The sequence below is a fragment of the Thermobia domestica genome, chromosome 7 (genome assembly GCF_964235325.1).
Source record: "Thermobia domestica chromosome 7, izTheDome1.hap1.1, whole genome shotgun sequence".
Lineage (NCBI taxonomy): Eukaryota > Metazoa > Arthropoda > Insecta > Zygentoma > Lepismatidae > Thermobia > Thermobia domestica.
Window position 1 is genome coordinate 76934531 of NC_137460.1, and position 72089 is coordinate 77006619.

Consider the following 72089-nt stretch of genomic DNA (forward strand, 5'->3'; position numbering starts at 1 on the left):
AGATTTGCTTATTTTTATGGTTATAAGTTCAATATTAATAAATGTATTTTTCACCTTAAAATAAACATTTTTAAATAAAAGTGATCCGATTTCTCCCTATCTACTCGATTTAATTAAGCCAGCTCTAGTCCTCCCTTCTTTTGCAATGAATTGAGGATGCAAAAATATCCCTATGTTTTCTTCAACAGTTAGATTTATTGTTTTTTTTTTTTAATTTAGTCATTGTTACTTTTTCTTACAAAATTTTACAACGTTCATTGCTAACAGATGTATTTTAAACTATCGCATATGCATATTCTACTAGAGAAAATAACATTAATATCCTGTTATAATACAAAAACATTTCACTCTGTGAGTAATGCTAATATGCAAAATTCAAATATTTAAGAGTTTCGGAGTGCATAAAAATGTAGGCAAAACATTTATGCGATTTAGATATGCTTAACCCTTATTATAAACGGAAGACGCGTTATTGTGTCAGTGACGCTAATTCATAATAGTTCATAGTCAGGTTAATAGTTGTCGCTAGCTGAGTTGCCTTCTACCTGACACCAAGAGATGTTGCTAGCCTGTAAGTCAATTAGTACACCAGTTGAAGGCTTAAAGGGAACAAGTAGTTTTTTTTTTTTTTAAATAGAAATGTGATAACTGCTCTGTGAAGGTGGTAAAGAAACTCAAAGAAAGCTGGAAAGCATTGTTTCTTTTCTTTATATACGGCATAACAATACTTCTGAAAGTTGAATAAAAACTGTATAAGGTAGAAAGCGCGGTCATGAGCTAGCATGAGATCTGCATTGCAGAAAGGAAAGCGTTAGTGAATTGTTGCAGTTGGACAGTGGCGTAGGGAAGGGGGGGCAGAGGGGCCGCCCCCCCAAAGAGGTTCGACAATGTACTTTGGTACTTTGATGTTTGTAATTTTTTATATATTTTTATGTTTATATACTTTTTTGTTTGTAATTTTTCTATACAGGATGTACCTATAACAGCACTTGCCCCCCCCCAAACATACATTCTGACTACGCTACTGCAGTTGGAGATAGGACAAAACTGAACATTAGGACATGGCAGCAACCATTTCAAATTCCAACAGTCTGAAAACCCATTCCTTCTTGTACAGAGCTTAAAGTGATTTCAGAAAATATCTGTAACGCTTACACTAACTTGCCAGAACGCAGTCAATGATAAGAGTCAATAAAGAGTAGAAATTCCAGATTTGTTTTATTATCGCAAATTAAATTGGTTTAATAAATAAACAGGAAATATATTACTGCTGGGCTACAACTACTAATAATACTAACAGTAAAAATAATAAATTAAAATAATTGTCTAAATGTTGTTTTCGAGACAAATGTCGCACAGATATTGAGATAGGACACTGATTTGCCGAAACGAATGTTCACTTAAAGTCCTCCTCTTGTAGCACAAGTTTCACTCTAAATTATCAGAAATTGGCCATATATTCTTCACCGGCATCAATTACCCGCTTCGCTATGTTAAATTAAGAAAAAAATAGTAATACATTCCGTTAGTCAGTCATTTTTTTTATTATTATTAAAGCGCTCTCTGATATCGGTCATTTTCGATGATTTTTATATTTCTCTCCCCACCTTTCCCCCATGTGGCGTGGCTGAATTCAGATTTAAACGGTCCTCGAAAATGTCACTGTTCTTGACAGTGACCCCGAAAAACTATGGATTTGACACTGATATTTGTAATTTCGATCATTTTTATCTATCTCTCCTCCTCCCCCTAGTTGCAGGTCAGCGAGGTGTTCTAAAAATGGCGCCCATGGCCAACAGGTCATTATTGTACAAGTCAAAATAATGCAAAGGATATATATATATATATATATATATATATATATATATATATATATATATATATATATATATGTGTGTGTGTGTGTGTGTGTGTACCTTTTGAGTCCTCGTCTGGAGACGCGATTTGCACTATGTGGCAACGTCGCAAATAAAGAACCAAAATTAGATCTACCAATCCATCAAATATGGTTCTTGTACCGATTATGGCCCGTGTCCCTAATATGGCCCACCCACCATATCTCTGCAGATTTACGTTTGGGCTACTAAATGACAATATAAACTATGTCCTCTGTGTCGCGCAAATATGTTTACGCTTGTCATGAGGACATAGTTTATATTGTTATCTAGTAGCACCAACGTAAATCTGCAGAGATATTGTCTATGGGCCATATTAGGCACCCAGACCATAATCGGTACAAGTACCATAATTACGTCGATTCTTGTCAGATGACAGTTTAAGTCAATAGATGTGGAGACTAGCGCCACTTATTAGCGCAAGAATTTATGTAAATGCTTGATGGATTCGTATAGTAATGATAATGGTTCCAAATTAATCTGCAACGTTGCCACATAGTGAAATTTTGATTCCCCATAGCGGCTGAAAGAGGCCCTGGAGGTTATTTCATCATATAACATTTTCCCTTTATTTTCACCTGTAGAATAGTGCTCTGTGGTTCGTGGGCGCCATTTCTAGAACACGCGATATACAGGGTGTTCATGAACTATACCGACAAACTGTAAGACGTGATTCCTCACATCAAAATAAGAGAAAAAGTTCATATAGACTTATGGAGAAAAGTGCATATTTTCAAAGCTAGGGCTGTCCAAAATCGCGAAAAAGCTAAAATTTCAACATGCCCTACTTCGAATTTCAAAAACAGTGGATGGTTTTTACCGATAGTTCTCACCGGGAATCGAACGTGGAATCACTTGCAAGGAGCGTTAGCTACTACGCTATGCTGGACCACAACATTAAAGCTGAATTTCTAACACGAGATTGGCGAGATTTTAGGATAGTAGTTTACGTTTTGGTGGAAGAAAGTTGTAAAATTTAATAAGCATACTGCGTACTTATTATTCCAACAGGACATGATTTCTTAAATATATTTGGTAGGCAAAAATTACAATAAAAAAAAAGTTTTGTAACAACTTGGAAATAAAACAGGGAGCATAGTATGGGGACAGTAGCCGATTAGTTATGGACATTCAGTTTCGGTTTACAAGGCGCAATTCACAGAGGACTTATGTCCCTCTGAAGAGCATGAGAGTTTTAGACTATCCTAGATATTTTTATGTTCGTGGCCCGTCCGGAAAAAAAAATGAAATGAAATCCTTCAGTTTAACGTCCAGCGGTTATGTCCTTTAAGCTAAAGGTGACGATGATTAAGGTAATGAATGATGATGGATGAATTAGTGGAATGTGAATGCGGTTGAAAACGTCAATACCCCGAGAAAATCTACAGAGACAGTGTTGTCCACCACAAAATTATTGGTCGGAGATCGAACTAGGATCCCACACATAAGAGGTAAGCGCTGAATTACTGAGCCACCGCGTTCCCCCGGTGTCTCGGTCGAATCTGACAATCGTAAAAGTGCAGGACAGTGAATTTTTTTTCTTTTTTAAAAGAAAAATGTTGTAAATGGTTTATATTTGGTGTGTGGGCTCAGGCCGAATGACTTTGTGGACGGCAACATGGTGTCCGTAGATTTTCTCGGGATTCCCCTGTTTACTCCCAGATTCTCATTTCACCAATTATTCCGTAAGCATAGCTTAAGAAGTATAATCGTGGGACGTAAAACTAGAACTTATTTATTTTTTTTATTTTTCGAAATAAATTATAAAGGAATACAGGAACAAAAAACAGTCGTTGTATATTTCAACATGTATTTTATTCACTACATTATCTGGTTTTGGGATATGGCCAGATTTATGTACAGTTTTTTTCTTTTTTTAATATTGAACGCAATAGAACATCTCTTAAACCTTGTAGTGATGTTTAATTTTGTACGTTTTTATTTGATTTAGAGCTCTTTTGTCTTTTATACGCTTTTTGTTCACCTTTCATCATATGTGTTGCGGTTCTTTTGTTCATATATTTATTTCCTTTAGAGGCCTTCCGCTCATCCTTCTGATCTTATATATATATAAGAGTGAACAGTCTTTCAATTTCTTCAGAAATAAGCTCTTTATATTTCTCCATAGTCTTTCCTTTTATTTAGTTTTTCTTTTACGCCTTTCAGCATTTGCGTTTTGTCGGACAGCAATTTTCGTAGTGTGGAATTCCCTTTGCTTGCAGTATTTCATCTCTTTCCTGTCTTTAGGCTCTTTTTCACATTCTTTTTTTATTATCATTTTTTTCTTTTGCTTTCTGCTGAATTTTCATCCCTGTCTACTCATAGATAACCCAAAGGTTCCACACCAATTCGATCTTACTACCACCATCAGCCTCCCCCCCCCCCCAGAGAACACATTAATCACACCTGAATTCTTTCTTTCTCTTCTTTTATTCTTCGATATTTTCCACGAACAATTCTTTATCTCTTTCTTGTCATTATGAATTTTTCCACACTGAATTATTCGCTATCCACGTTTCTTCGCAATTTATAACCAATTGAAGAGACTTTCTTCTTTTTTCTTTTCATTTTTTCCACCCTTGCTTCTCAATATTTTTTTTTTCGTATTTTTTGTTTGTTTCAAATTCACACCTAGTTGCTTTTCTTTCTTTTTCATCTTTTCTGCGAAATGCTTTCTTTACAAAACTTATTATTAAATATCGACTCTTCTCGTTTAAAACCAATATTTACCAAACGGGTGTAGACTAGTGATTATCGTTCTATCTTCGAAATCTAAGTGTCTAAGGTTCAAATCCCTCTTATCCTGACAAGTTTATCCAGAATTCCTTCTCAGTCTCACAAAGAAAGTTATAGTTTTAAAATATGGGCACCAAGGATTATTAGTTTATAACATCTATTTTACTCTAAGTTCGTTATTTCAGAATTTCTGCAACTAATTAAAACGTAGTTTACTCACTAAATGTTTCAATGATAACACACAAAATTATATATATAGTTAAGAGGCCTCATCCCGGCGAAATTAAAATACCGCTAATTTTACAGTAATTAAGTGATATCTCCCAATAGATAAAAGATAATTGAATTGTGAAACAAGAGCGCCCTAGACAATATTATTTTCCGTGACGTACCGTTATCACATGTCACCTAGTGGCTTCCTGTTTTCAGCCGCTTAGGAACGCGAAAATTAATGCCGATTTTCATAATGGCTCGAAATCGAAAGCAGATAAGCGAGTCGTGATAACAGTATCTCATGTAAAATAATATTGCCAAGGGCGCTCTTGTTCCACATTTCGATTATCTTTTATCTATTGGGAGATATCACTTAATTACTGTAAAATTAGCGGTATATTAATTTCGCCGGGATGAAGCCTCTTAAACTAATGTATTTTCAGTAGATTTTCTGCATTTACCTTTCTATTTTTTTTAAAAAATTCCTTCTTTATAATTGAGAATACATCCACTATTAATTGCTTTTTGCATGTTCAGATCTGGCCATATAAGAAAATGATATCATACGATACAGACTATTGTCCATATTAACCTATACATATTTATTAATGTTATCGTTATAAGTTGGACTTCAGAGTATATTTTCAGCACCGAAGCTATAATAGACGTGAACAATGTGAACCTCCAGTTTAAGATGAAATCCGAACCATCGGAATGCGTCCAAATTCAAGGTCCTTGCACCGAGAATCGAACCCAGGTACAACGTACACCAAAGAAACGTGCGCTAATCATTGTTACATCTAGTCTAGGGTAGTGATTCCTAACCTTTTTTTTTTTTTTTGCTGACAACTCACTTTAATGAACTTCCACTACATCGCGGCACACTTGTTTGATTTTTTATTGGTAATAATATAAATTGTAATAATGTAAGCCAATAAGCTTCCATAAAACAATAACTCAATGTAATACCAAATATTGTTGCTGCCGCAGGAGGTATTGACTGTTAGAGTCTATCTCAAAATCTATTTTATTCTATATATTAAAATGCTAGGTTTATATGTTTGTCTCCAAAGAAAAGTTTATATGTTTGTCTCCAACCTTTTCGACAATGAGATCTCGAAAACCACAAGTGCCGTTTTCGCTGGTCGATTCCAAATTTTGTGTAGCTTGTCCAGTTCTAACTGAACATTTAAAAAACATGGACGTTATTTCTTTACTACACTTTTTAGAAGTACATTGGAAGTGTTGAAATTTTATAAAAGTAAAGCATCATATCCTACGAGTTATATCTTCCAACACCATATAGTTGTACACAGGGGTTGTATATCTCTCAGGCGTTTGTTTGTCATAATGCCAAAATAATGGTGAAAAACGAAGGATAACCTTTCCTCTAGGCTAAGATAAATTTTATTGTTTGGAGTATTTTGCCCAATGAACACCATATATCACTGACAATATAATTAATTGTGTGTGTAATGTATTTGCTTATTATATACTGCATGTAAGAAGAAAGACTGATCATAAATGAATTAGAAACACCAACCGGAAGTAGGCTCAAATCTTGCAAAGGGTGCGAGATAATGAAAAAATAATGGACAAGTTCCCCCCTTTATGGTACCCTTTGCCGATTTTGTTTTATCAAGATGTCTTTTACTTGTGTCTGTAAAGGGACATGTACAGATGTGAGGAGTGACGATGAGATTCATGTTCATATGTGAATAATACGCTGTGTAAAGAGTGCAGATTCAGCTAGTTCTGTATCAAAATGCTAGGTATAAGGTATATGTTTGTGGTCGAAAAAAGTTTATATCTTTGTGGACGTTTATATGTTTGTGGCCCATTCTTTTGACAATGATTTTTCGGAAATCACAAGCTCTAGAAAGACGTCATTTTCACTCATCGATTGCAAATTTTGTGTAGATTGTTTAGTTCTAATTGAATATTTTTTTATAAAAAATGGCCGTTATTTATTTATTACATTTTTTGGAATATACTGGAAGTATTGAAATTTTGGAAATAAAAAGTATAATATCCTACGAGTTGTACATTCCAACACCACACATTTGTATATTGGGTTATATCTCTACGGCCTTTGTTTCAAGGCTAAATGTTAAGAAAAAGGAACGATAATCATTTCTCCAGTTTAAGATGAATGTTTATTGTTTGCCCAATGAACTGGCATTATAACTAATTATGTGTGTAACGTATTTGCTTATCACATACTGCATGCAAGAAGAAAGAGTCGAGTTGAGTTGAGTTTGAGTTTAACGTCCCTTTCAACAGCGAGACTATATGAAACGGGACCTACTGATTTACGTGGAATCTGAGCCACATGAGCTCCGGCCTGAAATCGAACCCGGGTCTCCCAGGCTAAAGGCGCGTACGCTAAGCGCTTAGCTACGAAGGAGCTCTGCGAGAAGAAAGAAAACACTGATCATATAACTAACTAACTCCGTGGCCTATGGAACCCGGAGGTTCAATGCCGCGTTCACAAAAGCTCTCCACTGACTTCTATCCTTAGGTAACTGCATCCAGTTTCTACTTTGTATTCCAATCTCTGCGAGATCCATCTTAATATTGTCCTCCCATCTGCTCCTAGGTCTTCCTAATGGTCGTTTTCCAATTAGTCTTCCAGTCAAGACTTTGAAAGCGTTTCTACTTTCTTCCATTCTAGCTACATGACCCGCCCACCTAAGCCTTCTAGACTTGACGACCCTAACAATGTTTGGTAAACCATATAAATTATGTAGTTCCTCGTTATGAAGTTTCCGCTATTCCCCATTCCCGTTCCTCTTGGGTCCGAATATTCGTCTCAGGATCCTGTTCTCAAATACTTTCAGTCTATGTTCTTCCCTCAGAGTAAGTGACCATGTTTCGCAGCCATACAGAACAACAGGCATGATTATCGTTGTGTATATTTTAAGATTCAAATTCCTCGACAGAGTTCTAACACGAATTCCCTGCTTTTAGTCGACATTTAATTTCTTCGTGAATATGATTTTCCTCTGTTAATATTGATCCTAGATAGTTGAAACTATCCACTTTATCAAAAGTATTATTTAATATTTTAAGGCATCCATAATTTGCTGTATTCCGGTCCCGACGCCCTTTCATGTATTTAGTTTTCTCTGCATTTACTTCTAAACCCATGTCCCTGCAAGCGTTTAATAAGATCTCTGCATTTCTTTCTATTGTTATCTTATCATCCCCTATTAAATTTACATCATCGTCATATGCCATAACCTGGTGAATACCGATTAACTCTAGGCCCTGGTTGTTATCTTTGATTTTCCTTGTAGCGTATTCCAGAACGAAGTTAAATAATAATGGCGACAACGCATCTCCTTGTTTCAGGCCATTTTCGACGTGAAAGCTCGTGGACAAAAATTTTCCTACCCGGACTTTACTTTGGGATTCATTTAAACATATCGTAATTAATCTAATTAGCTTTCTCGGTATTCCAAGTTCTGTAAGAACGCTGTATAATGTTTCTCTCCTAACCGAGTCGTACGCCTTTCTAAACTCACTAAATAGTTGATGTGCCGGGGTATAGTATTCCCACTTTTTTCGAGTATTTGGCGAATGGTAAATATTTGGTCGATAGTTGATCGATTTCGTCTAAATCCGCACTAATAATCTCCAATAATTTCATCTGCGTATGGGGTCAGTCTTGCTAATAGAATATTTGAAAGGATTTTATAGGTTGTTGACAGAAGAGAAATGCCTCGATAATTATTATAGTCAGTTTTGTCGCCTTTCTTGTGAATTGGAACAATGATTGATTCTTTCCACTCTTGTGGCAATTCTTCCTTGTTCATATATGAATTAGAAATTCGAATTCAGAAGTAGGCTCTAATCTTGCACACGATGCGATATATTGAGAAAATGATCGAAAAATTTCCCCTTTATGATACTCCTTGCCTTTTTTTTTTTTTATCATGACGTCTTTCACTTGTATCTGTAAAGGGACATATCATATATTGTGAGGAATGACAAGGAGATTCGTGTTCATATGTGAATGATGCGCTGTGTAGAGAGCTCAGGTTCAGCTAGTTTATTAATAAAATGCTCAAAATTTCTAAATTCTAAAATTAAGCGACATACCCCGTGGTACTGCACGTCACACCAGCTGACAATCGCTGGTCTAGGGGATGATGCTATGCGTTTGGAACTAAACTGGAAATAGGAAAAGAAAGAAAAAACAATAAATGGCAAACTATAAATCGAGTTTTAACTTAAATTTACTTCATTTCTTAATTTGTACCATATTACACCGTTGGACAATTTCACCACAATCATGCAGTACGATATGGAAATATTATTAAAGAGTCAGCAACATACACGAAAATCGATACTCACTCTGATCGATTTTAAACATGAAGTTATTTTTTAATTTATAACAATAGAGTAATGAATAATTTGTACAGAATTTACATTAGATACTATAAATACGTATATGTATATTGAACATATCTATCCAATACTTATACAATAGGCATACTGCTATTACATATGTGTATCTCTATTGAAGAATTAATAATTGATTCTCCAACGTTGATTCTCTATCAGTTAATGTTGTGTGTTACTGCATGCGATTAATACTATTTCAGCAGCATTTTATTTGTTTGGTGTATTCAGAAGTGGCCAATATATCACATGCAGGTATATATATTTTATGAAATGAAATGAAAAATTAAATGAAATCTTTGAGTTTTGCGTCCCACGGTTATGCCGGTTAGGCTAAAGGAGAAGGTGATGATGAGAAATGAATGAAATGGTGGAATGAAGAAAGTGGAAGGAAACGGGAGAACCCCGAGAAAATCCACGAGCACGGTGTTCGTGCACCACAAAGTCCACACGGCGAGAGCTGTGATCGAACCCCAAGAACCGGAGGTGAACGCTCTACCACTGAGCCACCGCGCCCCGTATGTATTTTATGAGTCTGTCTTGCGTAGGTTGCGGCTTTATTACTTCATGTTTTGCTGGTTCATTATGCAAGGGCGTATTTAAATGTTTCCAAAAAATACATACGTATCTTTGATTGAACAGCATCTCGTTCGACATAGTCACTTTTACACAGCACTAAACAGATTCCAGTATTCCTGTCGTTGATGAAATTCAGCCTGGAAGTCATTTAGCAGAAAGGAAATTCAAAATCTTCTCTGATTCGTGCTTAACTCAGTAAATCAGTATAGGTATGAAAACGGATTTATTTCAGCTACTTCTTCATCTTCGGGAAAAGGGGAAAGTCGGCAGGAGCTAAATCTGGCTAGTAGAGCGGGTGACAATGTGATAACGTTATGGTTGTGAGAAACTCATGAGTGAAACGTGCTCAATGAGAAGATACATTGTCGTCATGGGAAATCAAATTCTTCGAGGGCCGAAAATTCAGTAGCTTTCTTCGGATGTTCTCCTTCAAACCAAGGAAAATATCTCAGTTATATATAGAGATTGCCTGACACTGGAGGACGAACTCGAAAGGAACAATGCCATGTATGTCAAGAAACACAAGGACTGATCCTCGTTGAGTTACGGTTCATTGTCGCCTTTCTCGATTGTGCGGATGATGTGCTTTTTCATTACGGCAACTTCCGCTTTGTCTGAGGGTCGTACCCGAAGACCTAAGACTCGTCACCGGTAATTATGCATTTTAAAGCTGGATCATCCACTGCACGCTTACTGAGATCAAAGCATACTTCTATGCGATGCGTAAGAGAAACAAGTAGCTGTCGTCAGCGCCCCCTGTCGTTAACGTCAGGTCAATGGACGACTCAAAGTTAGCAAACCGAAGCGTTAACGCGGTCTACCGAAAATATTCCTGCGAGCTACTAGTGGCTCGCGATCGATGGTTTGGCGATCAATGGTCTAATATGTATTATAATAAGTGTAAAGAATCTGAATATACGACCATAAATAAAGATATACATTTTGATAATTTAATCAGTGTTCCAGTGACTCCATTAAAATAAATACAATTGTAAAGTGTATGTCCTGTTAAGTGCAGTGAAGAACTTGATTATGTTCAAGATATATATGAAGTTTATTTTTCCTTTTTTGTCTTTTGTTTTTAAAAGCTCTTTGTCCCACTCCCTGATGCATGGAGGATATGAACAGAAGAAAAAAACCAAAAACAAGAAACAACGAAAATAACGAAATATAACACAACAGAAGAAGACAAAAATAAAAGGTCAAAGAAACCGAACGGCAAGCAAAGAGGAATATAAGATGTGAAGGGGAAGGGAGGGAAAAGTAGGACAAAGACCACTTGAACGTAAATCTTTTACAATATATTTGCAGCCATATATTTGCCGATATTTAGAGCGTAAAAGAGATTAAGAAACACAAAATAGTAAAGAGGAAGAAGGGGGCGAACAACATTGGAGACAATTTTGAGGCCAATGCTCCCACAATGAATTTCATACTATAGCCTGGATCTCTTGATTTTTTTTTTTTTTTTGCCCTTTCTTTTGTTCTTAATAACGGAAAGGCCTTCCGCCTATTCCGGTTAGTTCTGTTAAAATATTAGGAAGCTCTTTATTATATCAGTTCATGCTCATTCCAATTCATGCTCTTTTTTACTTGTCAAAAAAATTACTACACTGGAAATTACTGAAATCTTAAGGGTCAGTTCTTGAATAGGAAGGAAGTATCAGTTTAAAATATGTATTTAGTTTAGTTCAGTTAAGTTACTAATATCTATAGCTTATTAAAATGCTAGAAAATGTTATATGTTTGTGGCCAATTATTTCGACAGTGAGTTCTCAGGAACCATAGGCTCTAGAAAAATGCCGTTTTCACTGATCGATTGTAAATTTTGTGTAGATTGTTCAATTATAATTGAATATTTAAAATATATGACCGTTATTTCTTTATTACATTTTCAGGGATAAACCGGAAATGTTGAAAGTTTAAAAAAGTAAAGCATCATATCCTACGAGTTCTACATTCCAACACCACATATTTGCATATAGGAGTTGTATATCTCCCAGGCGTTTGTTTCATGGCCAAATGATAATGAAAACGGAAGGATAACCATTTTTTTTATTGTTTGGAGTGTTTTGCCCAATGAACATCATATATCACTGATATTATAATTAATTGTGTGTGTAATATATTTGATTATTTCATGCTTCATGCAAGAAGAAAGAAAACACTGATCATACATGAATTAGAAAACTCTAACCGGAAGAAGGCTCAAATCTTGCAAACGGTGCGAGATATTGAAAAAAAACTCCCCTTTATGGTACCCTTGCCGATTTTTTAAAATACGTCTTTCACTTGTGCCTGTAGAGGGACATGTATAAATGTTGTGAGGAGTGACAAAAAGATTCATGTTCATATGTGAATGATACGCTGTATAGACAGCGCAGGTTCAGCTAGTAAGTATATAAGATTCGGTAACATCTGTCACTTTCTCATTTTGTATCACATCAAATTTTGACATCTGATCGTTGCATTTCGTACTCTTTTAACACTTTTTGTGGTGTCTTCTCGTATCATAAGTATGACTTCTTCAATTATTGATCATAGAATGGTTACTCTCCGTCATATCCTACTAAAAATAGACTGAATTTCACTTTCAAAAATATACTTCTCAGAAAACTTTTATTGTGATAAACACACAAGAAAACGGATGTCAGGGGCGTTAAAAACGCTGAGATATGTCTTTAATTAAGCTATTTTAAATTAAAAACTTCTGACCTTTAATTATTTCGACGTATGGCAATTTTATTGTAACAATTGCAACGTATATTTCTTCCCACCTTTTTTTTGTAAGAGAAATGTCTAGATACGCTGAAATACGTCCTTAATTATTTTAAAGCAAAAGTATAAATATCAAATTTCATGTCTCTAACATTAATGGATTTCGAGATCTGTCTATTATTAACATGTCTCTACTCTTTAGGTATTTCGAGATATAGCCATCTTTTTTTTTTTAATTGCAAATCCCACAAGTTTTTCTTCCCTTCTAGAGCAAATACTGTACATATAATTTTTTGTTCAATTTAACGTCCCAGGATTATGTCATTTAAGCGGCAAATATTTAAAAAGAAAACGGCGAAACACGTATTTAATTGCAAACATCAAAATTTCATGTCCCTAATCTTCAAATATTCCGAGATATGGACATTTTAAAATAATAGTTGCTACCGGTTTTTTCCCTACACCGTCGAATTTCCTCCAAAAATCCTTCCTTATTGGAAATTAACATCAATAATCCTATTCCCTTTACAATTTTTAAGTTTCCAGCTTTAGCGGTTTGGCCTGGACATTAATCGATTAGTCAGTCAGGACTTCTTTTATATATAAAATATGTAATTTTTTCCTTAACGTCGTGACTCTTTTTTTGAATCCTGATTCAGCTATACTATTTGAAGTATAGCATCATACGGAAAATTTCTGTGGTACCTCTCCCCTTCCTTTCCAGTGATGCCGTAAGTACGTTTATTTTGCTTAATGGTTCATCCAGTCTTGACTGTCATGATACACAATAAAAATATATGCAATTCAGCTTTACTATTAGGTAAAAGAGTCAAAGTGACTTACTTATCAATACTCAGACCATATTGTGGGCTAGTATTAATCGTAGTTAGAAAAGTGAAAGGACACCGTACAAAAAGCATTGCATATCCTCGTCTGTCTAATTTGGGTGATTTTCGGATATTTTGTAGCTGAGGCCCCCTGCTCAATTGTTTACATGAGGCCAACTTTCTATGACCAACCCTGTGACCTTCGAAGGTAACCAAATGTTACACCGTTACATGGACTATCTCCATTTGCCATAGCCCAGTATAACACAAAACTATTTTTTATATGCCAAGTTTGAACCAGTTCTTCCAACACCCGTTGTGTGACCTTTGGTGATCTCTGGAGGGCACAGGGTAGGTCATAGAGTGTTGACCCCATATACACAATTTCCCGGTAGGTCCTCAGCTACAACATACCTTACTAGTTGTTTCAAACGTAAGTTGTTTATTGTAAGTAATTTCAACAATTGCGTAAGTAATATGTTCTGTAAAAAATTACGTAAACTTGAGCTTGAACGTAAATCGAATTTCTAAATTGCTTTAGTGTAACTTTGCAAGAAACTGTTATATGGATTATTGTTACTCTTATGATCACTATACGTTCCCTATGTTACTGCCTGTTGCTAATCGCTAAATTTGCTGCGGATGCCAAATTAAATTAATATCAGTTGTTACATACTCCAGTGGATGTGTACATGTAAAAAAATGTTCATACGCAATAATTTCTAAATCTACTACGTAACTGCCAGTTGATGTTAAGTCGCGCATTACGTAAATGTAAGGATTAATATATCCTAGAAATAAAATGGTCACTTTCACACACATTCAAAATGGTGCCGCAAGGTTAACAGAAAGAAACAAGAAGAGCTTGTAACATTGTCGTAAATAGATTTTGTCAGGGGGAGCACTGTCTATTACTACTGAGAATTTAGTATACCTTTCAGTAGATCTTGTTATAAATAATACATGTTTTTTTTTACATTTGAAACTCTAGTTGTAAGGGAGGTTTCATAACCTTTCACCTTTTAACACAAAAAAACTGAAAAAGATGGCACAGAGAGTGAAATACGTCTGATGCAGAGAGTATAGCTGTGTGTTAGGCTTTTGTTTTCCTGCCAATGCCAATCTCTTCATAAGCTTCTATTGTTTCCCAAACAGCGTTCGTTGCTCCTCTCTTGACTCCATTAATTATTCATTTTCTCCAATCCTTTGCTTTCTTCCTTTCTCTCTCTCTCTCTCTTGAACGATTTTCCATTCTCTGAATCCACTTCTTGAGCTTGACTTCTGGCCTCCAAAGTCTTAGTATTTTTACCCTTCCCCTCTTCCTCTAATCCAGTTTAGTTCTCAGGCAATTTCAATACGCTTTTGCCCTACATAATTGCCACTTGAAACTTAGAAGATGGGAATTTTACTTTTATTTTTTTTTTAAATACCTATTTATGGCTCAAATTAATAGATAGAAGTCGTATTTAATCCTAGATTTTCTTCCTTTTTTTTTTTAAAAAAAATCTTCCCATTAACTACAACGAACGTAATGAAAATCTGATAATTATGTATTGAAGGAGTAACATGACCTTATATAATCCTAGTAAGAAACTCTTCAATCTGTGTTTCACACTAATCCTAATAATAAACAGTTTCGCTAATAGATGTCGCTGTCTGTATATCGAAGTCCTTGAATAATTGCATAAATATCCCATGGAGTTTGATTGGTGCTTGGTGGGCAAAATAAAAATGAAAGAGTTAAATGTATTCAATTATCCATAGTTTATATTAAGCCCGATGTTGACCTGCAGTGTACAATGGTGTACAATGAGCTGAAGGGTTGGACGGAACAACTAGCTGCAGTAAAACAAAATCTATATTACGAGGGAGATTCAGAAAGTAATGCCTCCAAGGTGAAACCTTTATTTGTGTTTGACAGATAGCACCGATACAAATATCAGTGGAAAGCTTAGAAATTCAATGACAGCTGGCTGTTTCAACCGGATGCCATGGATTGCCATGGATGCCACCACCATGTCACTACTGGATGCCATGGATGCCACCACCATGTCACTACTGGATGCCATGGATGCCACCACCATGTCACTACTGGATGCCATGGATTGCTCCATTATTATGGAACGAGAAAAGATAGGAAAGTGAAACAAATGATATTCTATAGCTTAAACATAACTATATTAATGATAGGCAGCTCAGAATGTTTGCACTACTATTGGCCAAGTAATGGGCTTGGAGACATTACTTTCTGAATCACCCTCGTAAAAGGATAAATGAAAGTGATATCGCACCACGGGAACACGGATGAACCATTTGAATGTATAATCAGTACTATCTCAAACTGGGATTTTTTTTTGTCATTTCACATTGATTAACATTCGTATCCTATGGGGGATTGGGTAGATCAAAATTCCGGTTCTTGGTGATTCAGTTTTCAGATCCGGTTTCGGAACCGGTTTCAGACATGAATCCGAAAAATCCGGTTTCAGAACCGGACCTTCGGAACCGGTTTTAGGTCTGGATCCGAAAATCCAGTTCCGGAATCGGATCTTTGGAACTGGTTCCAGACCTGGATCCGAAAACCCGGTTCCGAAACCGGATCTCAGGAATTGGTTTCAGACCTGGATCACAAAACCCGATTCCGGAATCGGATCTCAGGAACTGGTTCACTTTGATTAACATTCGTATCCTATGGGGGATTGGGTAGTTCGAAATTCATGCCATAAACAGAATACCTCAGGAGCCCGTCGAGTTAGAAAGATGAAAATAGGTTTGTGAATAAACTTTTCATTAAAAATAATTAGACACCAGTCCCCAGTCTTTTCGAAAATTCAATTTTTAAGGGGAAGGAGGAAATTATTATAGCATTCTTTTCCCATATTCACATTTAGAAATTTTTGTCTCATCATAACGGGAAATTTGCCGAACAGAAATTTTCAAACATAATTAGTAACTACATCGAACTAAGTTTTATCATATTACTTTCGTTAAAATACGTAATTTAAGGGGTGGAGAGGGTTGAAAACTAGAGCATCTTCCTAGCGTCTCATATTAGGGAGATAGAACTTGGTATATCAATTTATTATAATAAGTAGACACGTGCCCCAATCTTTTTATTAAATTTTGCTTCTAAGCGAAAGAAAGAGGTACTTTCTATAACATTATAACTTCTTATTTCTCCATTAAATAGCAAAAGTGAGGAATCGTTGAATATGAATTTTTGAACATAGCAGTTGCTTCGAGCTGTATGCGTATCTTAAGGTGGGAAGGGGGCTATATTCTAATTCGTAAAAGAATAACGGCTAAACCCCTTTAATTGAAGTTTTAACCATAATTAGTACTTCCATTAATCTGGGTTTTCATAAGTTCATTCCCATTCAAATATCCGTTGTAAGGAGGGAAGGACAGTGTTCATATATGCACTAACCTCATATATATTGAACTGAGTGTTTATACATATATTGAAATCCTCAGAAATCTATTTCTTTTTCTCGTGAGAAGAAATGTCTCAAGTATTTTGTGTAACTTGTAATTCAGATTGAACAGTTCAAGATTTTGTATAGTAAACCCACATGTCGAATCAATGTCATATATCTTTCCAAGAAATTACTGTTAAATTTCAATAAAGCAACAAGATCAAAATGAAAATGAAAATGAAATGAAATCTCTAAGTTTTACGTTCCACGGTTATGCCGGTTAGGCTAAAGGAGACGGCGATGATGAGTGATGAATGAAATGGTGGAATGAAGAAAGTGGGAGGAAACGGGAGAACCCCAAGAAAACCCACGCACACGGTGTTTGTCCACCACAAAGTTCACTTGGCGGAGGCTGGGATCGAACCCAAGATCTCTCGTAATATATTAAAGTAATAGTAATATTAATATTAAAGTAATAGTAATTGATAATAATAAACGAAATCACGATTAATCAGTGAATATTTCAATTTGAACGACACTTTCCATATTTACCCCTTCACAGCATAATCATGCACTTTTATGATATTTCTCAATCACTGAAATTCAAGAGGTAGATAATGAAATTTTGCCTAAAGGTGAATTGAGTCAGGAATCAAATCATTATTTGTACCGTTTAACAATTAGGGATGGCCGGAACCGGTTTTCGGTTCTGAAAGGATCCGGTTATGGAAGATCCGGTTTCGGAACCGGGTTTTCCGATCCACGTCTGGAACCAGTTCCTGTGATCCGATTCCGGAACCGGGTTTTCAGATCCAGGTCTGGAACTAGTTCCGAAGATCCGATTCTGGAACTGGATTTGCGGATCCAGACCTGGAACCGGTTCCGAAGATCCGGTTCCGGAACCGCCTTTTTCGGATTCATGTCTGGAACCGGTTCCGAAACCGGATATGAAAACGATCTCAAAGAACCGGTTCCGCCGGAACCGAAACTTCGTGGCCGTCCTTATTAAAAATATTTTGATCTTTAATTTGGAATTGATAAACATGTCTCCGATGAACAACGTCAATGTTATGAACAAAAGAAAAATTCTACAATATTGATAAGGTTGCGTTTATGGAAGAAACAAAATTCCCGAGGAGGAGACATATATCAATTGACATGTTTCATTAAACAGAACACAATGATGTAGGTGAGTGTAAATTCTCATACGTAGTTTTTGAGAAAATCGAGAATTACAATTTTTTGCGTGTGAAAACAAGTATTTCTATTGTACGGTAACCATGCCATCTATTAAGTTGAATCGAGTACACTAATGGAGTTTTCGATTATGACAATAGCAACAGAATATGGTTAATGGGATATAGCCCAAAATTATTACTTACTTTTAAACTTACATTTTTATTTCACTATAATATAGCCCGAAGTTAAGAGATATATCAATTAATAAATAACTTTGAGATGAATAAAAATTACATGCTTCAGCGTAAATCATCATGCGTAGTTTTCGAGATAAATGAGAAAAAAATTTGCGTTGCTAAAAAAAAAGCGTTCAGCAGGAATATATTATTTATCTATTTGTATGTCAACAACATACACTATTTAGTAACATATTATTATTATTATTATTATTATTATTATTATTATTATTATTATTATTATTATTATTATTATTATTATTTATTTATTTATTTATTGAACAATTTCCCAGATACAGCATAACTTTGCCATTTTACACAGGGACATGCTAACAAAAGAAAGGAAAAAAAAACAAGACAACAATAACAACAACATAGAAAAAAAAAGAGTGTAAAAGTAAAACTATTCCGTCAAAGCTCGTTTAATTGCTCTTTCAAACACTGGGTAGCTCGAAAAAATGTCCACATCAGTTGTTACTTGATTATAACTGTTTGGTATTCTATAAAAAAGAGACCTCTGTATAACAGCCAACCTAGAACGGGCAAGATGGAATAGGTGGGTATTCCGAGTGATGCGGGAAGGGACACGTAAGGATAGTTCCTGAAGTAATATTTCCGATCTTAAGGTTCCATTAACTATTTTATGTAGATATTTCAGGTCAGAGATATTTCTACGTACTTCAGGAGTCTGAATATTAAGATGTCGCAAGAGCTCCTTCTTAGATAATATTCGAAGTGCAGGAACACGAAATCGGACTATAGCAATGAAGAAATTGAGAACAGAATCAAGTCTGGAGAGATGTGTAGGTGCTGCCATAGCCCATATGGGAGAGCAGTATTCGATCTTGGGCGCTATTAAAGTCTTATAAAAAGTTGCTAATGAAGAAACAGTGCGTAGTTCGGTGAATCGATAAAGAAGTCCCAACATGCGCATTGAATTCTTTAGTATTGAGGAGATGTGGTCAGAGAAGGTGAGTTTTGAATCAAAGATGACACCAAGATCGTTATGACTAGCAGAATGTGTGATAGGGGAATCGTTGATATGGTATGTGGAGGGAACAGGAGACTTTTTCAAAGTAATAGTAATACTGTCACATTTCTTACTGTTGAGTTTCAAGTGCCACATTTCACACCAGCCTGTAAGGTAATTTATGTCTTCCTGTAGAGCAATTGTGTCATGGAGACACGATATTTCTCTGTATAACTTACAATCGTCAGCAAAAAGCAGAAGGCCACTAGGTTGAGCTGATAAGTGCGTGTAGAGATCATCCATATACAGGACAAACAGTAGAGGCCCAAGTACACTCCCCTGAGGCACCCCTGAGATCACGGGTTGGGGGTTAGAAGTCGCCCCTGAAAGAACAACTCTCTGTTTACGGTCCTTCAAGTAGCTTGTGATTAGAGAGAGAAATTTGCCATGTACATTAAATCTATTGGAGAGTTTATGAAGAAGATGAATGTGACTGACAGAATCAAAGGCCTTCGAGAGATCAAAGTAGATAACATCTAATTGAGTATTGTTATTCATACATTTGACTGCACAGGAAAGAAGAGTACTTAAGTTTGAGAGACTTGAGCTTTTCGGTAGAAAGCCGTGCTGAGAACTATGGATGTAAGGTGAGGTGAATTTAAGTAGCCTGTCTTTAATTATTTTTTCGCAGATAATTGATATTACAGAAAGAAGAGATATTGGCCTATAGGAGGATACATGATCTTTAAGTCCTGATTTATATATTGGGGTCACGTGAGCCAGTTTCCAACTGGTGGGATAATACCCTTCCTTGAAGCATCTATTGAATAAGATAGATAGAGGAACCGCAATAACTGAAGCAGTTTTGTTGAGAAAGAGAGGACTAATTTTATCAGGTCCAAGTGATCTATGTGGAGATAACGATAGCAAGAGAGCCAGAACTTCGCCCGGGGTGGTAGAGAGAATGGATAAGGTGTCCGAACAGATGGGGTGGAGAGGGGGGAGATGGGTTGTAGAGGAAAGGGAAGTAAATGTTTTGCAGAAGTAGTTATTATTATTATTATTATTATTATTATTATTATTATTATTATTATTATTATTATTATTATTATTATTATATTTCTTTTGAGAATGACACACGTAGTGTGCGCCATGTGCTTCTAACAGAACACATATTCCTAACCTTAACATATGAAATTTTAAGTGATTCTCATACGACTTGTAACAAATTAAATAAATTAGTGGACAAAGCCTCCCTTGATTATTGATTCAATCTGTGGAAAAACAATTCTATCTTTTGTCTTCTGAAATTCACTAGATTTGTGAATATTATCATTCTGGAATTGAAAAAAAAAAGGAAATAAGCTGATATCTAGACTAGTTAAAGTTCCAGTAATGCAAATCCTACTCACACCACTTTGCTGATAAACAAAACAGCTCTTTTATTTATCACTAGAACACACACTGCCATCCGTTGGCAGATTAATCAAGTTCTGGCTTGCTTCACGTTTCTTGTTAACAGATTGACTTATCTTGATATGATATGATATGATATATATATATATATATATATATATATATATATATATATATATATATATATATATATATATATATATATATATATATATATTAAAAAATGTAACCCGTTTGCTATTGACGGCTAGTGTCTCTTTATGCTTATCTGAAGTAGTGTAGCCACATAATACAATCTTTGAATAATATCAAATAACAACAAAACAAGAGTACTTTTTAAAGTTTGAACACAGTTTTAAGCAAGTTCCTCATGCACAGTAGGACTAATCTCTTTCCAGTCTTATATAAAAAAGTAGATGTAAACAAACCTACTTGACTACCTGTGGGTCGATGAACAGTGATTGGTTATTGGTTTCACTGCACTAGTATTCTACCGCAGAAATACTACTTATGTTTACTATTTGAATTTAAGAAATGCTACTTGCAATCCCATTTGGTGTTGGACTTCCTGAAATTGATTTGTTTTCTGCAAGAAACCTTATTACTCTTATTAGAAATTAAATACGATAGTTACGAGTATTGTTATTAGAAAAAGTCAGTAATCCTCTGAATTTTGAGAAATTTTCAGATAATAAAAACCAACCAATTACAATAAATTGTAATTTTAGTAGTTATATTTTTCATTAGTGCTGCCAATATACATTTTGATGTAAAGGCGACGGAAATACGTAAAGCCCATCGTTTCTAATCTAATCTTAAAATTAGGTATTCGATTTTTATTTTAATGCCACGTAGATGCAAAGTGAATACGAATAAGACGAAGATAGAATTATCCAGTGTAAGTCAAAATCATGAATAAACGAACTTTTGGACATATCTATAATATAACTTAAATTTAGGGAAAGAAAATAAAAAGAAAAAAAATGGAGGAAGAAGCTAAGAAAGGAATAAACTGTGATAGTTTTCGGTTGCTCTTCTTCGAAAAAAACGTGTCTAAGTTGCGAGAGAAAGACACGATTCATCACTTTTTGAAAACTTTTCGAAGGATCTCCAAAATAAGGAGGAGGAGGGAGGAGGAAGAAAAAGAACTACGCGATGGCGTTAATGAGAATGGAAAGAAGATTCACCAACTTTGGAAATGAAGGAAAAAAATTCAAGGAAAAGTTAATTGACGGAAGGAGAGGCAGTGTTGGTTCTTGACTTCTGAGTTAAAAAATATAGAAAGTTAAAAAAAAAGTTGTTCATGGTATCTGACAGAGAAGAACATAAGAATTACAAATAATTACTTTAAAAAAAACATAGTAGGAATTCGTCATATATATGTTTTGGAATCCTGTGAACTACGTTTTTCTTTTTTAAATAATCTTTGTATTTAGTTTGTAATAAACGAAATAATTTTAACATTCAGTTATTAAAATTAAATAATAGTCTTATTTAAAAATAGTTCACAAGATACCAAAACAACATGTTACATAATCAAATGCAGTTAATCTTGTTCCTCTAGTCTCTGCCTTAACTTAGATTTTGGGGGAAATGTTATTCTGGTACACTGTAATTTTTATGAGTGGCAACACTGAAAATTCTTCAAATCCATATTTTCTGTTGTAGAATAATATTATCTATGATTGTAGTAAGTTGCATTTCATTATCTCCTTTCACTTATCAAAAACAAGCAAAAGAAAAACAGTAAATGTTGTATTATTTTTTTATATGCTGGGCTCTTCAGAGATGAACAACTATCTTTCAAATATTTTGCATAACCCTTATTTTAGTCTTGCGAAGAATGAGCATTCAGCTAGTTTACGCTATTGCTTATCCAAATGCGTATATACTGTATACTTGAGATTTTCACTCCTTTTAATTATGTAATCCTCCTTGTATTTTAAAAAGAAAAATCGCCTTTTTAAAACCATTCAGAAGTAGATTGTGATGATGGATTGTTTCGAAGAAATGCCAAGGATATAATCTTACCTTAATATCTGCAGACACGTCTAGAAACAAGAAAAATAAGGACTTCATTTTCATTCAATAGAAACTTCTTTTAATCCATCCGGAAGTGAGATAAGTGTCCTTGTTTGAAAATAAAGATAACATTTTTCATCTGGGTTTATTGTTAATCGGCCACTACGAAAAAAAAAAAAGAAAAGAAAAAGAAATTACAATAAGGTATAAACAACATTTGTTCTTCATTCCAAGAAACATACACTACAAAATAAGCCGAACAGTTTTCAATTGAAAAAGAGAAAATATATGTATATCCTTTAGTGATAATTCCGATTTTTTTTAAAACAAATCCCCGATATTTGTTCTCGAGTGATAACTTCAATTGTTTTTTAAAATGATTTTATCTTTCCCGCCTTGCAAATAATATTAATTAGAAATTAATTGAATTTAAAATATTAATATCTATTTTACTGTTTTATTAGGTTGTTTGTCTGATTACGATTTAACTATAATTTTTTTTCAGCACAAAGACCATAACACGTGTCGCGTTCCCCCTCCCCTCCAGCAAAATCTAAAATGACGCTACTGCTTCAGAATATGAACGTAATGCCAAAAAAAGGACATAAAACAATGGGAAATTATTTATTTATTTATTTATTTATTTATTTACCTTCAACAGAGAAAAAATCTCCATTTACAGAAGGCTCTTACAATCTAGTACATACATTAAAGGAACAATTACTAGATTAGTAAGTGATAAAAATTAAAAAAGAAAAAAAGATAGCATTAAAAAGAAAAATGAAAATAAAAATACAAAAAAACACAAAAACACAAAAATGGCAAGAAACATTCTTCTCAGATACACAAAATTAGATAATAGATATCGCTATAAACAACAGTTATGGTTTATGCTTCTGAATATTTCCAGGTACACATATTGAAGTACATACCCTACAGGTATATAGGTTTTATATGAATACATACACATATAAGTACACGCACATATACTTGAAAGCAAGAAGACATCAATACATATATAAAGTACATAATTACACCTATATTATTTTATCCTGAACTATTATTCAGTAAAAATTTATTTTTGATTAATTTTATAAACACTTGCTGGTTAAGATTAAGGTCAAATTCTTCTACACTTTGTGCTATATTATTATACAGCTTACACATTCTGACCAATGGTGAATTTTTGTATGTATTTGTTTTGGATGTTTTATACCACAACAGATTTCTTGTTCTTAACGTTCTGTCACTGATATTAAATTTAATGTATTGTAAAAATTCACTATTATCAAATATGCCATTTACTATTTTGTGTAGACATATTTCTTGTGCAATGATACATCTAGCAGAAAGTTTAATATAATTAAATTCACTTAACAAATTAGAGTAAGATATTTTATTTACCAGAGCAGACTGTCCTGTTTTCTTATAATATAAGTACCTTAGGAATCTTTTTTGTATTGCTTCTATCTGATTTTCTTGAGTCTTACATTTAGCTGCCCAGATCACTGACGCATATTCCAATTTTGGCAGTACTAGAGTTTTAAAAAGAGTTCCAATGACATTTACGTTTGTAAACAGCTTAGTGCTTCTGATTACAAACCCCAATTGCTTGAAGGCATCTTGTGTGATCAATGAAATGTGTTTATTAAAAGACATTTCGCTGCTAAATGTAACTCCCAAGTCCCTATATGTAAATATACGCTCCAGATATTGATTTCCTATTGAATATGGCAGAATTTCAGTTACAGTTCTTTGTTTTGTAAATATCATAAACTTACATTTCTTAATGTTAAAATTTAATTTATTTTTTATACTCCATGTGTATATGTTATTTAAATCTTCTTGCAGTTTTAATATATCAGAATTCGTTTGTATTTCTTTATACAACTTAACATCATCTGCATACAATATGCATTTTGAGTTCTTAACATACCTTGGCAGATCATTTATAAAGAGTAGGAATAATAAGGGCCCCAAGTTTGAGCCTTGTGGTACCCCGGAATTCATATTATAGCAAAATGATTTTGATTGTTGAAAACTTACATATTGTTTTTTTTTTTTGACTCAAGTATGATATAAATAATTTGAGTAACTCTGATGAAAATCCTAAGATTGAAAGTTTTGTAAGAAGTATGTCATGGTTAATCATGTCAAAGGCCTTTGCAAAATCAATATATATTACATCTACACGATTACGATTATGAATAACCTCGTGAACAAATTGGGTAAAATTAAGTAAATTTGTTACTGTTGAGCGACCAGGATAGAATCCATGTTGATTTTCACAAATGTAACTTTTTATGTGATTGAAAATACGATCATATAATATTTGTTCAAGAAGTTTCACCGGTGCACAAACTATGGCTATTGGTCGATAATTTTCTACTTTGCTATTATCCCCACTTTTAAAAATTGGCGATACCCTAGTTGTTTTCCAAATATTGGGAAATGTTTGTGTTTTAAGCACTAAGTTAAATAATGTAATCAATGGCTCATGTAATATTTCTGAACATGCTTTTATCAGATATGGAGGAATTCCGTCCGGTCCACATGCTTTCTTGGGTTTTAATTTTTTAGTGACTCTTTTATATTCCTCATCCGAGATTTTATTCATTATCAAAGTATTACTTACTTCCATTTGCATTGGGTCAGAGCAGTTATATGATGCTACATTTTTATCATATACCGATCGGAAATAATTTGCGAATCCGTCAGCTACTTGCTTGTTTGTATCCAATACAGTACCATTCAACGTCATAACATTATTACTAGAATTACTGCTATTTCTTTTACCTTTTATAAAATACCAAAATGACCTTATATTTTCTTTAATTCCCTTCTCACTTTCTTTAACATAGTATTCATACGCTTTACGTATCATTTTCTTTGAATCCCTTCTCATTATTTTATACATATCACTATTATATGCAGAACCTTTCATATGTTTTCTATAATACTCCTTTAATTTTAACATACCGATTATCTCTTTAGTAAACCAACATGGATACTTTTTTACACTACATTCTCGTTTCTTAGGTACTGTATTAGTAATTATTTCACGCATTATCGTATAAAAAGTTTCTGTTGCATCTTCGATGTTGTCAAATTGTCTTAAGATAGTCCAATCTTTATCTCGAATTAATTGATACATTCTTAAAAAATCAGCTTTATGAAAATTGAAAATAAAGTTTACTTCATTTTTCAGCATACGGCCATGATCCCTGAATGGAATAATTATTTCTAGTGCAGGATGATGCAAATCTTCTTTCATAAGTGGTAATTCGCATCTTTGTACGAAAGCATCATTTCCAATATTACTAATGACTAAATCTAATGTTCTAGAATTACAGTTTTTTATATTATTTAAAGATAACATATTATGTAAACTTATAAAATTAGCAAAAGATCTACAGTACATATCCCCATTCAAAAGATCATAATCCGTACCACTAATTAATGGCTAATTAATGAATTAAAGTCACCAGCTACCAAGATATTATTTTCCGTTAAAGAACAATTTTCTTCAAATATTTTATAAAAATCTGAATAATGGCTTAAAAGTGAACCAGGCGTAATATATATAGTTACTATATAAAGAGTTTTGCCATATGCATTGACCTTAACACATAAGTTCTCAAGATCATTTTCTATTTTTATATTGGTTGTAACGAAATGATTTTTAACTGCTATAAGTACTCCACCACCTCTTTTGCCTACCCTATCTTTTCTAAATATTTTATAATTACTGTGAAATATTTCAGAATCAATAATGTCACTTTGAAGCCAAGTTTCTGTCATAATAATTACATCAAAGTCACACTCTATAGTACTTAAATATAAATCACAAGTTTTCGTTCTTAAACCCCTAATATTTTGATAATATATATTTAATTTATTTATCTTATCCGTATACATGACTTTAACATATGTTCAAAGATTTTCTCAGTTTCATGGCTTACGACAATGCTACAACATCTTCCATAGTTTTTAATTGAATTACAGGACCCCCTTGATTTTTTCTCAGAAGAATTCGCCCAATATTGTCAACCCATAAATAAGCATAATTCTTTTCCTGTTTCACTTTCCTAGCATGTCCAAGAATCTTTTTACGATAGGTAGTTAGACTTTGATTAATATAAACTATATCTTCGCTCATATAACCCAGTTGATTTATATTCAAGTTACGTTTTACTTTTCTCCTCGCAAGGAATTTATCTTTATCTTCCCTTCTTATAAACTTGACAATAATACCTCCAGCTGTTTGATGAGGGAGTTTTTTAAGCCTATGACATACATCAATTGATTCACGCTTATACTGGAAATCAAGAATTTTTTGTGTCATAGAGACAAAGACGTGACTAGGGTACATTGTTTGTGTGTGTAGTATCACTAGTCAATGACGACATTAGCGAGGGCACACGTCCCCCATCCTTGGGAACCATGTTGCTCTCTAGACATATTGTATATAATGAAGGTTAATATGAACATGTTATTTATTGAATACTATAGAGATATCTGTTTCTGCTCCCCCCCCCAAAAAAAAATCTCTAATCCTCCGCTTGGCCATCTGAAGAAATTAAAGCTAGCATCGTCACTAGTAGTAGCACACCTTTATCTCATTGAAAGCATGATAAACAATATCCATTACCTGTGAAAGTTTGAAGCATTGAATATAGACAAGAAATTTCATCAATAATTTTTAGCGACTTTTACTCCCGAAATTGGAGTCATTTCGTTCCTTAGTGAGCTATTTTTTATGTCAACGTTTTGACAATACTAAGAAGTGAGCTTGAGTGAGTCCGAATAAAACTCGACTGTAAAATTGTTATCTTCTATCCATACTGGCATTGTGGCAAATGCAGTGCTTGGGTTGTTGATTATACTGTCAACATGTAAAGTGTGTTGACTATTGTTAATATCTTTTAACAATCTGTGAAATATTATTTTTTTTTATTGTATTAAAATTAAAGTATCAAAAACTTTTGATTAAGCATGTACAAGAACTACACATATAGTTATTGTTGGAATATAGAGAAACTTTCAAATACAAAAACAACTTTAAAATAGTCTACAAGGATGTATGACGTCCTAGTTGTTTTTGTATTATAAGCCAGTGAAAGTACTTCACAATTCATATAAATACTTCCCAAAATTTTACTGTGAAGAAGAAAGAAGACGGGAAGGATTACTGGCTGACGTCTATATTAATCGAGATATGAGAATGTATTTCATACGAATACTTTCATGTAAGTTAACCTTTTTAATTTGTTGAATTTTGTCTTGCATTGAGAATGTATTTAAATTGTTCTCATGGAGGTCTCCTGCTAGGCCTATTAAATTACCAGATCCTTCAGATCTCGGTACCGTAAATCTTAACTTGTCTTGAAGATAGCAGACATTTTTTTTGTGCACTAAATTATCAATTATTAGAATTATTAACTTGGAACATGTCTGCAACATTTGTAAGATGTTTTGTTAATAATCTGATTTGTTATCTAATAAACTTACATCAAACTGAATTTTATTTCAAGACATTTGAAACCTTAATTAATAATCAAAGAAAGAAAACCACTATACTACCAATTAAGATCATAGCGATATAAGATACTATTAATTAAGTTGTTTATTTTCTATGCATCAATCTCAATAAATCATATCATTACTTATCTGTAAATCAATACTATGTATCAATAAATCGATACAAAAGAATACGGAAGGGTCAATAACAAAATATACATGAGAGAAATTACTAATTGTTTCAGATACCTATTTCTATCATGAATATAATTTACTTTTATTATGCTTTGTTTATGGTATCTGACTTTCAATTCGTTACTATCTTATCAGGGAATACACTTCTCTACACTTCTTGATGAGTATGTATTATAATAGTACCATAACATTATGTTTAAGGTTGCCTACAAGACAAGGAGTTGAGGTTGTCTCGTTTCCAAAAAATGTCGTGAAAGTGATGTAATGTCTACTTTCGAAAAGTACATTTGTCTAAATTGGAAAAGTTCTGTTATCTCGTGTCTTATTTTATGAGAATTGTCTCGTACCTGGTTCCCTGGTTCCAGGGGGTCCCTGGTTCGATCCCAGCTCGCGCCGTGTGGACTTTGTAGTAGACAAACACCATGCTCGTGGGTTTCCTCGGGGTTGCCCCGTTTCCTCCCACTTTCTTCATTCCACCATTTAATTCATTTCTCATAATCACCGTCTCCTTCAGCCTAACCGGCATAATCGTGGGACGTAAAACTCAAAGATTTCATTTCATTTTTCATATAAGCAACCCTCATTACGTTCAAATAAGGATAATTAAGAGAATGATCACTATCTAAATTATACACCAACTGGGGGAAGAAAGAAATGTAAACACAATTTATGTAATAGATGCTGTCTGCTATTTGTTTTAGAAGTGGAATTAATTTATCATTTCAATAAATAGTATGGTGTTTTTTCAACAGGTGACGCCACTCTCATAAGTAGCTATGACTGTAACATGTAACGTATGACTTACACAAAATGGTCGGTGTATGTGCAACATTTGAGGAACAAATATCCATTTTAAAGTGGTGTTTTACGTTGCAAAATGTCTCTGAAATTCTACATAAGTAGGGACGTGAGTTTAAAACTTTTGATGCGTGGGATCTGGTTCGAACCCAGCTCTTGCCAAATGGATTTTGTGGTGGACAAATACCATTCCTCAGGATTCACTCACTTCCTCCACTTTCTTTATTCCAACATTTCGTTCATTTTTATCATCAGCGTCTCGCTTAGCATCGGAACATAATTGTCAAACTTTAAGCTAAACCAAAATAATCCCACGAGAAAGTACATTAAGAATTCAAGGTGATAAAAACATAATATAATACGGAACAAACACAAGAGTTAAGACAACAGGTGAACGAAGTCCATCATTATAGTAGAAGTTGACCACTTTAGTCAAATAAACAGAGCATATGCTTTATGTGCGCGTGGTCCAACATTCGAGTCCCGATGAGTCTACTTGCCTCAGTTACAAATTCGGTAATAATTGTTCAGATTCTATTGTAGGCTACTTTAAACAATAGGTCTCGACACTTATGACCAGAGATGCAGTAGGTTGTGGGACAAATGGGTCAAGTGGGTCAAGATTTGTGAGTGGGTCAGTGGGCCGTGCGTCAACAGGAAGTGACCCACTGCGATCCAGCACCCACCGACACCCACTCAGACCAACCGACCCACGATTGCCAATTCTGACCCGTACGACCCACCGACCCACTCTGCTCAGTGCATTGTAGACAACATATTCTCCTGGTGAATTTGTCTACGCATTACATTCAAGGAGTCCATTTTCATTCCTTTCTCATTTGTTTCTATTTACTTATTTGAGATGAGTATATTTAAGTGAAAAAAGAAGGTGAGAAATTTAAATGAGTCTCACGCTAGATTAAACTGACTTCCTCGAGCTTGGGCTCGTTTCAATGAAACTCTAGTTAGCTCAATCATGTTCTCATTTACGTCATTCGACTAGTGCTCAAGAAGGGTTTGAGTTCGCTATTCTCAATGAGACTCGCTATCTTATTTACCTCATTAGGATAGTGCTTACAAAGGGATTTGAATTGCTATCTTCAATGAAACTCTTCTTAGCTCGACCTTGCACTTACTTACCTCATTGTGCTAGCGTTTACGAAGGACTTTGGTTCGCTATCCTCAATGGGACTCTCATAGCTCGACCTTGAGCTCATTTATCTCATTAGGCTAGCGCACACGAAGGGCTTCTATTCGCTTGCCTCATTAAGACTTTCGCTAACTCGATCTTGTATTCATTTACCTTACTGGATCAGCGCTTACAAAGGGCTTCGATTCCTATCTTCAACGAGTCTCGCAGTCGATTGTGCTTGCGCCCGTTTTGAATTGTTATAAAAAAAACTTTGAGGCCTCGTGCTCACACCGACTCGCAACCAGTTATTGAGCCAAGAGCTGAGCTCGCGAGTTTAGAGATTTTTGGCTTTAGATAAGCACTAATTAACGATTAAAGATTTTTCTTCTCTCTTTCTACAAAGAAAAAATAAAGTCTTTAAACGTGAAAATCTGTTTGTCACATTATTTATACAAATCTTTTCAATGCCAAGATACATTTTGCTGTTATCTTGACATATTGCCTTATCAATCATAATTTTTATATGTGACGTAAGCAAAGATATTGCAAGAAATGTCTTTATCTTGAAGTTTATGTACTTCATATTCTCATTCAGTTGACGGAAACGTCTTTGATCAGCAACAATGCTTCCTAAAGCAACGTGTCTATTATTATTTGTTATTACACTTCAGCAAGGCAACTGCAAGCTTGTACCTCAAGGTCATAAAATAACCAGGACTCAGACTATCGTTGAAGACGCAGGAGATCCTTTGTTCCTTACTCCTCTGATACAAGATGGTCGCCTGGACGAAGCTAAAGAATTAGCCGCTGTTGATGATTTTACAAATCTTACAAACTATGCGGGGTATCTAACTGTGAACTCTGATTACAACTCTAACATATTTTTCTGGTTCTTCCTTGCTGAGGTAAGTTGAATCCCTTAAAATAATGTTCATGGCCTAGTAGCGAGTTGTTTTAGCGCGTGATACATTGCTCAATTTCTCGAATATAAACCCGAGTAGTGTCCGGTTTTGGATCCCACTTTGACTGTTTTCTGTCTCATATAGCTCACTGTTGCAAAGGGACCTTTAATCGATCAAGTAACCAACTTTTAATTCTCTAAAAAAAGTACGATGTAACTATTTTTTTTTTGAGCCCAGTAGTTTAGAAGTAATCCTAGGGAAAATAGGAAGAAAGTACACAGAGAAAATAAATTATTTTAACTTTTACAACAGATCTTCATACTTCAAAACAGGTAGAGGGCCGCGGTGGCTCAGTGGCAGAGCGTTCACCTCTGATACGTGGGGTTCCCTGGTTCTATTCTCGCTCAAGCCAAGTGAACTTGGTGGTAGACAAACACCGTGTACGTGGGTTTTCTAGGGATTCTCCCGTATCCTTCCACTTTCTTCATTCCACAATTTCATTTATTTCTCATCATCACCGTCTCCTTTAACCTAGCCGGCATAATTATGGAACGTAAAACAAATATTTCACTTAATTTCTTTCAAAACAGGTAGAGTAAGCCATTCAAATTTTATTCTGTACTCGGAATGGGCACAGCTGCCCCAATCGCGTACTTAAATGAGTTATTGTAGAGAAACCATACCTGTTAACAATCACTTCATTTACAGTATTTTTGGAATCTGTGTACAAAAATGATTATTTACCTCTTTTCGTCTCCCAGTCGAGTGTTATTTTCCATCAATAATTTAAACAACATGGATATCTTGTTTAAAGAGCACTTTCAAATTTCCTATTAGAAATTGCAATGGATAAATTAAACATTTAGGATCATTATAAATACTGTATATATTAAAGATTTCGAAATCTGTTCATTAATTGAATACTCCCATATTTTCAGGAAAATCCAGAAACAACTCCATTAATTCTATGGCTGCAAGGTGGTCCAGGAGTGGCATCATCTTATGGCATGTTGAATGAGAATGGACCTTTCTCTATTGATGATAATATGAACATAGCACCCAGAGAACATGCTTGGACCAATAAATATTCTGTCGTCTACATAGATAATCCAGTTGGAACAGGTAATTATTCAATGATTAAAAAAAAAAAAAAAAACTTTTACATATCACATATACATAAAATCTTTCGCAAAACACTTACCTTGTCTGCAAAAGTACATAATGCCTAAAGAAAAGAATATTGGTAGATGGTAGATGGGAGATTGGTAGATGAGACTGATTCATTTATTGGTGACTAGCGTCTCTTCTGAGCAGCCAAGAATATATAAGACGGAAAGTCCTGTTTAAAGAGAGACTCGAACCATCACTCGGTTATATGAGCAAGGCTACATGAGACGTGGTCCTACAATTTAATATGGAATTCGAAGCACATGAGCTTCTGCCAGGAATCGATCCCGGGTCTACCAGGCCAAATTTGCATACAAAACGAGGGAGCTGTAACCACCACTTTTTTGTTTGAAGTTTATATTCCTCTTGAGTACTAAGATGGATATGAGGCGTGGACCTATAGTTTAACATGAGTTACATGGGCTATTGCCATTATCTGGTATTCCCAACGTTGCTAATCGAGGATGTTTAATTCACCTCCCCCATAATTACAGATTCTCCAATGAGATAGCAGTATACATAAAATATTTTGATTAGTAATATAAAAATGCTGTAGTACGGGTAGTATTAATTCAAATTCGGCACTAAGTATAACTATGCGCATAAATTATAACAATAGATGAAATTAGATAAAACACATTTTGTAGAAATTGCATCTTTAAATATATTTTGCAAATTATAATTTAACAGCTTAACAAACGTAGAGATCAATACAGGGCCAGAATTAAGCCGATTGAACCAATTGCCTAAAGGGGCCCCGCGCTAGTGTGTGATCTACTCTCAGCTTATGAAGTACAGTCATGTCCAAAATGATTATAGCATATCTATAAATATGCTGTTGTAGGAATATAATTTGATAACGAATTCGCCCGGTATTTCTTATAATGTTAGTATGTGTGTAATCGCAAGACATGTATTGTATGTGGCAAATTTAATGTCAAAAGAGGCACAATATAACGAAAAAAAAAAAAAAAAACTTTCTTGTCCATTTAGCAATATTTTGTTTTACTCATTCTAATTTTCGTATTTATAATTTTTTCCTATGAAATTTAACAAATATACATTTCCTGATTATATACCGGTACATAATAACAGTATTTGAACAGTATATATCCTGCAAAATCACTATCAAATTATATTTCCGCAACAAGACAGTTATAGATATGTGACAATCATTTTGGACATGAGTGTACACACAACAACATATTGCAACATGTTATTATCTAACGCTACATTTCATGTTTCACAGAAAGCAGCAGTGATTATTGTAATAATACAACAAAACGCAAGTTGTTTTTAGGACTCAACTAATGTTTTTAGACCCAAATAGATTTTAAGTTGTTTGCTAGGGATGTTCCTTAAGTTAATACGAATTATTAGGGTTATAAAAGTTAATACTAGAACTGTAAGTAAATATAAATTTAAATTTAAACTGTTCCATCTACAATTAGGTTGGTGCAAACCAGAGGCCCATTCACGCAGAGGTCTACTGGATCCGAGCCTCCCTGAATTTTCGTAACTCGACATACACTTCCTGTGTAAAATATGCATGTTTAGCGGAAAAATGATTGGTGCAGCATAAATATTTTATTTTACTCGTCATCTGAACTCCTCTTATAAAACATTTATTATACAGGGTGTTTCAAAACAACACCGACAACGTTTGGGAGGAGATTTCTGACACCAAGATAAGACAAAAAATATAGACCAACCTGGACGCACAAATACTCCCTTTCGAAGTTATGGGCTGCCGGAAACATGAAAAAATGAACTTTAAAGGTCCATAGCTCCAAAACTATGGGACCTACCGTAGTAGGGTCAAGATTTCGCTTAGAAGCTATATGTACCCTATCCAAAAATACATGATTCAGAATCTTGAGGTACTCACACAACAATTTTTATAGAGGTAGTTTTATAGATCGAGTTTGGTTACGGGCATATAATTTGAAATACTCACCAACTACTTCTATTAAAAAATGGGAAAGTACCACAGGATTCTGAAACTTGGATATTTGGATAGGGCACATACTAATTCCCAAGTGAAGTCTTGACCCGACTACGGTAGATTCCATAGTTTTGGAGCTATGAACCTTTAAAATTCATTTTTTTACATGTTTTCGGCAGCCCATAACTCCAAAAGGGAGTATTTGTGCATCCAGGTTGTTCTAAATATTTTTGGTCTTATCTTGGTGTCAGGTATCACCTCCCAAACGATGTTGACGTTGTTTTGAAACACCCTGTATATTTTTCTCATAATATAGCTGGCAGTACTTAACAATACTTATCATCTTTTCGGACGCAGAATAACACTGGTTCGATACTATATTTTGTTGTTCTTGTAGCATTGGACTCCCCCAAAACTTTGGACCCCTCCTAACAAAAACTAATGGATTTGCGCTTAGTGCAAACGAAATGTCCGCTTTAACGTTTGGTGGGAAACTCACTTCAGCCTTATAACACAGAGTCAATACACTGAGAAAAGTCCGTTATCTGGACGGCGAGGCGGTGTATTAAACAAATATACAACATCCGTATGTTTACTACAGAAATCAGTACGGAGAATACGTTATCCTTATCCTACATATGTACTGCCCTTAGATGTTATATCATGACGTTGCAGGATGTCTAATATCTAACAGTCTTCCGGATATTACGTATGTATATGTATGTTATACACGTCAGCTAGGTTACATACGTCCATCTGTATGTGAGATCCTGACCACCTATATACAGTTTCTTTCATTCGTACCGAACGTACGTATAAAATATATTCTTTTAGTTATACGTGTACGTTTGCTGTACGTTAAGTCCAGAAACTACACACATGTAACCTTGACTTACGTTTTTACGTACCACATACGATTTTTTCTCAGTGTATTAAATCCCGAAACAAGCACAGATTCCACTTCAGCAAAATCAAAAGGAGTTCGATTCGTTTCCGCCAATCAGAAGGTGGAACAGCCAGTGCATTGTTGAATGTTGTATTTATCATAACATAAAAATGTAGCAGATCTATTATTGTGTAAGATTCTGAATGTGAATATTGTCATAGTATCACTTATAAATTTTAAATATACAATTTATTAATCAGGCTCCAATCTTCGGTAGGTTACAGTTTTACAGACAACAAAGATGGTTTGGTGAAGGATGAAACAGATGTTGGAAGAGATTTATACGCAGCCCTTGTACAGTTTTTCACTTTGTTCTCTGAATTTCAGCAGAATGACTTTTTCATCATTGGCGAATCTTACGCAGGTAAGAAGAAAAATATATAAGTTGCTAAATCGTGAATAAACAGCTTTTATTAATATTTATGTTAGAGTATTATTTGTGATGTTATAATTTCTATGAATATGCTTAATTTAATTTAATTATTAGTAATGAAATTAAGTTACTACACAACTTAATATGCAAATTTATCCAATTTACTTTCGTCTTAATCCAAGCAACACCTGTTTAATGTAACGTACCGATACTCTAGATGACATCGAACACAGTAGTCGGATAGTGTGTCACTGTGTAGCACTCACTGTGTAACACTCACAAATCCTTATGAGAATGTTCTTGATGTGGCTGTTCGATCTGGAATAGCTGAGTCGAAGATGTCTGCGCTCTTGACTGGTAGCAATATCTTTGACTCAATGTGCTTCTTCTTTTTTGAGCCACTAATTCTACATTCGCATCCAGTGATGATTTCAAGTAGCCCGGGGTGTGGTGGGGGAGATAATTTCCATCCTGAACCGTATATCCTATCGTGCTCAATGTGGATTCTCAGTATCTTCGTAATATTATTTTTCACCCCTAGTGTATTGAAATTTCTTCCGGAGAAACTTCTGAAATAATCACTGTTCGCATCTCCGTGGTTACGTTACATAAAATACAGCACCAATTTTGGACAACACCGTGTCCTTGGGTTTTCTCGGGGTTCTCTCGTTTCCTTTCACTTTCTCATTCCACCAATTCTTTCATCATCGTTTAATCATTGTCTCCCTTAGCCTAAAGGGCGTAATCGTCGATTGTTAAACTAAAAGATTTAATTTAATTTAATTTTTACAGGCATCAATTTCCCAGAAGGGTAATCCACCGTCTCGATATGACACAATATTTCCGGGATTCAAGAGAAAATCCTACCAATATGCCTGCCACGTTCACATCGAAAAGCATATTTGAAACGCACTTGTGTACTAACATGACCAAACACCCTTTTTTCTTGTAGTGGTGGCTGTTTGGCCTTGTTTTAGGAAATGTTACGTGCAAATTGGGACTGGCAAATCAGGCGCTTGCTTTAGCCAGTAGTATATATATTTTTTTTCATTTCCACATTGTGCGTGAGAGGCTTTACGTCCGGAATTCTGCTGCCTTGACTACTATAAATACGTACCGGAAACAAGAAGCACAGTTCTCTACTATTTTAAATTTAGATAGCGATAATCCTAGAGATACTTTGAAGAAAAACTAGACAAACATTATACAAATTTGAATTTTATATATACTTGTATTTCAAGGACGATTTAATATCTAATATTGTGCTTGAAAATAAAAAGACACCCTTCAATATGCTACTGATAAAATAGTAATGACCAGAAATCTGTCTGGATTTAATAGAATACTAAATGAAGTTCATACATTATTTTCCTTTCTTTTTTATTAATGCAGGTTAATAATAATAATAATAATAATAATAATAATAATAATAATAATAATAATAATAATAATGATGATGATGATGATGATAATAATAATAATAATAATAGTAATACGGTATATTATTGATAATATATATTAAAACACAAGTAATAGAGAATCACGATTTACAATCATGCTAAATATTGTAAATACAATAGTATTCGAACCTATTAAAAATTTTGAGTATTGTGTATATTTTAATATAGAATTTATTATGTGTTACACTACCTGGAAGTTGTATATTTACTACACAGTTAGTTGATAACTGTACATAGTACATAGTTAATAGTATGACAATTTTAAAACACTTCTATTATTGGGCTCATACAGTAAAATTTATACGAAATTGTGCTATGTTAGTGTGTCCGCCCGATAACTTAAACGTAAGCGAATTTTAGAATTCTGTTTTTCAATAGATAGCTACAGTAATTATCTCGACCGAGTCCCTTAATAGAGACAATCCGTTACCATTTCGACGGGTAACGGCAACTTTAAAGATGCTTATCCATATCCCATTTTCCATTAATGTTAGGGGTTTTTTGAATTGTGTTCTTTTTTTGCAATAAATAACTAGAGCGATTATTCTAGCTGAGTTCGTTACGGAGTAAATCTGCTAACATGTTAACTTGCAACGGTGACGTTAACGGTGACTACCTATATTTCATATCCCATGCATGTAAGTTTTATGTAATTCTCTTTATTGTCTGTAGCAAAGCTTATTTATATGTTACAATTTATATATTTTGTTCTAAAAGGATTTCAAATATGTATCAAAATTATTAAGTATACATAAACTTACCTCATTAATTTAGCATTACATAGTCTTTAGTCTGGACCAGCTTAGCTTGTGTTCATCGAGAAACCGTGGAATATTACTCCTGAATCGTTTCCAGAGGAATAGTGTACAATTCTTCATGCGGTGCAGGATTCATTTGCGTTAGAAAGGATGGAGGAACACTCTACACCGGACTTACTGCTTCAAAACTGACTATGAAGGCTTAATAATATTGAAGTCGGGAGACTGAGTGGGCCAACGGAAGTGTTGAAGTTCATGATGATGCTACTAAACCTACTCAGAAACACGGTCTGATTGTGTGTCATGACACATTGTCACTTTGCGAGACTTCATTGTTGTTAGAGAACACTATATGTATAGTAGAAGAACCAACTAAACCAACTTTTCTTATCAGGGATAAAAATGTTAAAAAGACATTAGCGCTTACTCGTGAATCTTCAATGTATGAAATGTTACCGCCATTACAAGTTAACCTCTTGCATTTGTCACCAAAGGGCATCAGAAAGACTTACCTACTTTTTCCCTTGAATAATGTTATCCGTAAGTTACGACTCTCAATGAAGGAAGTTGGTTTAGTTTGTGTGCAAACTATACCATAGGATGCATTTGGTCACGTAAAATGTTTCGCAGAATCATTGACAGTAATTCGTCTTTTGATAGTACAGTAATAAGTCTAATAAGACCAATCGAATACCATGAAATTTCGTTCCACACCGGCACAGATACATTGTAATGAATAATAGTAGGAAATAGCATTCTGAAGAATATGCCTCTATGGGATTCAAGTATAAATGAACCTAGAGAAAGATTAGCACCCCATTACTATCTTCCAATAATTGGTGGCCCAAGTTCTATCTTTATGTTTCCATTTTTTCGCACTACCTCATTGGCTATGGTGATTAGAAATTATGAAACTGCAACCAGACCTAGATGTTACAAGTCAGTAGAATAATATTTGATGCAGAAAGGGCAGACAAACGGCAGAATAGATATAGTTATACGAGGACACACTATGTACTCAGCACTAATACATAGTACAATTGTAAAAGTAACAAAGTTGCATCTAAGTGGTTGAGTCACATTGCTCTTTCGGGAAATGCGCATGGAGCATTGTCTACTGTTCTTTTTTTTTTTCAAAGCCAGTAGAAAAAGATCTCTGGTTACTCCGGAAGGAGATGCAAGGATACATGAACTCTGGACGAAATAGGTCCAAGCAATGGCGCCGATTTCTGTATAACTTTTCCTGTTCAGTCCTTTCAATTGTATGTGTCTGGTGTCCGTTCAGTTATGTGTGTTTTGTTATCAGATATCGCAGTGAGGATCCAAGAAAATGTATCCAACCAGATTCTGGGAACCTCGGGGCACGAAGAACTTCTATGATCGGGATCCATGGGCCCAAGATATAATCTAAAGAGAGTTAATTTCTAATTAGTATTGCAGTGGTAGTACACATTGTTCCATGGCTAAAAGTGAAACTATTGTATTTTACAGGGAAATACGTTCCTGCAATTTCATACAAGATTCATGCTGAAAATCCTACGGCAGATTTGAAAATCAATTTGAAAGGTATGTAGATATAATTCTCTTTGTTTTACAAATTATTCCGTAACTGTTAAAATACAATCTTTATCAATCAACAGTTTCAAAACCATCAGTTTTAAGATTTAGTCGCATTTCAGTGATAAATGTGTTCTTTCTTTAGGAATTTGGATTACTCTTGGTCAAAGTATTTCATTTCAGTACCATAACTTACCATTACAACTTCTATATGAGTGTATTGTTTAATAGCTGATTTAGGGTGCTCTCTGTTGAACTAAATGTTTTACGAAATTAAATTCGCGAAAAGCATCAGGTTAGTGATTGATAGCCTTATGCTGCACATCAGTGGTGATTTCAGGAGATTTCTCCCGGAGAACTTTCAATATACGGCGTGTGAAAAAGAGTACTGTGAGTATGGTGGTTGTTCGCATTTAGTACGATCGAAGGTATGGCCAGTAGATTCTGGGCATCTTTTCGACATTCATGAATATTCATGAGTGTCGATAATTTTGACATTTTAGCAGTTCCTAACGCACGTTTTAAAAAAATGGATACACCCTTTTACGCATACTAATGACACATAATGTATGCAGGTGCGGCCGGAGGTAACATGACATATAATAAATGGTTTCCGGTCAAAAGAAATGTTAATTGGACAAGCAGAATATAGAAAAGACCTTTCGGAAATAAAATATGCAGATCACACACGTAGAACAAGGTAATTCATTAATATTCAGCACATGTAACGCGACAGCTGCTGCTGGAGAATATGCTAGAAATTGTGATTGTTGGAATGGGATATCACGTGATGGACGAAGCATATTAAATACCCAGTGTTTTTTAGTGAAAAGGAGTTATAGATTGGTTTTAAAGCATGGATTTACCGAAACCTTTGAATTTTAGTACAAGAGGTGAAAGTGATTTCGCAGAATCATCATCTTTGCCGGGGACAGAGGTTTTATCCCAATCGGTGGTGAGCCCGCACTTTCCGCCATTGGAAACAGAAGTTACCCCGTCTAACTCGGATGTATTACCGGGAACAGAAGTTTCATCCCAACCGGTGGTGATCCCGCAACTTCCGCCACTGGAAACAGAAGTTACCCCGGCCAACTTGGATGTATTACCGGGAACAGAATTTTTATTCCAACCGGTGGTAAGCCCGCAACCTCCGCCACTGGAAACAGAAGTTTTCCCGTTACTTGATGTTGAAAACGAAATAGAAGAATATCCCCCTACACCTTCACCAACAGTGAGTAATTCCCCGGTGGAGAATTGGGAGTTGGAAGAATTTTTGAATTTGCCATGTGAGTGTACTGTGGAACGTACATCATTGGATTGTATAAAAGACTGTATAATATACTGGAAACCAGACGATATTTGTATTTGTTTTGCTTGCGGGTTCGGAGACGGCAGTCAATGGACACACGATTGTTTGGTGTTGGATACGGAATCTCTTGAACGGAAAGCTATAGATGCTGTAACGAAATTTGAAGTTCGTGAAGAATTATTATCAATTTACAGAAAAAAGCATGGACAGCCTTTTGCGATGATATGGAATTTCATTGAACGTTTTCGAGATCTTGTGTGGGACTTTGAATATAGACCCATTCTATTAAAAATTTTACTGGAAAAAGATTATGGGAAATACGTGGACATATGGTAAATTGTTTAATTGTTTGATTTCCTTTTATTAGTAATCATGTATTGTGATAGTGAGAATTGTGGACAAAACATTAGTGAAAATTGTGTGTTAGAAACAATAAGTGTATACTTACGCTCAAATGGAATAAGTGGTATGCAGCATAATCCTGGAACTTTTCTTGAAAAGCACTTGTTGAATGATAAGACTTTAGTAGAACTCTTTGAAATTTTTCATGAACGGCATCGTGAAATTTCAATCACAAACTTTATGTTAAAAACTGGTGAATGTTTAAAAAATACTGAATTTATTGGACAACTTATTCCAGTTGTGATGGAACGTTCGTGTGAAATTTCAGTTTGCCATAAAATGTATATTGTAGACATACAGGGATTTAAGATTTCCCCGAATGAATTTGTGATACGTGAATTTTGTCTTACTGCGTGTGATGATACTTTAAATTTTCATTGTTTAGTAAAAGTACCATGCGAATTTAACGATTTACCAATAGGTTGCCAAAAACAAATCGATTGGCTTACAAACCACTTGCATGGCTTGTCATGGTCTAGTAAGACTGGCTATCTCGTATCACATATTCGGAATATTATGTATGATTTTTGTGCATCAGATGCAACTTTCCTTTGTAAAGGTGGGGAAAAAGCCAATTGGATAAAGAAAATCTTTGCGTTAGCAAACGTTGTGGATCTGGAAAGAAAAGGTTGTCCACCATTAGCAGAATTACAAGGTACCGTTTGTAATGAAATTTGTTCATTTCATAAGCAAGTAGAATCAAAATCGGCATGTGCATATCGAAATGCACAACAATTGAATTATTGGTGGAAAAATGAGCGATCCACAACCCTTACTAAGGGCATAGCAAGTTTAATGTTTTCATTGTAATCTTAAAACTATTGTAAGGAAGATATATTTTATGGAGAAATAAAAATATAAAAGTTTAAAAAATTGGTATTTATTTATTTCTAAAAAATCTACAAACATCTACTTTTTTCTTTTTCATTATGTTTTCTACATGTTTTTTGACAAGCTTATCATTATTTTTTAATTTTTTATGATTAAACATTGCAATACATTTGTCAAATGAAACACCACGTATCATATAATACAGAAAATATAATACAAAATATCCACACATGATAGAATGATTATCTTGAACTTGTACAGTATTTACAAAATAGAGTTTACAATTCCTTTGTAGGAACTGTTGAATTAATTTAGGCACACCCTGTGCCAGAGAATCAAAATAGTATCCATGTTTATTGTTATTGATATAGATCGCTACCCAATGGCTACCAGGTAAATCAGACTTGTCCAAATTAATAATCAGTCCTACAGGGTGTTGAACAAGTATAGGTAAACGATCAATGGGATAAATTCCAGTCACATTTGCACCGGTAATACAGTCCTTTAGTAACACTTGTAATAATTGATCACTATACATATTTATTAGTCTATTTCATCCTTACTTTCCTCCTCTTGTTTTATTTTTGATGGAACATACGTTGCACTATTTGGATTTACGTATAAAACATAACCATAGACTTTTAAGTATTCGGCATATAATAAAGCTTCACGCACACAACACTTAAATTGTCCAAATCTATGTTTTAAATAAGCACAAGAGTAAACATGAAATCCCAAGGAAGACGCTTTTGGGCACTGTAAATCTTCTAAATTCACAACAGTCCGTTCCAATAGTTGCTGCAGATAGTCCTGACGTGTTTTACCATAAGTATACAAGGTACAGGTATTAGCACAATATTGTTTCAATATAGTAGGTAACAATGAGTAATCTACATCGCCATTGTACCAGTCAATACCATAATCATGTTGTACTAGATGTTTATTCGAAAGTATGAGCGGCACACGTAATTCATGTAATGGATATGGCGGTTTAAAAATCCAGCTTTGTACAAAGGGGATATCAGGATTTACAATTGCAAGTTCCTTAATAATAATATGATCATCATTATCGTTGAACGCGGAGAAGTGAACAATAACCCTCATGGCACTCAAATGACGAAATTTTACATTGTATGATCAGTATATACATTCCTGTCTTTATCGATTTGAATGAGAGAGTCAAATTGAGCGTACACAATACATGTAATGGAATTTTGTAGAGGTTGAGAAAATGATAATTTTAAATTGACAGGGGAATCACGTATGACATCCCACGTAGAATCATCTAATGTTCCTGTTGGAGATAGAATGAACGGGTACAAAGTGTATCCATGTCGAAATTCTTCACGGGAAATTGTATGTGAATGATCTTGATAATATATACCGGTACCGGAAAACAGAGTGGAATATGTTTGAACATATAATCCATTTTCAAAATTAGGAGTGAGGGGTGTCGGTGGAAATGATTTTGAACCAACTTGTAATTGCAGTTTGTTAACGTTAAAATGTTGAAATTCAAAAGGATTTACATGTGGTTGACCATTAAATGCAGCGTTTGATACAAAACCTATAACAACACCTTTTGGTACTTTACCCAAAAATAAATTATCGAGATTATATGAACTTACTTCTGCGGGAATGGTATAGGTACGAGTTTCAACACGAGTAAGAGGTATGCTGGCCGGAATGTGTTCCATGCCAGCATTGATTTGCATAGCTAAGTCGGCAGCAATATCTAGACGCCGCACGTGAAGTGTTACGTCTTCAAGTTTGACTTTATATGCTGTATTTTCAGCAGACATTAAACAAAACGTATCTTTTGTACGATGTAATTTTACACGTAAGCTTACTTTATTAGGAAGCATACATCCCACACCGGCAATATCAGCATGGATACGGCCATACATATCGAATGATGCACTATTTCTAACATACTGGGCACGATTTGTAAATCCAGTATTTGCATTACCTAATACATTAAATTGGTTTGCAGTATCTTTATACCATAATCCCCCAGTTAAATGGGTTCGAGCGGCATCACTACCATAATTTAATAATGTTTCGATATAAGCACGGTACGGATATGAACCAGATGATGAACTAATTAATTTATCGTTTAATAAAACATCAACTTGACTAAATAACGAATGAAGAAAATTATTTACAGGTGCAACAATATCCGCCGCAACTAAATTTGTATTATCGTTTTTTGTAATTTTACATTTTACATAGAGATACAAGTATGCAGTGTGAATAAAATCACCAGTTTCACCAGGTACAACAAATTCAATTGGTCCTTCTGACGATAAAGTAGAAACCGGACGATATTCAACAGTGGAAGATGACTCAATAGCAGTTTGAGTCATTGGAATAGTAAACAAATCAAGTTCACTTGTACAACATTCAGGACTACTTCCACTGAGTAAAGCCATGATTAACTAAATATATCACCGGAATATTTTCGATTACGTTTGACCGGAGGGCCGAATTGTACAATAGCAGGAGCCTTACGTTTTCGTGGACGTCTCTTACCACTACCGGTTAACAACTGACTAAGTTTATTTGCAGCTTTAGTTTTTAATGTTTCTCCAGCTTCTTCTACGCGAGCACGAACGGATTCTTTAAATGGACGGTCTTCTAGTACATCACCTGCAACTTGTATTCCTGTTTGTAACGCTTGCCGGCCTACAGCTTTGGCACCTTGTTTTAATAAAGGCAATGCAAAACGAAATAAACCTTTAAAGAAACTACCAATCCCATGACCCCGTTGATAAACTGGACCTGAAAAGAAGGGAAGGCCACGTCCCCGCTGATAATACGTATGTTGCTTTTTCATTTTCCAGGAGAACGTTTAAAATGAAGTGTCACTGTCAATGTCCCGGAACGAAATGGTAAATTTCGTCCTGCGTGGTCCTTTAGTAGTATTTCAACACTGTTAAAGCAAAATTTAGAGAGTGGTATATAGTGAATATCTTGATATCGTAACGTTTGAACTTTTCCATAAGTCATATTGCCAACAGTTGCAATACGTAGTAAGGGAGCTTGCGTATCTCCCACCAATTGATATTCAATAAGATCAGTATACACAAAAATTTGAAAAGGATATCCAATATCTAAGTATGGTTGTTTAAATCCCTGTTTTTGAATAATGAGGTCATTTTTTTCATGAAAACCTAGTTGTATAGCCAAAGTAGGTGAAAGTGTTATAAATTCAACGTTTGGTTCAGAAGTAACATGAATAATATTGGAAGCGTTAAATCGTATAAATTCTGAAACTTTATTTAATTCTTCCAGTATGTGTTCAATGTTTGCATAATATCCAGGAGTAATTTTACTTTTCATAATTTCATGACCTTCTAATTTGTACCAAATGATATTTTCATCTTCGGTGACATTATGACACGTTAAAGGAATATGTATTTCACTTAATCCGACACACCAATCCGTATCTGTTAAACGTACAGTATTTTTCAAATTATTAATGAAATGGGTTGGACTATTTTTAGGATAAACGTCTGTACTTGCATTTGAAACCAGTGTAATGTAGAAGCTGTCTTCGATGCTTTCAGAAATCATTTTCGTTTAAAGTGAAGTGTCAAGTTCGAAGTTCCAAAACGAAATGGTAAGTTTATACCGAGTTCATCTTTTAAGTTTACTTCTATCGTATCAAAATATTTCTTTTCAACTTTCACGTACTGCGGGTTATGAAATAAAATATTTTTGATTCGTCCATACCGCTCGTAAAATATACTAATTTTACGAAGTAAAGGTCCAATTTCTTCTTGTTGTTTTACAATATCCACACATACGTTAACTTCTGTTGGAATATTATAATCAAGGTTACAGGGATATTTTCCCTGAGGAGCCAGAAATTGTTCCCTATGTTGATCTTTTATATACACCACTGAATTATAAAAATTTGAATTTTCATTCATAAAACCGAGTATATGTTGTAAACCTTTTGTTATGTCTAGAATACACCGATCACGTGACCGGAAGGAATGTTGAATATACACTTGATTCTTAAAATAATTATATTTTATTATACGTACTTTCTCGGGAATTAGATTTAAGATGGCTTTAATGGATGCATAATATCCCTCTGTTACTTTAACAGGATATCGAATATATTCACCATCAATAAATGTATCGATTGTAATTTGTTCACTCGGACCAACATTATAAAAACTCCACGGTATATTAATTTGTGTTAAGCCCACAACCCACTCTCCGTCCGTTAAATCTATGGCCCTTGCAAGTTTTACTCGAAATGAGGATGTTGTATTATCAAAAAGTGTACTACTTGCATTGGAAGGTAACGTCACGTAAAAACCGTGTTTCAATGACGAATTCATTATGCAGACTGAATACTAGATACTCGAATCCACGAATTCATACTTTCTGGGTAGCCTAACCATTTTACGAAAACCCACCCCTTCTTACGTTGAAGAACTTTTTCAATTAAATAGGTCTTGTTTGAGCTTAGAAATATTTTTTGTAATTCTTCATCATAAAATATTCCTTTAATTTCATCACCATTCCAGTCTTTTAATTTATAAGTTACAGGATTTGATTTTATACATTTATCAACAAGAAATATTTCTCGAGACCAATTGGGCAAATATCCTTTTTCAAGTTTATGTTTATATTTAGTAATACGAACATAATCTCCTGCTTGAAATTTACAAGTTAATTTCTTCTTATGTACAGTCTTTCCGTACAGCGTATTCCACACTTGATTGATATTTGAATCATTTACTTCTGCGGGTGCCATTTTAATAGTTGAATGATAACTATGATTATAATTGTGTACAATTTGATCCAACACATCAATGTACCGATACGTATTTTCTGCAGTAAAATAACGATATATTTTACTTTTAATGGTACGAATTACTCTTTCTACTAACGCACATTTCATTTCCGAATGTACACTATAATGATTAATCCCAAAATCTTTAAACACTTTCTTTACATGGCGATTATAAAATTCTGACCCTAAGTCAGTTTGTACGTGAACCAGTAATGGCACTTGATTTAAAATTGAAGTTATTGCATTAGCCATTTCAGGCCCTTTCTTTGTTTTCACAGGAATGCAATACAAGTACCGCGAAAAAATGTCAATTGCACATAAAATATAGCGATATCCGTCATTATACTTTGCAATATTTTGCATGTCCGCCAAATCGCATTGTAATGTTTCATTAGGACCACTAACATAATATTGTTTCCGTGGAAATGTTTTTCGTATTGGAGCGTGCATTGTATATGCATCTTGTGATGCTAACCATTTTTTAATTTTCTCTCGGGATAATTTTGTTTTACGTTCTAATGTACTAACACTGGATAAAGATGCAGGATCTGAATACTTGTAATAGATTTTTGATAATTTTGTCATTTCTTATTTACATTTTATATTCTTTCCAATACCGAAATACGTTAGCTGCAATTGCGGGGGATACTGCAGTCGAAGAAGAATGCCGTTTTCGAATTTTACTGCCAGTCACTTTCGGGGTTGTAAAAGCAGGTGAAGGCGGTCCTGGTGTACGTGAACTAATAAATTCCCGAGGAACATTAATATCATCCAATAACGTTTTAAATGGCTGTAATCCTACTGGTTGTGTTGAATATTTTCGTGTACGAACGACATCATTTACTAAATCGATAATATTGGAACCGGGAATGATATTTCCATCGATAGCTACTGTACCTGTTTGATCCCACGAGATTTTCTGTGAATTAATGAGTTGTTTAAGTAATAAATCCGTTTTCCTTCGAAGTGTTTTTGGTACTGATTGTAATATATCGGGTACAAGAGTTAAAATACCACTATCTGTACGACTACTTGCATTTTCTGAGTCAACAATGGGTAGGGCAATAGGATTTTCCGGTGTGGGACTCGATTTATAATGTAAATATTGATGTAATACTTGCTGATACAATTTCCATTTTTGTTCTCTACTCAAATCCGTACGATGTTAGATTTCGCTCATATCTTTATCTAGTCTTGATTGATGTGCTTCATGCGTCTTTAAATTAGATTGTATTCTATGAAGTGCATTTTCTGGAACTAATAGCATTTTACGTAATTCCGACATGTTATCTTCCAAAAATTGTTGAGGCTAAGGCACCAATGAGTGGCCCGAGAATTAATGGAAGTAATGCACCACCTTTCTGTAGTAATAACTTCTTTTTCTTTTTAAGAGAAAGTTTTGAGGAGAGAGCACGTAAGATCTTCTTATGTCTACGGAGCCTTTGCTTCTGAATTAATGATATGGGGATATTTTCTTTTATAGTATTTTTTGCTACTTGTGATATGGTACGAATCAAATCACCCGGTGCGTTTTGAAGAATAACTTTCCGATCGGATGGCTTGCATTTCGCAAGCGTGCAGAGCGTATTATAATGATGTTTTACCTTCAACATCTTGATGCCAACTAAACATAAAACGGTGTGGCCGCGTTTTTAACACTACTGTACACATGCATTATTTCTCCGGGAAATATATTTGTTCTCAGTCGTAGGGCATCATGTGTTTGTTGTGTAAGGTCAAACAATAAATACGTGTGTGGTTTTTGTGTAATTTCCTCAAAGACATTCACGAGTTGTTTGCTTTCACGAGGCATAATTTGTCTTGCTAAATATTCAATTTGTAACTTATCACGTGGATTCTTAAATACCACTATATAATGTGCATTTAAACTAATATCTCGAGCATGCCGGTTTTTTGGAAATAAATTTTGAACAATAAATATTACGGTTAATTTCTTGTGGTGAGCGTACTTGGTAAATAATTTGGCCACATCGTCATTTGTTTCTGACATTAAATCATCTAATATGAGTAATGAATTTTCACTTATATCAAAAGTATTTATATCGGGGATTCCTTCCAGAAAACGTATTTTTGCATCAACGTCCAAGTTTGGTATAACTGCGCCATAACACCATACAATTTCTTTAAAGGAAACATTAAACATATCATTTCTTTCTTTGATTAATCGATTCACAAAGTGAGTTTTACCAGCACGAGAAGGGCCGGCTATGAGAATAGTGCACGGATGTTTAAAACGTAACATCTTCGTTGCAAATGACACAATGTGATAGAAACTCTGCTTTTTATTCCCCAAAAAACGAGTCTCTGGCCAATCGTTTATGAGATCTATAGCCATACGGAACAGTAACACTTTTTGGTACGTCAGTCACAATGTCAGCGTCTATTCGTCTGCGTTTACTGGTTACCATTCGATGTGTCTTTAGTTCTCTTCGAGAAAAGATGCGCAAATCTGGTTTCCGAATAATTTTGGATGGCATTTCGATTACAGTTGCCTCCCGATTCCCCGTCACTAAATCATAAAAACTATCAAAATTAATTTTATCACTTGTTCTGTGATTTAATGTTATTCCACGTATTTTATACACATATTTCATTTCCCCACTAGCATTGCGTAAAGCGTAGGCGTAATTCTTTGCACCTAATGCTATTACTTTACGTATTTCCCAACCTTCGGGAACTTCATTTGTTAACCCACCCAAATACGAACTTAATTTTAATGGGAGTTGCTCATCTTTTCTTTGTATAAACATGATACTGTCCGTATCGCAATAGATTACATTCTGTTCTCCAACACTTGTTAGTAGATCATACAGCCACAGTCGTGCCCATGAGGTTATAAATGCTGCCAGCACAACATTTGAAAATGCTAATGGGATATTTTCACTCTCACAGTCTTTATATTGAACAATTAAATGAGTTTCACCAACTGGTGTTACAGCTTGAATTTCATATTTAGGATCTGTTAAAATTTTTAAAAAATCTTCTGCTGTATCAACCATTGTGCACTGTGAAAGGTCTGTTCTTTGTCCCCATTTCCCGTACAGCGAATTCAAAAACAGTTTCGCTGTACTGCGCAGGCCTGGATTATATTCTATGTTCTCATAATTTAACTGTATTCCCTCATGCCTGAAATATTCTTGAATGTACTTTTCCTGCTCTTCTTTTGTAGTGCATTCTGCAGGAAAGCCTGAAGCTTCTTGTTTCATTTGTAAAAAGGATTTCACATATGACCCAAATAATCCTTCACAAACATCTTTTTCCGGGACTAATAAATCAAACTCCCATATTTCATGAATTTCAATTAGCTCATACCCATTGTCTAATGCTTTGTGCAGTTCGGGGGTACAAAACGTACCGGTAATGATACGTTCAAGATCTATGTGCGTACATTCATCATCATTTTGTTCATCCATGCACGATTTACACAATCCAAAGATTAATCTTCCTCCCGTAACATAAGGGAGGATTGGAAAATATAAATCGGAGGGTGGAAGAACACTGCATTTTACAAGTCCATGAATGTTTCGCACATTGGGGAAATTGGGGCCATTGTGTACTTTAGGTACATTCACAGGCATGCCTCGTTTACACATTGTTGCGGGATAAAGCGAGGTGACATCTACGTAAACTACGTATTCGTCCTCTGTACAGTCTACATATAACTTAAAATTTTCTGTTCTACCTCCTTGATAGGCAGATTTCGGAATGAGAGGATCACGAATATGTTTGCACCGTTGTTCGAGGATCTTCTGTATATGTTTATCACGTTTTACCATTGCATCCCATTCACATTCCCAAATTTCTATTAAATTATAACCTAATTTTTTCAAATAGTTGCGGCAGTGCACTGTTTGTTCGTATCTCTTTTTAAAAGTGTTGTACGCACCATTTTCTTTGCATAAAATGCTATTTCTATTATCTTTGTAGCAGCTTTTACAGGAATGCCAGTAACATCCCATAAACTGATATATAGTGTTTGTTTTAGCGTCAAAACCATCGACTTTATATCTGCCAAACCGTTCCTCCAACGCATTATTCGAAGTAACAATAGATCTCTTTGTTACATGTTCCATATACTTCAACCATTTTAATGCTTTAATACTCTGCTGTTGAGTAAGTTGGAACCCGTTTGGAGGAATAACTGGAATTGTGTTTTCAATCAGGTGATGACACCGGTACGTCAACATTGCTAGACTAGCGATCGTCGTGCTGGAAATAAAACATTGAATACCATTTGTTTTCTCTTCAATCATGGAGGTAAATTTAATTACTGCCTCCGCCAATATACGCACATCGTTCCGGCAGTACTCCATCAATTCTTTCTGAAAATCAAAAATATCACCATTCCGTACTCGCTCTTCATGCCACAGCATAAGTTCTGCCCGGTCTGCCGTACTACGTGAGTCTGGGTCATAATAATGCAATGCCGGCCATTCTCCAACATAATTTTGATGTTCCTCTGTATTAAAGAGATATGGAAAATCTCCTTTTTTCAATTCAACATTCAATCCTAAGGTTTTGGGTAATTTGGATAATTTTACACCAAGATAAAGAAAAGTGTCCCGAAAATAAAAACGATTACTAATACTAATTTGAAATATCTTTTGACCGTGCATAAGAACATGTGGAGTTATTTTTTGTTTCTCAATAAGTGTGCGAACACAAAATAGACCATCATATCGCGAATTATTGTGAGCAAGTGCCACAATGATCTGATACTCTGGCCTTTCCATAAGCACATGTTCAATAAACGCCTCCATGGTTGTGAAAGAAAACATACGGTTCCCGGTTATTTTATCTCCGCACTTGAAACACAAACTATCTACTCCTGTATTTATGCAGTGAAAACATACATTCAAACAACAACATAAATTTACAGCATGCTCCCGTTCACCTTTCTCATTTGGTGCTAATAGCATGGTTTCCACATCAAATATAATATACAAAAACCGTTCAGTGCGTTTTAGTTTACACTTTTGAACGAAACATCGATGGCCAACAGTTACGTGCACTTTACAAAGACTACAATAGTAGTCGCCGCATACATGAGGAGATTTTCTTTTTCTCACATCATAAATTACACCACATGCGTTACACAATTTTACGTAATCACATGTGGATTTCTTTACTTTATTTAGTGTTAAATGGTTATTAAAGCAAATGCCTTCAGCAAAGTTTCTATTACATTGTGTACAATGTACCAATTTCGCGTTAGTTTCTTTGCCATGAGAATGTTCACAGTACGAACATCTCATCTGACATTGGTGAACACCACAATCTGATCTAAATCCTTCCAAGCATGAAAAGCAAAGATTCCTCTTACCCATAAATGAATTAATATTCTTAATGGGCTGGAAATGGCCCACTGTATCCCCTCTCTGATACAGAATAAATATCTTTTTCTCCGCATTTATTCCTGGGTAGCGTACCACAGGTGTTCTGGAATCTTCAGGTAATTCATATACTACAATTTGATAATTCTTTTTCACTAAATAATTTTGAAAAGCAACTACATCTTCCAAATCAAATCCCTGTTTCCGTTCAACGTACATTTTTGCATCGTTACACAATTTTTGTGCTTTATTTTCCCATGTTTTGCGTGTAGGCAGGGTCATAACATATAGTGCATCCTTACTTTGTTCATGTTTCGTAATCCAATATACTATGGATTTTGGCAGACAAAGAAAATCACTAGCCTTTGTGGCCACCACATGATCCTTGAAAAACATACTCATTTCTGCATATTTTCTTACCGCTGCGCGTTTAGGTATACCCTGTCCGTGTAATCCATCAACGATGTCAAACCGGAATTCTAATTGATTTCCTAAAAGAAATGATTCATTGCTATTTAATACGTTCTCCACCGTTCTAAGAACCACATCGGTATTCAAATTTTGACGTTTTCGCCATGGAACAAACACTTCTTTATTCAGGAGATCTCTGTCGGAATTTATTCTTAAACCAACAAAATCGTGGGGTCGTGTATCCCTCAGAACGGTAGAAAGCGCATAATCCATCATGGATGTAATATAATCCATGGGATTTGTAATTATATGTTGCACCGTTGGTTTTACAATAATTTCCACCCCTTTCATATTGAAACGCGGGTACTCTCTCACATTTCTCCCCACAATTTCAAACATATTACACTCTCTTTCATTCCCTCCATACCCTCGCAATGGAGGGTGCTGAGAAGTTGTGGGTCGCATATCTTCTGAATAATGTGCATTATTCAGACGATCAACACGCGCATTTTCTTCCTCAATTTCTTGCAATTTTTGCCACAACATCTCTGTAAAGTCAGTTTCGGAATTTTGAATTTCTACTGGTTCATCCAAATTAATTTCATTTAATAGTGCCCAATCAATATGTAATGAGTCATCATCATCATTATGTTCTGATTGAACATTTTCTCGATTTCCCGTAAATGAAAAGAACGCGGATACACTTTTGTCACTCACCCGCTCTAACTGCCCCTTCTCAGAAGCCATATAATTTAAATATGACATAAATGCCGCATCATACAGTCGATCTTCACGGAAAAATCCGTGGTCAAAAAGGTCTATAATGTCCGCTGCTGAGCGAACATTATTCAGTATAATATATTGATTATTTTTATAATATAGGTACAAAAGCGATAGTAGATCACTTACAATTTCAGACGATCCAATATACCCTGCTGCTTGCAGGTCCACTACCTGCTGCCACGTATGTAAAACACGTTCAGCAGTATCCAACCCTCTCAATCTTCCCTGGAAAATGGTTTCATCAATCACGTTAAATTCCTCAAAGTAAAACTCCATTTTTTCTGTAAAATACAAGACAAAAAAGTGCAATCAATATATGTATACAATGACTAAAAACCTGAAAACAAACAAAATTTTGAAAATAATAATAATAATAATAATAATAATAATAATAATAATAATAATAATAATAATAATAATAATACTTACCGAATATTAGTTTATCTCTGTTTAAGTGATGATCCAAATACAATCCACGTCTTTCGTGCTCTCTGCTTTTTCTCGATTCTATCACTTATTTGCTTCAGCACCTAAAACAAAAAAGAAAAAAAGTGTACTTAGTTACCGTATTACGACTTTTCAAATTACAAAATATGATATTCAACGTAACACTAACGCTCAACCATATTGGCTTTGCATGTAAGAGAGCCATGGTTCGATTCGCAATGCAGATTCTGTTAACTACCTATCCATTATAAGATAGCCCTGGTTCGAGTTCCGGCAGTATCATGGCTCCCTGCTCAATAAAATTTCCCATATACTTTCTAAATACCAGTTATACGTCTTACACAATTCATAGTTACATATAAGTAACAACATCTGCTAAGCAAAATGTTTGTCGTACGGCTTTTCACGTGGTAAAGCTCTGGTTCGATTCCCGGGGGCGCATTCTGCTAACTTTCTATACAATATAATTTATATATACCTGTTATGTCATACACAATTCGTAGCTATATATAAGTAACAAGTTCACACTGCAAGCATAAAAATTAGCGTACGGTTCTCCACGTGGGAAAATACTCATTCGAGTCCCGGGGGGCGCATTCTGCTAACTTTCTGTACAATATAATTTATATATACCTGAATGTGTTTAAACACAATAAATAGCTATGTATAAGTAACAAGTTCGCACTGCAAGCAAAAATATTTAGCGTACGGTTCTCCACGTGGGAGAATACTCATTCGAGTCCCGGTGCTATCATTAATGATGATTCCCTACATATTACATTATACTATATCTTAGTCACGTTATAATTCCATAAAAGTACACCGAGTCATATCATTTTTCAATGCCGGAAAATCCGCAATCAATTTCCGATAAAACCAAACAGTTCCGTCCCCCTTATACTCCAAACAATTACAATATGTCCCTTTCCCATATAAAAAATGAACAAGTATAATACAAGAAAACTACAACGTTAGTACTTACCAATCTTCCAATCTCTCCTAGTAATAAAATATCTTCTTCGCAAAGTTAACACTTGATGTTCTTGGTGCCCTCTTCTTTCTAAATGTACACATCATGCAAATGCATCAGTATTTATATGCCCTTCAATCTTTCCAGAAGTTTCGAGTGTGTTCTTTCCCCTATTCCAACAATAATAAATTAAAAAAAAAGATCTGGAAGTTTCCAGTGCTTTCTTTCACTCATACCAACGATCCAAATTTCTAGCATATTCTCCAGCAGCAGCTGCCGCGTTACATGTGCTGAATATTAATGAATTACCTTGTTCTACGTGTGTGATCTGCATATTTTATTTCCGAAAGGTCTTTTCTATATTCTGCTTGTCCAATTAACATTTATTTTGACCGGAAACCATTTATTATATGTCATGTTACCTCCGGCCGCACCTGCATACATTATGTGTCATTAGTATGCGTAAAAGGGTGTATCCATTTTTTTAAAACGTGCGTTAGGAACTGCTAAAATGTCAAAATTATCGACACTCATGAATATTCATGAATGTCGAAAAGATGCCCAGAATCTACTATGGCCTCAGGGGTTTAGTTCTTTGGGAAGAATCCCTTTTTATGTGCTAGCAACTGAAATCATTAGTGCTGTATATGGTGAAAACGAACTGAGCTAAACCTTGGTTTGATTTTAACTGGATCTCAGTTTGCAATATTTTGGGTGTTATTGGAATACTCACCATTGACCAAGCCATTAAATAAATTTGAAGAAACAACAAGCGTCTTTTATTTCGGTCATTGGAGAATGATTCAGTATAAATAGAGTTGGAGTAGCTGAATACTTCATTGTTCTAGGAAGGGCGATGTAAGGTAGTTCTCATGCAGTTCGAAACATTTACGCCATCGGGGGTAGGAACTTCACGATTTATTCTCTGGAACTGATCTTTGTAAAACAACTGGACACCATTCCATTAAGACAATTTACGCCAGTCGTTTCCTATTGATTGCTCCATGACATTATTGTTTGCTTAGGCCTTCTTAGTAAATCACACTGAGAGAAGAGGCAGGAGGTATGAAACCTGATTTTGATAAAAGACAGTAGTAACAGAGAAAAAATAACGTCGCTAGGTTAGTCAATGGTTTTGCAGGCATATGAGTCGTGGATCTATGACTATACGTCTAGACTGCCAGCACTTGGTTATTCAACTCTCCTATCTCATCCCCTTCCTTTCTTTAGTCATTTTGTTTCTCCTTCCTTTTCTCTGATTGTAAAAGAGCATTCATATATCATGCATGAGCCAGTTGGGTATACAGTATGCGACAAAACAAACAGCACTGAAATTCTTGTATGGATGGCGCGCATGTGCAATGTGGTATGAGTTGTGAGCACACATGCGTGATTAGTTGTGTATGGACTAGCGCAGTGTGCACTTGGCGCGAAGATAATATAACTCATAACAGAGGAGAAAGTGTTTATCGTCGAGCACTATTTCTGCTGATTCAGTGTGGGACAGCAACTCACTGCAGGAGATGAGCCTGCATGTCTACTGTATTGCACTGGAGCTATGGCATGTGGATGAAGATTTCATCAACAACATATGGTTAGTGATGAAAGCCATGTGTATCTTGATCGCTATATCAATCCACAGCTGATTATTGATCCATTCTTGCATGGTTTCTACACCAAAAATCTGTCGTTACAAAATCAATGGATGCAGCAAGACGGAGTTACTGTCCACACTGCAAGTGAGTCACTTGTCTTTCTGCCTACGAGAGTTTAGACATCGTATGATTCTAATGAAACAGATTTTCCATATCCTTCCCATTCCCTTGACCTCACGGCTTCAGATGTCTACATATGGAGTGTGCTAGCAATTTTCCGAACAGATAACCTCCTACCATTATACCATAGTCGTCATTTATTTTGTCGTTCCAGCAACCTGTGTTCACTAAAATGTTCATCGATCTACAGGACTGTTATAAAGAATGTGTGCGACGAAATGGTTAATATTTTGAACACATAATGTACAGGTGCGATTCTTTTAAATTTACAATATAGCTTATGTTGAGTAACGTTTAGCTGACATGCATTTAACTACATTTGTTATGTTTCATTATGTTGTACAACAAATAAACAAATAAATAAATATTTCAGTACTGTTTGTTTTGCCGCATACTGCATTTTCTACAATTTGTAGAATAGAGAACTAAGTCTGGAGAGAGTAACCACTTCGTCTAATATTGTAAGTTTTTAAACAATTTTAAACAGATTTACAATTGAAGAAATACATTCTTACTACTGCGTCCTACTTTGTATTGCTATCTTGTTTTGTCACTCTTATGTTATTAGCTATCTAATATCGTCGATCAAAATATTTCTCATCTTTTATGAATATCTTGTCTCAATCATTGTAGAATTATAGAAATGTAAAAAGCACAAAATGTTACAATAAATTTTTAATATACTTTTATAATAAATTTTTACTCTCTATTATTAACAATTCTGTAGGTCTTGCTATTGGTAATGGTGTGTCAGACCCTTATTCCATGATGGGATTTGGAGACTTTCTCTACCAAATTGGCCTCATTGACGGCAAAACGAGAGATTCTTATCACCAATATGAAAAAGAGGCACGACGATTAATCGAGGAAGAAGAATGGGAAAGTGCGGGAAATGTGAGTAAAAATTGCTTATATTTTTTACAAAGCCCAAACATAAAATGTAACGAAATAATGTCATCTAATTGCATGTATTATTATTAATTTCAAAGTAATTTTTATTTTAAAATTCGTTACTTCTATTGTTTTTCTCTTGCTGCCAAAATTAACTATCAAAAGAATAAATACGTGTTTTGAAATACACTCTGAAATAAATAAAACTATAATCATACCTGTTGTTCTGGATGGTTGCGAAACATGGTCGCTTACTCTGAGGGAAGAACATAGACTGAAAGTAATTTGAGAACAAGATCCTGAAACGAATATTCGGACCCAAGAGGAACAGGAATGTGGAATGGCGGAAACTTCATAATGAGGAATTACATAATTTATACGGTTTACCAAACGTTGTTAGGGTCATCAAATCTAGTAGGTTCAAGAGGGCAGGTTATGTAGTCAGGATGGAAGAAAGTACAAACACTTTCAAAGTCTTGACTGGAAGACCAATCGGAAAACGACCATTAGGAAGACCTAGGGGCAGATGGAAGAACAATATTAAGATGGATCTAACAGAAATAGGAATACAAAGTAGAAACTAGATCCAGTTGGCTAAGAAGAGAAGTCAGTGGATAGCTTTAGTGAACGCGACATTGAACCTCCGGGTTCCATAGGCCATACAGCTAGTTAGTTATTCTGAAATACATTTATTTGACAACATAAATATTACCGTGTGAAGCTCTATGCGGCTGGAATTTAGATTCAGTTCGTTTACATTTACTCTTTTCAAGCTGATAATATAATATCGTTGGCCTCAAGCACCATGGAATAGAATTTATATGCAAGTTGATGGCATTCAGTTCTGACATGCAGGATATGATTCTAAATACATTTCTGATTTAACCCTTGTCCGGGCAAGCTATTTTTGTAATGTAGACGGCACCTGGGGCCTTACCAACTCTATTAGCCTTACCAATTCGATATGTTCATGACTTTAACTTCGACTAAAGATAGAAGAATTCAGAATTTTATGTTATCGAAATATTTATGGTTATTGAGTAATTAAAAAAATGAAGCTACTGGGCCTGGGAGGCCCCGCTTGCCCGGATAAGGGTTAAAGGAAGGTTAAACAGATAAATGTAATTAGTATTTAGAACAGAAAAAAAATCAATTCTTTATATTAGAAGATATATTTTTATTTCCATACTTACTATCAAGTTATTATTTCTATTCTTTTATAAGGCTTACACACATATATACAAGTATAAGCAATAACCAATATTAATCAAAACGCGTATTGCAAACTGAAATTACTTATAGAGGTCACTGGAAAGAGGTTGTGATGAGGGAGATCATGATATCACATGGATTGTGAAAGACTGCACTACCGTACAAAATGCAATTTTAATCAATCATTGGTTGACAATTTATGTTGCAATTACAGCAAGAGGTTGTGATAAGGAGAATTGTGATATGAAAAAGGTTGAGATAGCCCACACTATAGTATAAAATTATTTTTTAATCAATCATCAGCTGACAATTTAGGTTACAATTGCGATATATCATATTTCGCTGTTTTCATATACATTTTTAAATATTTTTATCTTTTTTATATTTCTATAAGAGTAGGTTTTCTATATAAATGATATGCTTGTTATTACTGCTTCTACTTCTATTATTATTATTATTATTATTATTATTATTATTATTATTATTATTATTATTATTATTATTATTATTATTATTATTATTATTTGTTATTTTAAAGTCAACGTATCCCACGAGTATATTATACCTTTTCATCTATTTGCAGCTATATGATCTTGTAACCTTTGGAGGATCAGCTTTCTACGGGAACATTAATCCGTATAATTATTTGACATACCAGGAACCTATAAGCGGAGCTTGGGATCTCTTTATGCAACAGACAAATGTAAGAGAAGCCATCCATGTTGGAAATCAAATTTTTGATTCAGGTATTGGTGACATTTTCCCCAAACAGGATGATGCCAAAAGCGTGAAGCCATGGGTGGAAGTATTAGTAGAAAACTATCCAACTCTCGTATATAATGGTCATCTGGATATATGTGTAACGTACGTTTTGAGTGATAACTTTTTGCAGACACTCAACTGGACTGGTGCAGAAGGATTCAAAAGTGCAGAGCGCGTGATTTGGAGAGTTGGTAATGAAATTGCTGGATATGCCAAAAATTATGGTTATCTGACACAAGTTATGGTACGAAACGCTGGTCACATGGTTCCTACAGAACAACCCGTACATACACTAGATATGTTAGATAGATTCTTTACAGGGCGAGGATTCGAATAAATTTTTAAATTATCGATATATGTATGTTAAGAATTTCAATTATTGAGTTACTGATACTTTACTTATTTGTAATGTACTATCTACCAACAATTATTCTATGTAATTGTAGTTGCTTTGCATATGCTTATCACAGAAGAAGCTAGAATTAATTGGATAGTATGTAACTAACTGGAGAGCAAAAAGAAAGAAGTTACTTTATATTTATGCAGAGTGTAAACAATATGTAATAAAAATTCTATTAACGTATATGTTAAAGCTTCTTATGTCCTTTTTGAATCATATTTCTAAAAGGCAAGATTCTCAGTGCGTCACGCTAATTTCTAATAATAAACAATCACGCTAATAGATGTCACTACTTGCCCTATCACTTGCCAGTTTGACTCCAATAGATGTCGCTAGCATGTAGGCAACTTGTCAAAAACTGTGCTTTATTATTTCAATTTACCTATATTAACTATTATTTCAATTTAATTTAATAATGTATTGCTGTTTATTATTAAGACAATGGCCTTTTAGTTAATTAACTTTAATTAAACGTAAGCAATTAGACTTTTTAATGAAGCACGATTTTAACCTATAGTGTAGGGCGGGTCTAATGATCAATTGTTATATACAATACGTATAAACTAAATATGAACGTTCAGAAAAGAAGCTCTCAGTATATTAGTGTTACAGATTGAGAATGGATTGGAAAGCAAATGGAAGTTTTACAGTTAAAAATGTAGTACTTGAGAAAGAGAATTGTTCATACTCTTGATACTCATTTCAGCACCGGTACTAAATGAGTTGAGTTGAGTTTGAGTATAACGTCCCGTTCAGCAGCGAGGCTATATGAGACGTGGACCTACTGATTAACGTGGAATCCGAACCACATGAGCTCCCGCCGGAAATCGAACCCGGCTCTCCCACGCCAAAGGCGCGTGCGCTAACCGCTTAGCCATGGAGGAACTCGGGTATTAAATGAGATATGTACCGGTACCAACAGATTAACGTAGAATTCGAGCCACAGATAGAGACGTTAGTCTTGGGATGTATGATAGCCACGTAGCCACAAAGAAGCAATTAAAATGAAAGATGTGAGCCTCAGAATGCAATTACTCAATATTCATCTTAAAACAAAGAAATAAATTTAACTAAAAATATTCTATAATGCCAGTTGACCCTACAGTCAACTCTAAAAGAACCTCTAATCAAATCATAGTGGCCACATACCAGAACAAATGTTAATTCCTCCTCGCTGGGCTAATAGCTTGCGCGCCTGTCTTTGATGCATTGTGTCGCGGGTTCAATCAATAAAGGAAGAGCGCTTAAAAAATTGAACACACTGCGGTGGTTTAAATTCTATCTTACGTAAACTGTAGTTCCGCTTTTCATATAGCCTCGGTGCTTAAAAGGACCCTAATCTCCGACCCAACCAGTTATTTCTGGAACAAGAGCTGGCTTTATGCTACTGTTACTGGCAATGATTTCAAATAACTCCTACTCTTTGATCATTAACTCTAACTTTCTGTGTTACTGACCTGTCTTCGTTCGGTATCATCTGCTCCGATTGAATTCTCCTCAGTTGGTCATGATAGCAATTTTCTCTTTAATTATATCCATTAGTTAAAGGTAGGCATGAACTAGGTTCGAGGAAAACGTACTGGATGGTGTTCCATTGGCTGAGATTCTACTACATTTTCATGTCAGGTCATTGTCAGTTTGCTCATAACGCGCTCATTTAATTACGCAGTATGTGAGCTTAACAACAGGGAAATGAGACACAAACTTGAGAAAACCAGAAAAAAAAAAAACTTGGGAACAATTAGGCAACGAAATCAAAGATTATGAAGTATATCAAAGGTCTTCAAACTACGGCTCCCTAAATTTATTTTGATTAAATTCTAAAATTGACTAACTAAATTATACAAAATAATAATTAGATATTTTATACGACCAATTAAGAAACACAATCACTGACATACATAATGAAATTGAATATTTTAATTGTAATTAAAGGTATTAGGTTTATTCCAAAAACTTACAACAAGTGACATAGGTAATTCAATAATGAAATTCAACGTTATAATTATGATTAATGAAACTGACATTGTAAATTTCCACTGACGATTATTTGTAGTTGTAGAGTAAATTTTACCAGTATAAATATCAGCAACGACTTTAAATGCTCATCAGTTGTCTTGGATCTATAAATATTTTATTTGTATGTTTCATTTTGGAGAATGTTTATTCATACAAATAGCCGAAAGTGAAAATAAGGCTACAAGCAAATTTATGCAACAGATCAAAATATGTGAGTGCAAGACTTTTATAACATTCCAGCAATGATGAATTTAAATATTTTTTCTTTAAAGGTATCGCTACACGGCAAGTCAATCATTCCTATTTGAAGTTCTCGGACAAGGGCTTCTATGTTGGCGTTAAAAGGAAAGGAAATGAAATGTAATTTTTAAGTTTTACGTCCCACGATTATGCCGGCTAGGCTAAATGAGACGGTGATGATGAGAAATGGATGAAATGGTGGAATGAATAAAATGGGAGGAAACGAGAGAACCCCGAGGAAACTAACGCACACGCTGTTTGTCCACCATAAAGCTCACTTGGCGCGAGTTAGGATCGAACCAAAGATCTCATGCATCAGAGATGAACGTTCTACAATTGACTTACCACAGCCCCGGCTTTGAAAGGATTTTCAAAAGGACTATGTCCTTTCCAGTTGCATCAAAATCTGATACTCGAGGCTGAAAATTAATTTTTATAGGAACCCAAAGCTTTAATTACTAAATCTACCGGAAATATAGTCTCAGTTTGCTAACTGAGTGTTTGGCATGTATTAAAATGGCATAAAACATTGTTTTGTTTCAATTTGGATTGTAACAAAACATTTTTTGTCGAAAGGACTTAATGCGAGTGTATAAATGAGGCAGGAGCTGATTTTATCCTTTGTAATGTTAAATTAAGATCATGAATAGTCAATTCTGTATAAAATGCTAACTTCCATAACCACTCATTGTTGTGTAACTAAGCTAGAGGACGATTCTTTTCACTCAAAAAATTTGGATTATTATTCGTAGCTTAAAAAATTGCGTTGGGACCTTTTCGCAGCGTAATGTAGTATAATATGGTAAGTCATTTTCTTAACTCCTTCAATAAACTCGCGGAATGGACGATGATTGAGATTATGTGATCTGAAATAATTAAGAGCTGACATGATTGGCTTAAAAACTTCTGACATATCGAAGTATTTGAGACACAAAGATTGTTGATGAATGATGCAATGCACGATTGATGGTTTTGAACTACTGTCATTTTCTACAGCCTTTGATATGAGAGCAATGACACGTTTATTTATCCTACACATGTTTTTGCCACCATCAGTAGTGATACATTTCATTTTTTTCCATTAAAGATTGTTTTTCTGAACAGCAATTTCAACTCCTTTAAAAATATCTTCTCCAGTGGTAGTGCAGTGAACGCTATGAATGCTAAGAAGGTCTTCATACACTTCTTAATTTTTATCTATCCCTGAATAAAAGGTAACGTCTGAGCAGTATATCTGTTGACTCATCCAGGGCCAAAGAGAACCACTCTTAGATCGATTTTTGTCAGACAATTGAGTTAGTGTTTGCTGACAAACTGATGCTTTTTAAATAAATGAGTTCTTTTTTTCTGAACACATATCTTCTGCTGCTGCTATCATATTAATTCGTCGACAGTAAATTGTTTCCCATATTTCGCTATTGAATGAGAAACACGGTAACTAGCACGGCTTATTGTTTAGCATTTACATTCTTAAACAATAATTGTAGAGATTCTAACCCACTTTTCAAACAAATCCACACAAAAGGCACGTAACTTCAAATCAAAATAATGCTAATTAATACCATTACAAGCAGGGATTTAAAAAATGCACTGGTGTTATCTGCTTACAATTAAACGCACTGTATTTTCAATAAATTCTATAGTCACAAAAAACACTAGTCACACTATATTTCGCTTTTCATATTGCACTTGTTGTTCCGGACTCCAAATGTGGAAGTATCTAACTCTCGGTTGTCTTCCGTATTTATACCACGCAACCTCGGTGCGTAGAACATTCGAGAATCCTCCAAAGTACTCGAATCTTCCAAACAAGCGATCACGCGGCATGCTCTAAGCTCTGCTACTCGCGAATTTTTCCAAAGCATGCTCTAAGCTCTGCTACTTGCTACAAGACGGCGCTGTATATTTCGACTAACCAAGTAGCCCATAATTGACGTTTTGCGTAATTCCACTGCTCCCCACAAAATGGCGCTGGCGTTACAATTTGTTGGTATTATGAGCTAACTAGGTCTTGGCCCTTGGACTTAGTGGATAAATTGATGTGGTCCTTAGCTTAAAAAGCTTGGAGATCATCGAAGTATATTATAGATTTTCAAAAAAAACTATATGAAAAAATATTTTTCATTAATGAGTATCTGTGTGATAGAAAGAATGTCACTCAATGTTAAACTGAGATACTGGAAAATTATTTACAAATATTATTTAATACACATGTATTATTTCGTTAAGTTAATAAAGCACGAAGTTCAGACATATCTTCAACCATGACTGCACTTTTGTAAGCAGTCATTTTTTCATATTTTATTTTACAGAACGAAATAAAATCACTACAGTCAGGATTGTAATTTTGTGAAGTTGTTACGGTTATCGAAAATGAGCTTAAATATAGACATACGTAGCTCAATTCTCTTTTGATAATAATTTCTCATGAAATGACGGAAATCATTCACAGTATTGTTTCTTGAAGAATGATCTTTACTTTGTCTTGAATCAATGCAACTTACGTACTATAAGTGTATATTCGTTCTTTTGTCGCAAGTGACTAAATAATAATCCCATTTTGACTGGAGAGTCCGATTTACAAATGCAGCCTTCTCCTTCAGTTAATGTGAAACTTGTACCGTACTTGTGCTGTTTTTATGGTCAGAATCAGAAGATTCGCTTTCTGATACCTCGAGTCTGAAGACGGAACCGTTCAAGTCACGAACAGTTTTTATGAAAGTGTCGTAGAGCCACTTTCTACTCTGAACATTTTTGAGTGGCTGATAGAGATAATTTCATAAAGGAACATTAGTTGGAATAAGATGTCTTTAAGCCTTCAGACTGGAGACAAAAGCAGCATATGATATTCCGAGAGACATTTCGTCGTCACCAATGGTAGCTTTACGATAGTACAACCGTACCCTTAATTGTTTCGTGGATGCCGGGACGACATGAATGCAGAACGTAATCTGTTTTCTTATTACTTGTATTTTATTTATTATCATTAAATAACATACTATTTTAATTATTATGAAAACAATAGTTTAATACATTATCTAGTAGAAGAGGCACATCAGAGCAAATTTTATGACACAATTCCTCTGAGCACTTACTCCAACAATTCTGGGTTCAGAAAAAACAGGAATTTACCAATGTGATATGCTTTATTTTATTTAATTACTGCAGCATACGGCTTAAGATTATCGTAGAAGTTTTGTAAACTATTAAACTTATGTACTAGTAGAGCAGTAATTGTTCATTACATTTGGAAGTAAAATGTAACTGAACATTGTAGTAATAATATCAAAAGTGAACTTAAATCTATAAGGGCTGCGATGGCTCAGTAGCAGTGTTCACCTCTGGTGTGTGGGATCTCTGGTTCGATCTCCGCTCACGTCAAGTGAACTTTGTGGAGGACGAACATCGTGTGCGTGGGTTTTCCGGGCTTATCCCGTTTCCTCCTACTTTCTTCATTCACCGTTTCATTAGTTTCTAATCATCATCGTCTCCTTTAGCCTACCTGACATAATCGTGGGACCTAAAACTGTAAGATTTAAATAAATAAATATGATATAAGAGAAATATATATTTTCCTGACCTTATTTTTTAATATTGAAGTAAACAGTTGAGAGCAGGTAGGACGCTAGCATGTGATCACTTGGCTTTGATGTTGGCAGGGCCGTGCCGTAAGGGGGGGGGGAGGCGAGCGGGGCGACGGCCCCGGGCGCCGAAGTAAGGGGGTCGAAACATTCGGGAGAAAAAAGGAAAAAAGATAGGAAAAATTGCTTGGAATATATGTATGGGGGCGCCGTCGTATACTCTCGCCCCAGGCGCTGATTTTTACACGGCATGGCCCTGGATTTGGCAACCACTGCTTTTTAAAGAATGAAATGAAATCTTTCAGTTTAAGGTCCTAGGATTATCTCCTTTAGGCTAAGGGAGACGATGATTAAAGCAAGTGGATGATAGTGGAAAATTGGTGGAATGAGAAAGTGGGAGGAAAGAGGAGTGCTCTGAGATAATCCACGGACGCGATGTTCCACCACAAACTTACTTGACCTGGGATCAAACCAGGGACCCCACGCACCATAGGAAAGTGCTCCACAACTGAGCCATTGTACCTCTCTACTGATATTAAAGATCTTGTCCTGCAACGGTTAATTTCAAATATTAATTACTCTTGCTTGAAACTTCACAATTTTAGCAGCATAATTCCTAGTTATTCTTTGTAATGCAAATAAAAAGAGTTAATACAGCGAATGAATTCGCCATTTGAGGTTTATTGTTCAGCCTTCGTTGTTTATTTTGTCTAGAATATAATTGTAGTAATAGAAAATCGTTTTTGTATCATCAAGTGTTTTTTTATATGTTCTTTTTCCCCGCACAAGAAGAGAAAGAAGAAACTGGAGTCTTTCTGGAGCCAAAATCCGCAGGAGGCTTTACCACAGTTGTAGCACAGTTTGAAATTTTTCATCTATTATTCCTTTTTTCTTTTCATTCTTCGTGATGAAGGTTAACAAGAGCAGGCTAAAGGTCTCCCTTCGCTCTTTTGTTTTCTTCCTTTTCATGTGTGTGTGTGTGTGTGCCTGTGTGAAAGAGAGCATGTGAGTTCAAATGTGTATATGTATGTGTAGCTGGTAAGTTATGCCTGACATGGGCGATATCTTCTTCGTTGCAGAAGCTCGGTCGTTGGTCGTGGTTTGAGTCCAAGAAGCGGAACAAAACTAGGAGCCATTCTGCTAGAAACTGTTGAAAATCGCTGTCTCCTAAAACATTCCAAACAGTGAATTGTGGCAGAAACTAGTTTTCTGGTTTTCTCAAAATTAGATTGTTTTCGTGATTTTTCATGTCGCAAAAGAACGAGATAGAAGAGAAAATCTGTTTCAAATACAGAATTTGGTTGATGGTCTCACAACAGAGAAGATATATAAGTATACACGATTATAAAAGAAATCTACTTTAACTTAACTTTAATCAATCTTTTTCTGATGCGATTCCTACTTTCTGTAGTTTTGATACAAATTGTAGCTTTGTTTCAAGTACATACGTGCATTCAATTATTATTGCTTAGCAATGATTTTCATTATTACCGGAATAAATTTATTATGAAGTTCTGAAAAGTCTTTTCCTAAAGTATAGGTCCAATTTCTTTTTTAACAGACGCGCTGAAGCATTAAATGTGCTATCACGGGTGCTTTTGTTTTTCAGCATGCTAAAATCATCCAGAATATGCAGATATGGCTAAGAGCAAAGCTGAATTATCACACAAATTTAAAATCTTTAAATAGTGCTTGTGCATTGTGAGAAACGATTGTTTATCAACTAACATTTAATGGGTTGGATTTCAGTTTAGCGTCTCGTTGAGCAGCGAGGCTATATGAGACGTGATCTTACAGCTTACCGTGGAATTCGAATTACATGGGCTTCCGCCGGAAATCTGGTCTGTATTTCCTACGCCATTAATTCTTAATGTATAACAATTTATTTTAATAGATTTTTAAAGTTACTAACGAGGGATTTGTACCGGTGGTAAAAGAAAAAAATACAAGCTGTAACTGAAACGTAAAACTACCCAGCATGATATAAATTACAAAATTTTAAACTAATAATGATCTACGGTTTGAAGGTATGGTGAATCACCTTTCGGTAAGCCTAAAGCAGAATGCGTCAATATGCAAATGCAGATTATCTAACATCTGCAGATCGACGATTCCTCATATTCAAATTTGTACATGGAACAATTCATTAAGAATAACATAAAAGACATACACATATTCATGAACGAAAATTTCAACCAAAGGCACACGAAACAGAAAACTCGTAGTGTCAACTTGTTGGAGGTTAGTTGAACAGAAGGTATGAACCACTGAACCAGCACAAACAAAGAATACGAGAAACTTTAAGGATAGAACCATATCAATATCTCGGTAGTCATATGTACACTCATGTCCAAAATTATTGTCGCATGTGTATAAATATGTTGTTGTAGGAATATAATTTGATAACGAATTCGCCTGTTATTTCTTACAATGTTAGTATGTGTATAATCGGCAAAGACATGTATATGGTAAATTTCATGTCAAAAGAGCAGTAAATAAGAAAAATAAAACTAAAATAAAACTTTGTGGTCCATTTAGCAACATTTTGTTTCACTTATTCTAATTTTCGTATTTTTAATTATTTTCCTATGAAATATACCACAAATATACATTTCCCGATTGTACATATAGTATTAGTATTAAAAGTACCCTGCAAAATCATTATCAAATTATATTGTTACAAAAAGACAGTTATAGATATGCGACAATCATTTTGGACATGAGTGTACATATTGTAGGTCTCAATTTACAAATGACATTAAGAATTTACTCTTAGTATTAAACAATTCATTCAAAAGTTTCCTACTACAGTCACATTAGAATTGACTGCAAATTTTAATTACGGGATTTATATCTTTGTATTCATAAAAAGAATTAAATCCATCAGCGAAGTAGTAGCTACTGGTACAAGCCGCCAAAAGTAGCGTTAACTCCGGGATAGCGCGCCTTAACGAAATCTTGAACTTACCCCGGGTAATGTCATATTTGATCGACTTGTACTCCGTTAAGACACACAAAAGTGTTTATTTCTACACATTTCTTGCGTGCTGCAAATAAAATGTCTCATAAGTTTAGACTTACAGATTCTATTACGATATAAGAATTTACTGAAAATGTTCATTTCCCATATTTGATACAGCACATTGCAGAAATCGAAACAGTTAACTTTAAAATTTTATGCGAAAACTTCTAGTGTCTTCAAATATCAATTTGATGTAGTGGATAATTGTCGAGATTATCTAGAAATACATCTTCAAATTAAATTTGATGTCACGTCACATTAAAACGCACTAATTAACAATAAACGATTTATCACAACTCACAAAAACACATTCTTCGTTGATTGATTCATTAGCGTTATCAATATCAAGGCTATAAGAGATAGTGTCTCCTGCTTGAACTTTCCTTCAAATCTCTAATCACCCTTTATCCGAGAATTCATATGCCCATTCGAAATAAAACAAAGGACCATACATACAGAAAGCGTAAGCTTTACCAGTGTTTGAATTAAATTTGTAGATGAGTGGTGGTTGAACGTTGTATTTTGTTAAGAATTTTTTTTACAAGGTCTCAGTTTTCATAAAGCCAACTTCGGAAATATTTGGTGCAAGAGCTTATCTAGGGATTAGTCACTTTAGGCGGTGAAAGTTACCATCGATTTCGTCTCTAATGAAGCGATTGGAAGCTAGATCCCAACTTTGAGAAAAAGATGATTTACAAAATACTTTATAGGAAAGGATATTTAAGGGTTAACCACTGTCATAAAATGATCAAAGCTACAATTTTCATTTAAAAGGTACAAATTCTAAACTAGATTTCTACTTTGGCAAAGGTTATTTAGTAAACACCTTGTGGAAAAGTTTATTTCGGGGTTGACCATTTTCATTAAACAGTGAGATCTACTGGTTTCGTTTCCAAGGAAACGATTAAACGCTTGTTCTTTACTTTCAGAAAGCAAATTTAGGTAAGACTTTCTTAAAAAAAAGCTTATTTAGTGGATAACCTTTGTCATGAAATTATAAAAGTTATCGTTTTCATTTGAAACCTAGAAATTATAAACCAAGTTTCAAGTTTGACAAAACTTATTTAAGAAAGAACGTGGAAAAGCTTATTTAGGGGTTAGCTACTGACATGAAATCATGAAAACTACCTTTTCGTTTCCATCAGAGCAATGTAGCTTGATCTCGACTTCGAGAAAGCTAATTTAAGGAAGACTTTCTGGAAAATCTTATTTAGAGGTTAAACAACCGTTTTCGTTTTCAAACAGTTGATTTAGCTAGATCTCCAGTTCGAGAAAGTTCATTTAGGATAACTTATTTTAAGGGTTTTGCCATTTTATGAAATACTGATTTTGCTAGGTTCAAGGAGGTGATTTAGCATGACCTCGACTTTGAGAAAGCTAATTTATGACAAGGGTAACGATTTTCAGGAATCTCCTGTTTTCAGAATGCGAGAAAGTGACTTAACTACGTCTTGACTTAGGGAAAAACTAACTTAGAGATGGCCCATTCCTACAGGATATGGTAAACATATCGTTTCATGGGGCGACTAGGGTAGACATTTCTCTCCTCAACATTACGTAGGTGCAAACAAAGATCTTCCACAGTTCTTTTTTTTTAATTTAACTTAACAACTATAAGTGTTGTTATATTGAATTTTTAATGTTAACTTTTGCCTAAGCACTGTGCAATCTTGTTGAAGTTATAAACCTGCTGCCATACTTCTCTTGGAAAAGCGCTATATATTATCCATAGGAAGAATCAAATCCTAGTAATTCTTTGTCCAATTGAGATAATTTTTTCGTGGAAAGTTTAAAAAATTATAGTTAACTTGCGATAATGTGATCTTTGAAATATATGTGGTGAACTATTTCTTGAACATGACTATACAAGAAACAGTCTTAAGCAAATTGTATCGCATATCAAGTGTAACATTCCGTTTAATGTTATTGTCCTTGTACTTTTCCCACATATTTTCTATATTTCACACTTTTTTTTTTTTTAAATGTTAACAAGGATTCTAGGGTTGGATAATACTGAAACATTGCAAGAATTTATCTTACATTTGAATAAGTCCTTGTAAAATTTTTAAACATGTTTACAGATAAGATAGTAAAAAGACTTCTGTACAAAACACTAAAAGTGTCTTTCAATACATACGGAAATAATACGGTAACTTTGTCAAGTGAAAATAAAGATTTCATTTTCTTCAAGAAACCTTGTACTACATTTCTAATTTGAAAACAGGACATATACATCCTGCCAACAATACCTGCTCTTCATTTCAAGAAAAGTCAACTTGAAGATAAGCCGAAGATTTTAAAAAGTTATGTAGATAAAACGTTACTCTTAAGCAAAGATTTCAGATTTTTAAAAATCCTGGATTTATCTATCACTTCAAGGTAACACACTAGTAGATGTGCAGGTTTTTCACATGGGAAAAATAAAGTTTTTATATAAAAAAAAGTATTTGAAAGTTACATACAAACTTTCTCTGGATATGAAAATAATTGTTAATATGTGTCCAGTTTTACAGAAGTTACAAAAAAATCATAACACAATCATTTCTACAGAACTTTTCACAACGTCAAAACCGAGTCAAATCGTCCACTATTGCAACCAAAAGTTGTGGATTCAACCCATTTCACGCAAATCGTTGATTAGAAATTTCTAGTCGATTCCCTTCATTCTGAAAACTATCAGTTGCCAGGGGCAACTGTGGCTCAGTGGTGGAGCGTTCACCTTTTGTGCAGGGGTCCTTGATTTGATCCTAACTCGCGCCAAATAAACTTTATGGTGGACAAACACTGTATGCGTGGGTTTTCTCGGGGTTTTCCGGTTTCCTCCCACTTTCTCCATTCCACCATTTCAATCATTTCTCATTCTCATCGTCTCTTTTAACCTAGCCGGCATAACAGTGAGATGTAAAACTTAAATACGGTATTTCATTTCATTTTCCATCTGTTGCCAAATATATCAGCAAATGCGTTTTTGTTAAGATTCAGACCAAATTAAATCGCAATTATACTTCGGAAATCGGAAGATCCTCTCCGTTCCATGGTAGCTGTTAATCACAGTTTTTACGTTCTATAATGAATTTTCCGAAAATCACACATAAATGTATTTTCTCAACTTCAAAAATAGCCAAATAAATTTCTCTCACAAAATATTCATATTCAGCATGCCGAAATATATACAAATATTGTGCCTATATGCTCACCGCAACAAAAGAAATTGATTCTAATAACGAGTTTTTCAATTCTTCTACCTACGTTTCGAGCAAAATTTCTCAATACTCCGTTTTTTACATCCACCTTTATCTGTAGAGCAGTGATGGCAAATTTTTAAGACAAAAAAAAAAAAAAAAAAAACACTTGGGGCCATTTCTCACTCACCCCCTCGTCCTGTAATGAGGCTAGGGTTTTCCGTATGAGCGTAAGTCATACAGGTTTTCCATCTTTGTTTTACTTTTGGTATCCTGTTTTTTGTTTCACGTGTCTAGACCAATTAGAGATTAATGTAC

General features: G+C 34.7%; 1 protein-coding gene across 1 annotated transcript; it reads left to right on the plus strand.

Annotated features, from left to right (window-relative positions):
• The first annotated feature begins 30859 nt into the window (after positions 1 to 30859).
• On the plus strand, positions 30860 to 59684 carry LOC145690211 (venom serine carboxypeptidase-like). Its single transcript, XM_081764882.1, has 6 exons — positions 30860 to 31164; positions 32100 to 32283; positions 35437 to 35583; positions 39302 to 39376; positions 57190 to 57356; positions 59149 to 59684. Exons 1-6 carry the CDS (start codon positions 30883 to 30885, stop codon positions 59662 to 59664), a joined length of 1371 nt encoding a protein of 456 aa, XP_081621008.1. The 5' UTR covers positions 30860 to 30882; the 3' UTR covers positions 59665 to 59684.
• Positions 59685 to 72089: the final 12405 nt, after the last annotated feature.

Bases quoted from the DNA above. Each gene is read 5' to 3' on its own strand.
- LOC145690211 (XM_081764882.1), top strand. From the start codon at position 30,883: ATGCTTCCTAAAGCAACGTGTCTATTATTATTTGTTATTACACTTCAG. The intron at 31,165-32,099 runs GTAAGTTGAATC...CCATATTTTCAG, and splicing joins TCTGGTTCTTCCTTGCTGAG to GAAAATCCAGAAACAACTCC. The intron at 32,284-35,436 runs GTAATTATTCAA...AATCTTCGGTAG, and splicing joins AGATAATCCAGTTGGAACAG to GTTACAGTTTTACAGACAAC.